Source organism: Phasianus colchicus, chromosome 1 (assembly GCF_987193195.1).
Source record: "Phasianus colchicus chromosome 1, bPhaCol1.hap1.1, whole genome shotgun sequence".
Classification (NCBI taxonomy): domain Eukaryota; kingdom Metazoa; phylum Chordata; class Aves; order Galliformes; family Phasianidae; genus Phasianus; species Phasianus colchicus.
Genome location: NC_143436.1, coordinates 65426914 through 65499002, shown reverse-complemented (window position 1 = coordinate 65499002; position 72089 = coordinate 65426914). Strand labels below are relative to the sequence as shown.

Sequence of the window (72089 nt, the reverse complement as noted above, 5' to 3'; positions counted from 1 at the left end):
CTCATTGTTTCCTTCCTTCTTATTCCCTCTTTCAAAACACCACCTCACATACCCTATAGCTAATTCTGTACTACTAAACCTGTGCATATCTACACACATGCACACAGACACTTTCCTGGTTTAGAAAGGAAGGGATTTGTTTATGTGAGCAAACCTGAGAATATTATCTAGATCACTCCAAAAGCAATGCCTCCAATTTATTTCCATGGAAACTACAGCAGATACAAAGAGCACAACAGTACCAGTTGACAGAGCAAATTCTCAGCTACAGAACAAATTTTCCATGCAGTCACCACCAGTAACTATACATTTTTACCAGTGATGAACAAAAGTCTGCATTCTGCACTTGTAAAAATCTGTACTAGTAAAGTTGAGCCACTGTTGCCACTCCTGAAATGCACCACCCACAGCCTCACTCTGCCAACATTCACTGTTTGATATCCAGAAATGTTTCAGCAAGTGTCAATGAATTCTAATGGGTGTCATTTTTTTCCACATAGAGAAATTCAATGACATGCCTTTGCTTCATATGCACTTCCATGTCAGACATCATTCTATCAGACTGCCTCTCTGCTGCCATCTGTCAAACAGCAACAAAATATAATGGAACATTGGCAGGAAGGTTCAACCTCTACTGCCATACTACCAACATCTGATTCTGACATTGAGAGCCAACATAATAAAATAGGAGGCATTACTTTTGGAGCAGGCCTCTTATCTCCTGCAGCTGACTCCGTGTCCTGGCTGTGATACGTTTTAAAACGCAATCACCGGCCAAACTAAGAGATCATATTGTAATTTTATGAAGCTAGTGCATTTTTTCTTCTTGTCTGCAGCTGACATGTCCTCCAGAGCTACAGAAAATATAGGTAGGTAAACCTGAGAAGAAAGTAGGTCAAGTGCCAATGCATTTTAGGGCACTCAGAAAAAAAAGCACTCTGTCAGGATTTCTATACAAAATAAAAATACAGACATCTTAAAAAATCTTGGTCTGTTTTTGTTCACATTTCTCTGACTCTAATCTTACATCAAAACATACAAACTGTGCTTTACTTCTCCCCGATCTGGGCCAATCCTATTTCAAGAACACACTTACCCCAGACCATGTAAACTCTAGGCTCACAGTCTGATTAATCTGAAATGTCTGTCCTTGTTCCAGCCCACTACACTTGTCTTTGGAGATGAATGAGAGATCACTAAGCAGGCTGCTGCCTGAGGGCTGGAATTCAGGATCCTCGCACAGTGGTACTACTTGTTGGATATGGTCGGGTGATGTGCTAATGTGCCTGAGTGAGACATGACCCCTGCAGAAAAAAATTCCCTCCTCATTCTTTTCTCCATTTAGAATCATAGAACGGCTTGGGTTGAAACGGATATTAAAAATCATTGAGCTTACACTCTCCTGCTGTGCACAGGTTTGCCACGTACCAGATCAGGCTTGCCCATCCAACCTCTTACTGGGACATCTTTTTTCTAAGAGGGGTAGCATCTGCTGCCAAACCAGATGCTGTCCATGAGCAGTCTAAGCACGGCTTTGCCATGACCAAGAGCAGCACAGTGTTGGCAATCTAGATCCCAGTTACAAGGGAAATACAGCAGAAGGAATTGCCAACATGGACATTGCCAGCCTGCTACAGGACTCAGCTGCGTACCAGATGTAGCCCTAGGGTGCAATGATGTGATCTCTCAGGAGGTAGCATCATATGCGTGGAAAGGATCCCCAGATCACCCTCCTTATTGCTCAATTAATAGATGTCTGCGGTCTTGATCGCAAGATTTGGGCATATAGCTCAGAGGGCACTGAAAGCCAGCCACTACTATTCAAAAGTTGATTGTCCCAGAAATAGCAGATTTAATGAACCAGCTCGGATGTGGAAGCAGACTGACTGCAACATCACACAACTCAGCATGACTTCATTTGTCCTTTTGAAGTCAATTTCTCCTACATAATTTCATCTCATCATTAACTGATTTTGGCTACAAATCTCCTTTCAGACTCTTTTTACCTCTGAAATCAAGGTCAGATGCACATCTGAGACCAGGCAAGCAGCTTATTCTCTCACAACCATAGAAGCAAATTGTCATGGTAGGGATCTGAGGAGGGTGGACTGAATAGCTCAGGTAAGTGCACAGAAGAGAGCATACATATCTTTTTATAAGCTATTCATTGAAATCCAAGTAAATTAGTTTGCATGAGCCATTCTACCACTCTGTTCTTCTATCTGTCATGTTAATTATTGGAGAAAAATGAGAGAATGTATATGAAGAATGTCAGCAAAACCTGTTCATTACCTGCTATCATATGGGTGTAGAGTTTAAGACAAACTTCAGGCGATGCAGACACAGCTCCCTGGACAGACTGCTCAGCTGCCAGAGATTCTAACTGAAACCAGCAGACAGGCTCACTAAACTTGCCTTCATTTGGTGATAAAGTTATTTTAAATCTCTCAAGAGATTCCATTCCACTTAAATGCAGTGTGATAAGCAACATTTAATGATACTATGAGAGCAACAGCATCTGGAATAGTGAGTAATATGTTTTTTTCCTTCCTGTTTTGAGATTTGTGGTGCTTGTGACCTTCACTAAAGAATCAGGTTTTGCAGACAAAAAAAAGGGAAAGAACAAGGCTGAGATACAGTAAGTTTCCCTGAGGAACAGAAGATGAGTGCTGGCACCACTAAGTGTTACACAGAGTTTTGCCAGGTAGGAAGAGAAATAACTACCTAGCCAATTATGACAAAGGGAAAAGAGACATGCATGGCAATCACTAGTCCTTCTTCCCATGAACTCTTAAGCAGCACTGCTCTCTCTGGTAACAGGTGAGGTACCCAAAGAACTGCAAAGAGAAAGATCCTGCTCTTCTAGAAAACACTTTGTCTACAGACACAGGTCAATGTCCTGTAATGCCACACTGCTGCCACTATTTCTGACAGTTACAAACTATAAACCATTTCTGTGTGATTGATTTTTGGAGCTCAGATTGGCACTGTCCGTGTTCCTAGAAACTGCGTCATTGGAAGCTGGCTGGCCTCTAGATCCATTACCAACCACAGCTTCTGTCAGTGACAGCAATCAATAGCTGGGAAACACTGCTTTAGGGAAAAAAAATATCATTCTTAAGTGAATTTACTGAATGCAGACTAAAGCAGCTCTGATCAGTTGGGTAATACAGTTACCTTCTTTTTCCCTCCATCCTACTTTAAAATCAGCCTTTAATTTGCAAGGTTTTTTTTTTTTTTTTCCAAAGTGCAGCATAGGGGAACTGATTCTCTTAGGATTTTTCATTCTAAGTAAAAAAAAAAGTCACTGAGAAACACAATGCATGTGATAAGCTGGAAGGCCACTCCATTAAATATTCTGGATGTACTTTAAAGGAACAAGAGAAATCATCAGGCTCTGGTCTCAGTGGAAAACTAAACAACTAAAAAAACTAAACATATTCTCCACATCCAATAATAAAAAATAAAGTTGACTAAAAGATCTGCAAAAAGGGACAATTTGCTCTGGCACTATCATACAGCATTAGTGTTATCAATCTCTTTTCTCTTACTCCTATTCCACTGCCTAAGATTGTGTCATTCCAGAAATCTACTGACCTTTCCAAATATTTGCCATCATACTTCTCACCAGCTACTTTTGAATTCAAATTATCTTTGACTTTCAATAAAAATCCTACAAGCTGCTTAAATGTAATTTCCTTGGATTGTGGGGAGAATCTGTAGGTTCGCTACAACTATAGATTGTCTCTTTGCCATCTGGATGTGTTCCTGGGCAGCCAGCTCTGGGTGACCCTGCTTGAGTAGAGGTTGGCCCGAATGACCTCCAGAGGTGCCTCCTCAGCCAACCTCACCTATTCTGTGATTCATGCAATTACTGTAATTACTGTGAACTTATCTGGATGCAAAATTGTGTTACTTAAATCAGAATAAATTCAGTTGTAGTTGGTGAAAAAAAACTTGGCCCTGTTTTAAATACCTAGTAGAAGCTGGGTAAATGCCTTGATGGGTGAGAGCAGGAGAATGCTACAACCACAGAAAAATAATACTTTTGAAGAAGAATTAGGTCCAATTCTTTGCTTTCATTTCCCAAAGTGCTGTCATTACAAGAATTTACTAGCCCACCTTCAGGACGTATAGAAAAGAAATGAGATTAGGAAAATGAAAACATTTTTGGCTGCGTATCTAACAGGCCGTACCGAAAAAGTAGTCCACAGTACCTGATAGCTGATTTCAAAGGTTTGGGAAGAAATGAAAGCACCAAGTACTGCCTGGCCTGAGAAATCGTAACATGGATGTTGATGGTAAAGGCAGAACAAGAAGGATAAGATGTCTGCCTAGCAGTGCTGGCCAACCACAATACGCCCTCCTGGAAATGGAAATATGTTCATGAGTCATTACTGTGCTGAGAGGACCCCTGCTGACAGCCCAGTTACAGTAAAACTAAAAAGACAACAACTTAAACAAAAAACTTGGCCAGAACAGAGAATCCAAAAGCCAATACCATAGCATTCAGGACTAAATATAACCACAAAAAGGAATCACAAAAGGCGATGGCATAGGCAGCAGCAGCTCATCTATACCTTATGCTGGTGAGCCATGGAGGCTGTATGAAAGACAAGCACAAAGCACAGACAGACAGCCAACATAACATAGTCTGACCAAGAAAAACCTTCAGCCGTCTACCAATGCGTCAGAAGAGAACCCTGTGAGAACTGAAATACTCAAATACACAAAGCAGCAGAGGTAGCAGCTACAGAACTGAAAACAAAATGTCACTCTTACAGCATCCAAGTAAATCTATTCATGCTGCAAGCTGAAGAAATCCATATCAATTAATTCTATACGCCTCAGTAAGGTTAGTTTTAGAGGATGCCTCCAGCAAACAATTCCTGTTAGCCTAGGTTAATGATGAGTTTTTCTAAGCAGCAGCTGTGGTACACAATCCTATCCATGTGCTTCCTTAAACAAACTCAAATTTTCTTTCCACCCTGCTGAACATTCAACATGTACTGAATTTAAGTTCTGCAATAAATCAAGGCATTTAAAAATAGTGAACATTTGCGTTTACATGAGAACAAGAATTTTGAGATAATTACTCTGAAATTTGGAAGTGGAACCAAGCAGTATGTCTAATTAGCTTGAAACGTACTCCTGCTTTTTGGAGTTAGATTGGAAAGGATTTGAAGGGTTTGAATTTCAGAAAGTGTTGCTCAAATACTTAAGCTTTTACACCAGTCTTAAAGTTCAGCATGTGTCACAAACCACTGTAATAATAATGATGGTGATAATAAAACTTTGATAGCAGCCATCTGCCCATTCCAGACAGTTGAATCATTTCCAGTGCTCCCTGAGAGCCAGCACTGACATGGATTTTTATACACTATATCACAGACAGTATATGCAGGGTCTGCAGTCGAGACCTTTCTGTAATGACGTCAAAGAGGTTGTGCAGCCAGCATTTAAAATTGCTGCAGGCTTGTCCTAATGACATTAGGATATAACAAATGAGGAAAGGAAGATATGTACATCAATGCTACAATAACAAGCAAGGACAGCGCACTTAGCTCTGCAGGCAGCACTTAGGTTATCCTCCATGGAGCTGCTCTCTGAAGTTTGCGTCAGTGGAGGGGGTGGGGTGTGAATTCCGTGATGAAGAGGCATAACTCAGCTGGGGGACTTTTCAGTGTGAAGTCTGGAAAATAATAAAGAAAAAGACTGAACTCAAACAAAAAGCTCTAAAGCATAGAGGCTTTAGCAAAATGGTTCAATTTTCTTCTTGCAGAGACAAGAGCCGGGTATACTGCTAAGAATACTCTATGGAACTCTATAGTTGAGGATTTTTTTCAAGAGCAAAAAACCCACAAACTTGAAATAAAATAATCAAACAAAATATTCAAATGGCACTCAGTCTGCTAGCAGAGGTATATAATGACTTGGTTGGCTTCAGCCCTGCTGTTAACCTAAATGCATAGGTATGTGTGGCCACATCTGAGCTGGAGCTTTGCTGTTATGCACAGAGCAACACAAGTGTAAGCTTTTTCTCTAGTACAGCAACCTATGAACTGTCTCTCTCTCCCAATGCACCTGGATCTGTCAGGCCTCTGGGTACACTGGAAGCTTGCAGCGGGTATTTATATAAAGAGAGGCAGGAAAGCTCAGGTTTGGGAAGGTTTGGAAGCTTTGGGTTGCTGGAAGCTTTGGTAGACGATTTTGTATATTTAAAATCCAAACTACTAAGCAGTTGATAGTTTTCTGACAATAAGCATATATGTATGCTGCAACAGGTGATAAAATTCCAAACGTACTGGATCATTAACAGTCCTCGTGAAATAAGGAGTAGGTGTGTACTCAGTGGAAGCTGGTGCTCTATTCATCATATAAAATACAGTTCTTGGAATGGTACCCTTCATGACTAAGTTCTGTAAATATTCATATCCATGTCAGTGAGATGACTACTACTACTTATATAAAATATATTAATAAATCTTTGTTATTTTCTGTATCTCTGAAATATCCTTATTTAGCTGTTCAAGCTAATAGCACAATATGAACATTCAGAGTTCCTTCATGACCTTACTTAATTTTTTCTTTATATTTTCACTTTGCTTAACACAGTATCTGCATCACTCCAGATGTCTGTCTCTGAATGGCTATATAGTTTATCATAACTACATTTAGCAAAAAATCAAAATTTGAAGTTTTATTCCTTCAAACTTTACTTCTACCACATTTTATGGAAATCACTACAAAGACCTTATGAAAACATCATTTAAGAGTTACGTTTGGTAATGTTTTCAAGCTTTGCTTGTAACTATCTAACTGCATTGCAAAAACATACTATTAAAAGTATCTTTTCTTGAAAGGAGCCTTTTGGGGACATTTAAAGGTTCCAGGTCTCTACATGTGATGAGTGAAGAACAGAAGCAATCCCACATGAAAGTGTCAAGTGTTTCCAGGTAACGTCAGCATATGCTTTCACACTTTTTGTCTGTTTACTTGGTTTTAATAGTACAACATACTCACACAAGCAAGTCAAGAAGGCCTCAAGCCCTCAGAGACCATAATTTTCAGCAAGGAAGAAAATCTTGATTATTTCTGAAGACAGACAGAATACTGGCAATTTTTATGGTACCCAACAATATTGGTGGAAATTAATTTCAAAAAGCTGTAGGAGCCAAACACAAAATAAAAGTAGCAGATTTCAGACTGAAAGTTTGAATGGACTTTAGTTCTTGTAAAAGATCTTGTAAGAAATACCCCCATAGCTTATTGGGGAAAACAATCAAGTCATGATAACAAAGCAGGTTAGCTCCTTGTAATAAGGAAAACTGTTCATATATTCTGTACTAAACTCTTTGCCTGTTGTAATAAATGCAAAATAACCTGGTTAAGAGAGAGGCATAAAAAACAGAAATGTACATTGCTGATGAAAATGTGTAGCTAATCATGGTGACTATGTTACAAACTGCTGGTTTGTAGCTGAGAATTTGCTCTATCCAATAAACTATCAAATACTATCAAATACCGTTATTGTGCTCTTTGTATCTGCTGAAATTTCCATGGAAATAAGTAGGAGGCAGTACTTTCGGAGCAAGCTGTTTGTATTTTTTAATGTAGTACACTTCTATGAAATTTCGATATTGTTAAAATAATCAATTTTAGAGTGCTTCCACTGATATATTTCTTTCAGACACATAAATACACAAGGTCTCCAGAGATAAGTATTATTATCTGCATGTTTGAAAAGCTATGTTTGACAACTGTTCAACGCATACCCAATGGAAGTTTCTAAAATATCCTCCTTTTTTAGTGAGCGAAGAACTAAGAAAGATTTAAGTCCTCATCTAGCCCTGGTTGCTGATGAAAAAGTACAAGTGCAATAATGCAGTCAGTAGAAAAGAAAGGCTAGGTTGACCTCTGATCCTGTAGTTTAAGGCCTGGACATACAGTATGGCAACAAAACAGTCTGACACAGACATGGACTCCTAAAATCATAGGACTTGCACATGGGACTGCACAGCATGTCCCAAATGTCAGGAAGAGTGAGATACTTCCTAAGATGATCTATTGCACAGCATACTAGGCATCTCATCTGCATCAGACCAGGGCATGCAATAATGCTAACAATGGCATATGTTTGGCATACGTTTAGGGCATACACTTTGGCCTTATTATTTGGTCATTCTGTTGCCTAGCATAACTGCAGAATTCTGAAGCAACTAGAGAAAGATTCATGCAGCATATATCCCAAACAGAAAAATCAGGGAACACATGGAAAACAGCTGAGGATCAACAATGTGTGTGCTCAGTGCCACCTCCACATTAAGTCTGGGGACAGAAATGTATCTGGCCATAACGCAAAACAGATAGTCTCCGGTTACAGTGTTTGTTCTGAACCTCTTCCAACCACTCACTGAACTCCATAAAGTGACAGAAATATTTAGCAAATGCTTCCATGATGATACTTCTACCACTTATCTTAGGAAAAGGCTCACTTGATATCGGCCTCCAAGGACAGAGATAACTCAGCAACTGCAGTACAAAGGACTCAGCCAACTACTTGACTGCTGAACTCAACATTTTATTGTCAGTTTTCCCAGATGCTCACACAGCGTGTCTGAAACTTTTTCGATCCCAACTGACAAACATTTTTTTTGTAAGGAAGAGAGAAAGGAACTTAGGAGATTACAAATTCAGTACATAAAAGACATTTCAGTAGAAATATAAATACAGAAATTGCATGGTGCTTTTTTTCTGGGCTAAGAAACATCAAAAACGTGTATCACAAACCTCAGTGGTTGATTGCAACCTACTATGTTGATGTTGCATTCTTACTCTTAGTCTATTCTTGTGAAACACCCTAGATTCATTGCATGAAAGCCAATGACTGTCTTGAGGGATGTAACAGACAGGGCCCTGTAACAGAAATACAGGGCAAATATTGGTTTCAGAATTTCCAGAGGGGGGGGAAAAAAAAATTCAGGTCTTTGGAATAACTAGTCAAAACTAAATCCTGTAAGACTTCCATATTAGAAGTCAATTTTCCAGTTGGAAAGAATGAGTTTGGCTGCTTCTATCTTTGAACTTTCACACCACACACTGTTCATATAGACATAAAATCTCATAAATCCAAAGCCTTCTAAACAAGAGAGTGGAAAAACGGCTGCAGACTTTCAGAACTGATCTATTCAACTGTTACCTCAGAGATACTTTGAGAAACATCTATACATTTTTAGAAAATTTGAATCAAGACATAATTTTCATAGCAAAAGATCTCTCTAAACAGAATTTTCCTAAATATTCATTTTATCAATGTTCTTTTATTTTTTTCTGCTCATTTAAGATTTTGATTTTGATTTGGGATCTTTTGGGGTCTTTTGGGATCCATTACCTGCTAGGATTAATTCCATTAAAAAAAAAAAAAAAAAGAAGAAGAATTTTAAAAACATGGATAGTATGGATAGTGTATAGAGATGGGATTGCTTAGAGTACCTTGTTCAGCACAAGCAGATATTATTTTTATAACTTTTAGTATGTCCAAAAAAAAAAAAAAAACCCACAATATTTTTTAAAGTTTCTGATTAAAATGGTAGCCTGTTTTAGTTCCAGAAACTCATTTTTTTTATATTCCACTATCCAGGGAAATAATAAATACAAAAATTCAATTTCTATTAGATGGAGTAATTGGAGTTATAAAACAACCATTTCTTTAGGATCTTATATAGCACTCCTTGCACGTCACAGCATTTTTCCAGCATAAAACAACAGTCAAACTTCTCTTTTTGTTCATATATTCTCAACTTAAAAAAAAAAACACAAACCAACATTTTCTTTCAATTTTGTATCAACACCATGTAAATGGCACAGCTTAGTTTGTATGCTGAACTTGAATGCCAGCATCCAAAATAGAAGGAATGATGGCAGTCTTAGTACTTCTTTTTTCATTTCCCAGTTTCTTCTCACTTCTCTGGCCATCAATAACTTACTGCTGCATTATCCTCCTATTCTCACTGAAAGTCATCAATTTAAAGGATGTTAAATGAGGTTAAAAAAACATCTCAGCTCAAAGTGCTTTCTGACATACAAAATGCAGGACAGAAATCAGTGCATGCAAACAAAAGCAAATTTCTGAAAGTTTAATTCCACTAGGATAGCCTTTGTGCGTTGAAGAATCCCACAAAAGGAAAAAACAAAGAAGGTCACCTAAGATAAACTTTTTCAAAACTTGCTTTAACCTGTAAAATTTTACCATATTTTTTCATAACTTAGTTACCATTTTTTGCAAAGTATAATGCATGATCTGTTTGTTAAATCAGGAGGCTCTTCTGTTCATTGCCAGTTTGTGGGTTACTTCCAAAATCATTCATAAAACAGGTCTTCATGTGCCTAAATGTGCAGAATTTATATCTTCTTTTATAATTTACCTTCACACTTCTAAAATACTTCATCAAAGAAGTCCATTCAGTAGCACCGTTTAGGCTTTACACATTTTCATGAAGCAAGTATAATTATCTGTCATTACATATGAATAACCTCAAATGTAACCCCATGTTTATTCTATCTAATGTTAAGAATCCCGATTTTAGGCTCTCTCAATGTCCAAGAATACACAAAAAGCTTTTCCAGTGAAGAATTCATTCAAAATTTTGACAAAGGTCACTCTGGAGGGTCCTCAACAACGCTGTAATTTTAGACATCTGGCTTAGATATCTCTGAAAGACCAGACACTTTTAGCTCCTCGGCAGCTAAACCTGAATGAATTGCATCCACAAAACTGTTGGAGCACAGTGGGAAAACACCACAATGTTTAATTTTAGGCACCTAATCTAAGGGTAGTCACTGGAGCCTCCAGTGCTAGCTCTGAGAACTAAGTTCTGACTATGTAGATGTTACTAAATTCAGGCAATATCCTACACTACTATGACAATATGGTCTCTCTTTCATTCAGAATACTCCCTCTATCATCAGAATCCAGAACATGGTGTATGTTAACATCTTCCAGCGGAGATTTCTTGCCAAGACACAGTGCTTTGCAATACCAGCTCTCAGACAGATCAGCTGAACATCTATCTGACTTCTAGAATGCATAGGCATTATTCAGTAGCAGGCTTAAAAAGAAATTTATATGAGAATTAAAAGAAATAGTTCCCATTCTCAGTTGAACGAAGTTACAGAAGAGGTACATCATCATCATAACTATATAATGAGGGAGAAATAAAGGACTGGGAAAATATGACAGTGTTTCACAGGAAAAACTGTATGTCTTCAATCTTGTGCTTAAAAATGAACCATACAGAGAAAAAACACTGGCTGGGTTCTGAAGAGAAGACACAAAGGCAGTTGCCCTCGCCTTCTCTGTTGCACACCATGGAGCTGCTGTGCGAAAGACGTGCAATACGACAGCATGTGCAATCAGAGCAAAGGCACAATGACAATCTTACCAAGATTTTCTGGTCCAGCAGGAGCTGTGAATGCTGGGGGTCAGAGCTCAAGAAAGAGGTCATTCAAATGAAAAGGACAGAAAAGCAAATTTAAATATATATGAAGGAACTATACCATTTTAGAGTAGGCTGAAGAAAATCGGGCTGTTTTATCTGCAGTATAAAAAAATAAAGAGAGAGCACACAACAGAAATCTTCTGTTATAGAAAAAGTTGTGAAAAGGAGGAGAATAACTTTTTTCTTCATGGTTAAGGCTGATGAATTTGAAAGAGAGTGGGAAAAAAAAAGGGAAAAATTACAATTTAGAAAATTCCCATCTATGGAGGGACAAATTGAAAAGAGACAACTAAAAGCAAGATGCCTTAATATCTAACAGCAGTATTTGAACTCTAAGTAGAAGGTGTGTGAGATAAGGTGACACGAGACTTTTCCCTCTTACACTACTCACAAAATAGGACATCACCACAAAATTGTTTTCTTATGCAGCCTCCTTTAAGCATTGGTTTATAGCTGTCAGCATTGGACTGACTGAATGAAACTGAATCTCTTAGGGCTCATTGTTTAGGGTTACTTTCCAGTACTGGAATATATTAAATACCACTAGAAGAATTCATCTTATCTTATCAAAGTCAATCTGCAACTCCTCTTCATTTCTGGGAGTGCTTAAAAAAATAAATAAATAAATTCAACGTATTGCTCCATATTGTGATAAAATCCAGGCACATACCAAATACTTCTCAAAACCTTTATTCTTAGGGAAAGAAGAGAGGACCAGAGTGGATATATAACATGTTCCAGTCAGTCTGACGGATCACTGGATAAGGACTTCAGGGCATGCCAGAAACTACTTCTGGGCTTCAGAGAGGATATATGGCCAACCTTTAGTAATACATCAGATGGATGGCAGGCTTGGCATTGGAATGGTGTTTCTGAACATCTACACCTCTTATCACTTCCGATGAGACAGTGACAAAAATGCACACACATACTTTGAATCTTTTTAATACAAAACCCATTTGTAGCACACGTTGACTTACCAATATTTAGAAATTTTTTTTTTTTCTTTGGCTTATGACTTTTCATGTCTTAGCCACTATAGGTAAGACATTTGTAACATTCATGATTTACTATAGGCAGAAAAGAAGGTCTTATAAATACCCTTCATTGCAGGAAACTGCATCACGCATTTTGAAAAGAAAAATGGTAAAAAGCTAAATCTATTTTCATTTTCTCCTATAAAGTCAAAAAGATTTCAGGGGGCTTCTTTCTTGGTGAACTTTCTTCTTCATTTTTCCTCTCTTGCTTTCATCTATTCCAAATTCTATAGTCTTTAAATAAGTGAACAAGTATCTTATAGCCAGAAGGAAAAAAACGTTACTAACTTGGCTCATGTTTGCAAAGTCAATAGGGGTTTTCTAGTATTTTCTGAGGACTCATAGGCACGTTATGGCAAGGATACATAAAACAGACTTCTAGCATGGCATTACTAAGATGGACAAATCATGTATTAATTTTCAAAATATTTCAGAGATACAGTATAGTCAAAAGAAAAAAAGGCATTAAGTGATTTGTTGTCTGTATGCTGTTTCCTACATAGGACCAAAATTACTTTTTTTTTCCCCATCACAAGAAATTACCAATATGAAATATCCTTCTTAAAAAGAACATAATTTAACTAGAAATAATTTTAAGTAGTTGCATTCTGGTTTTGATTAAGGTGAACTGATGCAATAAAGATAAATTGCTGATTCCTGGGTTTGAGTTATCAAGAATGAAACTAAGAGGACTTTCCTTGTATAGAGCCAATATTAATTATTGGCAGTTAATGGCAGAATTATAGGTCAATTTTCTTTTTATATAAAACTTTATTAAATGAACTGAACCATATGCACCATGTCATAATGGGAAACATCAATAAACTCTTACAGAAATTTTTATTTCATTTATATGGTGCAGCTTGTTGTAAGAGTTCATGTTCTTCAGCTTTGATACAGCTGCACAGCATTCAATAGTTTTGCCTGCTTTTGTTAATTTAACGTCAAGAAGAAGAGACAATTTTGCTTTAATATTCTATAGAAAGTTTAAATATTCTATGTCAAAACTAATTTACCAAGCTAAGTTCAGAGGAGGAAGTTTAGTTCATGCTAGGAACAGAAGTTAACACTTAGTAAGAAGTCAGTACAGGGTTACTAACAATAGACAGAGAAGTTTCAGAAACAACAAATCCTCTTCTAACATTACATTACATGCTATTCACACCTCCTTGTCACCTAGATTCTGACTACCCTGCCTTCTGACTGCCCTGCCTTATCTTTCTTGTTCCAGATTTGTTTATGTATAAATTTCTCTTTCAGTTGACATTTTAACCGAGTTAACAAAGTGTTTTCATACCATAGCTCTGTTTCTTGTAAATTTTCTCTTTCCCTGTTGTGCTTGAGAAAAATGACACAAATTGAAGCAGTCAACAGCAAGAGAAAATGACCACTGGAATATCACTAATATGAGATAAACAAAAAAAAAAAACAACCATGGGTGATGCCTCACGTATCTCCCAGGTTGCTGCTGTAGCAGTAGAGAGAGGCAAAAATGAAAAAGTTCACAAACTTTTTATGCATCAAAATAAGACAGCGCTGTGCACCAACAAGACATCACAAGTGACACTAGTTTTATTATCTCCTTTTGTCCTTATGTGAAATCACTTACCTCTATAGATGACTTAATCAACCACCAATGTTTCCTCTTTTTTGCTTGTGATTTTCCTACATACTGCTTGACAATTTGGAAGTCAAGGAATAAAGGAACTTAATTTGGTCCAGCATTGCAGATTTTTGCAATTACAGACTTTTCTGCTCTGCAAATACAAATGACATAAAATGACAAATACAAATGACATACAATGAAATAGCTTATTTTTATCTATTTCACAATTTTCAGACAGAATAGTGTAAAGCTTGTTTGCTTGACTAGTCTTAAGTTGGATGTGAGACAGTTGCCTCAGGTTGCACTACAGGAGGTTTAGATTGGATATCAGCAAGAAATTCTTCATAGAAAGAGTGGCTAGGCATTGGAACAGGCTGCCCAGGAAGGTGGTGCAGTTGCCATCCCTGGAGATATTTAAGAGACATGTGGATGTAGCACTTAGGAAAATGCAGAACTTGATGCATTATGTGGATGTTTGGACTTCATAATCTTAAATATCTTTTCCAAACTAGATGATTCTATGATTCACCTCTGAGTGATCCATTTGTTCTGACTGTTTCCCTGGAAAAGATAGGCAGTAACATCATAACAGTTCAAATCAGGTTGGTTTTGGGAAAGTCCTTGAACTTACTATAACTGCAGGCAGTTCTGATGTCAAATAAAATGCATTCAGTAACTGTGATCTGCAAAAAGCCAGCAGAGACTGTTTAAATGAATGTTCATGATGAGAACAAAAATCAGTTCATGCTATTTTGTATAGGACATGAAACTCTCTTCTTTCAAAAGAAGAGGTCAGGAATTTGAATCTCAAATTTATCCTATGGAAACTCTATGGTTATTGGTGACTGACACATTCAATTGTGACCATAGTGATAGTGATTTCAGATCATCATATGCAACTTCTTGTCAATGTTTTTAGTGCAATCTGAATGTGCTCCAAATAATATAGCTAAAAACCCAAATAAGATGTTGATTTCCTGTAGGAACAAGAATATTCCAACATATCTAGAAGAAGCTTTTCTTCATAACAAGAGAAATCACATTGCTGAGTTTAAAATTATTTCAACTCCAATTACTCTGTTGGCCAACCTCTTCTTCCCCACCCAGCCAAGGACTCATGCCAACATCTAGATAGATCCTTGGCAGACATTTTCATGACATGGTTGGCTTGAAAAGGCACGGGAGGAATTCCAGCACTGAAAATTCAGCTGCAGGTGGAAAAGCACAATCTGGCATATGCAATGGCAGTCATCACTACACATTGGCATTTATAATATATTTTTCTGGCTCAAAAAAATGTGTGATCATAAGCACTTTGTGTAGCATTCAATTACTGCATACAAGCAACTCTATCACTGCATACACAGCAGTATGATTGAATCATTGGCTTACCTTTGAAATAAATCCTTAAATATCACAAGCCCTTAATCAGTTTGTATTTTGTTCAACTGATGTCATCATTCCTGAATAGGAAGGAAAAGGTGCTTCAAATCCATCTCTGAACAAATGGCTGAGAATGGTACCACAACCTCAATAAGATGCACAGCTAATAGTCAGCAGCATCCTCTATTCATTGTAATGGATGAGTGCAGATCTGGACTGCAGTTGCCTGATATATTTGAAGGTCTTTATATGCAGGCAAATCCCTCTCTAAGGATCTCCCCTGCCAAGAGACAGTAAGGCATTTTAATGATTAGTGACTTCAACAAAACAAAGTTGTTGTTGTTGTAGTAATTAGCACAACTCTGGTAACATCTGAGTTCTTTATTTGGATTTTGGTTCAGAGACACCATCAATGGCCCTTTGTAAAATTATATAAGTGTGAGGGGTTGGGACTTCCAGAGTTGATCTTGTCTCAGAAAACCTACCAGGTATAGTCAAGGAATGACTTCCTATTTCTAGAGCTCATTCACACTCTGCATAACCTGGAAACCCAGTGTTGAGTGCAAGCAGGCAACAGCAGATGAGCCTGTCTTAGCAGTAATGTGACAGAAATCACAGGGATAGAGAGTCTTCCTGTTATAATTTGACTGCTGTAAGCCGTGGGAAATTCTGGATGAGTGGACTAAAGAATCTCTTGGGGGGCATGATGCTGTCTCCCCAGGAAGCCCATCCAGAGTGCAAGCCAATGGTGCTCTCTTATGCTCAGTGATGTCTTCCAAGCCTTTGACTCCTTCATCAAGTTTGCAAGTTAGCTGGGCTTCTCGCAGGAACAACAGTAATTCTATTTCATGTGTATCCTTCTGGAGGGAAAAAGAATAAAAATAATTAATTGCTCTGGGGAAAAAAAAAGAAAAAAAGAAAAAAAGAAAGAAAGAAAGAAAGAAAAAAGAAAAAAAGAAAAAAAAAAGAAAAAAGAAGTATTTCCAGAAGAGCAAAATGCTACTTTGTGTCAAATGTTAATGACCCTGGGTTTGCGTCACCTCACCAAAAAAAGACCAGAAACCCAGCTGATGTAGAAATTGGTGACACAAGGCCACACAGGCTAGAAACCAAAGCCACTTGGTAGATGAAGGTCTAAAACCAAAATTCAAGCCTGCTTCACAAAAGTTTGGCAAAATGGGAGATTACATTGCGGAAATAACTTGCCAGATTGCCTCCCATTCTAACAATAAGATATTTAGGACAGAAGACAGCACTGCAGAACTGCCCTTGATTGGTCCTGAAATACTACCATAATATTACTACTACTGTTGTTGTTGTTATTAATATTAGAGTTTTCAGAGGAATGGGAGGGATTATTTTCATGCCATTTCGGAAATAGGAAGAAGATAAAAACAGATCTTATCTGAAATGCTGACAATTAAATATAATGCTCACCATGCTTAACTTAAAAAACTGAAGAACTTAAATAAGCCTATGATAACTAATGCTAATTTATTACTAAAGGAAAATTGAGTTAGAAATGAACAATTTTCAAGCCTTATTAAAATCTCAGTTCTTAAAAAGTCTTCCAAAATTGAAATAACTTCTTTTTCACTATGAAACAAAGAATTTGCTGCCACAACAGGACAAGTTATTTTTACATTTAAATGAAAACACCAACACCTAGAAATGACTCAGCAAGGAAGCATATTTTCCAATAGCAAGAGCAATCCAAGCAAAGACCCTTAGCATAATTTAGAAACATAACTAAAAGAAATTGGGTTTGACATATAACGAAGTTATTTTCATTCACATTCATCTTCATCTGGCAAAAAAAAAATGGCAATGGTAGACTAAAGTACATCTCACAAGAACTAATTCCTGACTGCTAGTTTTAGAGCAGCTAAAACTTTATTTCATCTGTTTGCCATGTATTACCTTAACACTTTAATTACAATTTCTCAAGCTTTTCTGCATAAGTGATATTATTCTCTCCTCCCATGAAACATGGACCCTATCATCCTACAACAATGAAACAGGGGCCAAGAAGTAGGTAGGGGTCTTGGGACAAAAAAAAATACTACATTCTTTGCCCCAGGCTGGGTTATATACATATATATATTTTAATTATTATTAGTCACTATAACTTATACTGCTCAGACACCCTATCCATACATAAGAAACGAAACTAAGAAAGTCGTTTTAACAGGGCAAAACCAGAACTCCAAATACAGATTCCTCCACATTATTCAGACTCCAGTCACTGAATCATAAACCACATTCATGGTTTTGGCCCTGAATCCTATGCAAACATTGTAGAAGCACCTCTTCCAGTGAGGTTCAGCTACAGCCAAAATCTTTATGGAACAGTTTGTCACTTTCCCAAGATGGAGATCAGAGTTCAAACTTTCACAAAGCAGCAGCTGATCCATATTGCTACAGGTGAGGACTGTCCCAGGAAAATGAGCAGAAGGGACAGCATTACCATTCTGATGTGAATTATCATCAAGAAGTTTGTCAAATCCTTTGACTCTCATTAATCAGAACCTGAGTCCTGGACCTGACTTGTGCACCAAACTGAAATTCTGACCTATGTCTGATGTAGATTTCAACACTGCCTTTTGAATTTATCTTTATGCAAACCACTCATTTTCTGTGAGAGCACAGACTGTGTTTTTTCTTTCTCTTGTACATAAAGAAACAAATAAGAAGAAATGTGCCCTGGCTATAAATAGAATTCCTTAATTGCCTAACCTGCTTCAATTAATTCATTATACAATTACAGCTGCCAGTTTTTCACTATGAAGAGTCCTTTTAAACTGCTTCTCCAGAACTATGATTTAAACAACACAAAATTAAGAATTTCTAAGTGCAGCAAAACACAGACAATTATAATCAACACTGACAAATTCTAATTTGACAGTAGGCATAATTACCAACGTAGGAAATTACTGCTATGATAATGTTCAATAGGAAGCAATGACATCTTCGGTAACTTGTGCTCAGTATTGTCTGCAGTCACAAAATTCCTACATTTAAGTACCTAGCACAAATGCTGAAGGTCCAGCACTCATGATTTTTGGGGGGTATCCCAGGATTTTGTGGAATTAGGTTCCTGCAAGCAAAAGACTCTTTGCCTGACATGTTCCCCCCTTAGAGAGTATGAGAAGATTCAGAACATGTAGCTAAGTCTTAGGCACACAGTGAAGAGAGCCAATGGCACAAAGTAGATCTTGGTTTCTGGTCACTTCTCTCAATGTCTGCTATGGAAGAGAGATTATAGAAGAAACCGCTGTGTCTGGGAAGATCATGGAGCATATCCTCCTAGAAGTTATGTTAAGGCACATACGAGACAAAGAGGTGAGTCAAGACAGCCAGCATGGTTGCTTGCCTGACTAATCTGGTGGCCCCCTATGATGCAGTAACAGCATCAGTGGACAGGGAAAGGGCAACGCATGTCATCTACCTGGACTTCTGCAAAGCCTTTGACATGGTCCCTCACCACATCCTTCTCTAATTTGGAAAGGTAGAGATTTGAAAGATGGACTGTTCGATGGATTAAAGATCTGGTTGGCTGGTTGCAGCCAAAGTGTTGTGATCAACGGTTCTGTGTCAGGGTGAAGGCCGGTCACGAGTGGTGTCCCCCCAAGGGTTGGTCTTGGGACCAGTGCTCTTCAACATCTTTATCAATGACACAGACAATGGAATCGAGTGCACTCCCAGCAAGTTTGCACATGACACCAGCCTGAGTGCTGCAGTCAATATGCTGGAGAGAAGGGAAACCATCCAGAGGGACCTAGACTGGCTGGAAAAGTGAACCTAATGAGGTTCAATAAGGCCAAGTGCAAGGTATTACGCTTGGGCCAGGGCAATCCCAGGTATTTATACCTGGGGGGAAGATACCCTTGAGAGCAGCCCCGTGGAGAAGGACTTGAGAGTCCTGGTGGACAAGAAGCTGGACATGAGTCAGCAGTGTATAACTATATCCTGAGCTGCATTAAAAGAGAGGTGTCCAACAGGGAGAAGGAGGTGATTGTCCCCCTCTACTCAGCTCTTGTGAGGCCCCATATGGAGTACTGCATCCAGGCCTGGGACTCGCAGTACAGGAAAGATGTGGAGCTCTTGGAGCAGGTCCAGAGGAGGGCCACTAAGATGATCAGAAGGCTGGAGCACCTCTCCTATGAGGAAAGGTTGAGGGAACTGGGCTTGTTTAGCTTGGAGAAAAGAAGGCTCCAAGGAGATCTCATTGTGGCCTTCCAATACTTGAAGGAAGCATATAAACAGGAAGGAGAACAGCTGTTTATGAGGGTTGGTGGTGATAGAACAAGGGAAAATGGCTTTAAACTAGGATGGGAGCTTTAGGTTAGATATTAGGAGGAAATTTTTCACACAGAGGGTGGTGACACACTGGAACAGGTTGCCCAAGGAGGTTGTTGATGCCCCATCCCTGCAGGCACTCAAGGCCAGGCTGGATGTGGCTCTGGGCAGCCTGGTCTGGTGGTTGGCGACCCTGCACATAGCAGGGGAGTTTAAACTAGATGATCGTTGTGGTCCTTTTCAACCCAGGACATTCTGTGATTCTATGATTAATTCAGATATGCTCTTGAAGTTTTGACAAGCTTTTCTGTTTCAGGAAGTGATTTTTCTTTTTTAATCTTGAAAGTTTTTCTCAGTTTCGGTTTTATTTCTGACAGAATGGCTCAATCTTTTGTCACTCTCTCCTAGGATACAGTCAATCAAACTGACCTTATTATAGGAGCTTAATGAATGACAGCATCTCAGCCTAGCTTGGTAAACAATGCAATTGATTTTCAAGGACAGATAGTCTCTCCTGTCTTGTTATAATCTTAGCTGTTCTTGTTAGCTTGTCCTTGTCCTCAACAGTGGGTCAGAGGGCTTATTTAGACTGGGAAATGAAACACAAAGGAACTGTAAAGTTAACTTACTCTGCAAGTAATTGATATTTTTGTAGTTTGTGGAATATTTTAAAGAAAAAGCTGAACAAGATGAAAAATTACATTAGACCATGCAATGAAGATTGAAGAAGAGCAGTATTCACATCTGATCTGCAACATTTACAGTCATCACTGCTTCAAAGAGTTGACAATGTGACAGAGAAAATCAGACCCACTTCAGAAGTTTGGTGACAGTGCAGAAAGAGAAAAAAATTTCAGTTTCATAAAATGCATTGTAATTATTATCATCCTCCACTTTAAAATCACAGATAATAATATTTCTTTACACTTTACTTAGTAATATTGCTTTACAGTTATACTCTGGCTTGAAAAACATTAACAAACATCTTTAGAATGAAACCTTGGCCCTATTAAGGTTAACTGAAGTTCAGTCACTCAGCTTAAAAAAGCCAGAGTTCATATTTATAATATTCTCATTTTCTATTATTGAGCATTCTCTTTCAAACTTTTCCATTTAGAAAGCCATCTTTGGATAACAAAGCAAACATGCCACAGATACAGAAATCTGACAAGGAATGAGCCTCTATTTGTGAAAGCATTCCAGACCACTGGATTTTTCATTAATTAGTATTTCTCAGAAAGTTACTGATTAGCCTTCCAGCTGTTTCTAACACTTCAGTCTGAAACAGCCCAATAAAAACAAAATCAACCTTTTACATTTTTAAATCTAATAACTTATAACTGCTAGCTTTTTGTATAGGCGAAGCTGACCAGAAACAAACCAGACAGAAAATAAGTAAGGAAAGCAAAGACAAAGCACAGAGGAACAACTTCAGAAACTACCAGATGAGAAAAAGTAAGATAAAAATTGAAATTGCTGCTAAACTTTGCCCTTTGCTTCATAACAGAGGCCTGTTTTTCACTTGCATTCCTAATCCTTCTAGGGTTTGAAATACTATCAGACAGTTCCATATATAAAAGTGCTTACAGTATCCTCAGTATTGCTACTGCAGATGAGTTATAACATGCGATCCAAAAGGTATATTGGATTCAGGATAATTCACTGGCGAGTAGATATGCATTTCTGTGAGAATTAATGTAGTAAACCAGAACACAGACAGAACTTGTAAAATAACATGATATTAAATCACTCTCATACAATGAAATCTCTACATTAATTTTACTCACAATATTATTTTACATAAGGGATGAGGAAAAAATGCATAAGAAGACTGCTTATTTTATGGTCCAAATGTAAGGCCCATTTCCCTGGCTTTTTCTTCACTAATAAGTACATAGCAACATGCATATTTAAAATAACAAATTAACAGGACACTTCACTGCACACACTTACATCCCTAGGGAGAAGATGAGAGAACAAACAATATGTGACAGATGTTAATCACATAGCTTAATGCACTATTGGAAGTGGGTCAGAGATAGCAATGAAGAGCACCCCATTGAAACAGAATTAGAATAAATTATAAAGACCTATAATCAAATTGAAATATGAATAATGAATTTGTTTTGAAACACAACAATATCTGTTACATGTCTTGAACACGGGTGTTCTGTGGAAGGTAGCCTCTCAACTGAAATCAGAATCAATATTCAGTTTTGGAGATAGCAACTAAGCAGACAGTTAATATATGGAGATGTGGTTAAAATCAATCAGGCAGAGAAAGCGAATAAGAGCTTAATTGATGTTCTTAACTGCATTTTTTCTTAAAAATGCCTTCCGATCATTTTCATCAAAACACAGAACAAAATCAGGCTGTATCTTTTCATATCATAAGGAAGATGTTAACAAAGATACATCTATTTTTTAATTATTATTTTAGTTCAATTATCACTTCTGTTCAGTATGTGTACCAACTGCTACTTTATTAAATGAATATAAAGAAATCACCCTAATTTCTTTTTTTCTTTTTTTTTTTTAATTAGAAAGAGGGGTGACCTTGTTGGTAAATCACTGAATTAGGTTTCCAAAGACAAGAATTCATTCTTATTCACTACAAAAGGCTTGATGAGTGGCACTGAATCACTTGCTAAGATATTAACAATGAATGGTACAGAAGATGAAAAGGATGGTGCTTTTACATCATGTGATTTTGGTCTAGGTAACATTCTGGACAGCACATGTTATAGTTATCCACCTCATCTCTAGCACTACATCTGCTACATCTGTTTAGATAACTGTGACTGTTCTTTTAATTCACTAAAATTTTCATTTGTTAGCAATCTTGGCTAGCGCAAAGTTCAAGTTCCCTGTAAAAGAGTGGATAAAAATTTCTTCCCCTTCACCCATTTTCACTGTTTCTTTTAAATATAAATGAACTTGACAATAACTACTTCAAAGTATTAAATTAATGCCTAGGATAACATGAACATTATTTTGACGGGAGCCCCCGTTTACTCAAGTAGAAATTAGAAACAACAACAATAAGGCCTTCTGGAAGGGTTCTTCCTTCTGTAATCTGTCCTAAAAGGAAGGGATTTTTCAATTTAGAATGATATTTTATCCTACATTTCTTTAGAAATAGGGGAAAAAAGCACAATATTGACAAATCATTGGACTTTTCATTTTAGTTTGGCTGCAAATTCTCACAGAGTATAACACCAGAAGACACAGATAGTGAATGAAATTGTGCATGAAGCAAAGATCACAATAGATCCAAACATTTAAAAAAAATAGCTATACACACACACACACAAACTCTTCTAATTGCAAGATGACTTAAAAAAAAAAAAAAAAGCAATCATATTAGTTTAATACTTGAGGATCCCTAAGCTGAGTATGATGCCTTAGAGGCTGTGCCACTAGATCTAAGCAGAGGAGTGTAATCACATACTTTCGACTTACTGGGTTAGATCTCACAGATGCAGCTCAGTTAGTTTCCATTGTAGCAGTGGTTTCTTGCTGACACAAAATCACAGAATAGTGGATTCTGGGGTCTCTGGGCATCATCTGGTTCAGCTTAAAACAGGGCCACCTAGAGTATTAGAGTATTTTGTAGTAGAGTAGTAGTTTGTTCTTTTGGAGTCAGGTTTTGAATATCTCCAAAGACAGAGATTCTGCAGCCTCCCTGGGCAGCCTGTTCCAGTGCTTGACCAGACTCACTATAAAAGAGTTTCATATTTGTGTCCAAGTGAACACCCAGATGCTTTTCAGCAAAGCTGTTTTCCAGCCAGTTTCTAGCCTTTGCTGCTGCATATTTTCTTACTATTCAACATACAGAATTTTTGTTTGTTGAGTTTCAGGTGTCTTGTGCTGGCCCATAATTCCAACTCATCCTTCTGAACAGCAGTATTCTTCCCTTCCAATTTGTATTATGCCTCTCTTCCATGTGGTGTTACCCAAGAAATTGCTGAGACGACACACCATGCAGGTAATTGATGGAGAAGTTGAACAGAAACACTCTAGTATTAAGTGCTCAGAAAAGCCATTCCTAACTGTCCATTCAGCAAACTTTGAGACATTGGTCATTTCCTGCAGATCCTGGTAACCTTGGGATTTTCCTTTTTGAGATAATTTTTTTACAGGTTCATTGACAAACAGATGAAAACATATGTGGGTTGCTCCAAAAGATTAAGTAATCATGTTATTTTACCATTTACCCTATTGCAAAGTAAGATTAGATGAGTTTGAATGAATGAATGTGAAGAGACAGCTGCTTTTCCCAGCACAGCCTATGTCCCAAAGAAATGGGGCTGCAGGCATGCCCTAAGTACTGGCAAGAGAAATGCTATTTAGTCATTTCCTCTTCCCTGATTCAACTTGGGGGGAATAGAACAGCTAAGCAAAAAAGATGCTGAGAAAAAAAAATTTTTTTGATCTAATCTGCGCTGTCAGCATGTAAGAGGAAGGTCAAGAGCACTGGACAATAGCATGGAGAAAATTTTTGTTCTCACTCATGAAGAAGTTTGGGGGAGAAGCTATTTGCTGGCCTTCCCCAGTCTAAACCAAAAGCAACAGGTTTCAGTTTAAAGTCTTATCAGAGCTGAGTGAGGTGGGATCCTCAGCAGAGTCTGTCATAGAGAGGAAAGGGAAGGGACTGTTCCACAAATGCACTTGCTCTGCTAGCAGAGCTTCCACATGAGAGTAGCCTAGCATAAATGGTCCCAAATCCTTTGTCACATGCCTCTTAAGCTCTAAAATAACACCTTAAAAGGATATCTTGTACATTCAAGACTTTATGCTTCATAGTTTGAATTCATGGATTAAACAGATAAGGAAGAGGAAAGCTTCATTTTAAAACTAAGTCCCTGAGCTCTACTGTCATTATAGGGTTAAGTACTCACTGCATAGCTGTTTATATCATTTAAATCTTTGGTGTCTTTTATTTTGCATCAGAGTTTTGGAGTAGATTAAAACTACTCATATTTGTCCTGGTAACTCTTGAGAAAAATGTCAAAACAAAATGTGCTGGAATTCAAGAGGGATATAAATATACAGTGGGATGAGATAGGGCGATCTTGAACTTTAACTATCATATGTCAAAAGTTATTTTCTAGTGAGTCTGAAATATATGCTACTTCTTCACTTTTAATATCAGGACTGGGATGAGGAAGATGTGAGAGTACAGGAACAGACAAAGTTAGTTGCAGGACGGTTTGGGGTTCATAAAAGGCAAAGCATGCACTCGCTAGCATTAAGCCTGAACCCAAAGCCTCAGATGCTAACAAGGCCAGATTCTGGAGGGCAGGTATGAAACTTAAAACAAATTTTGTATCCAAGCATAGCACTGACGCTGTGGACTTCAAAGAAAAATTTTTAATGTTTAACTTGCCAAGTCCCTTATCCGCCAGAATCAGTGTGGATGCAAGCTGTCAAGTGCCAATCTTAGCAGTCATGGGTTATTAAATTACAATAGTTAAAAGCTTCAAATATTATTTGTCTCTCTTGAGGTTGTATCAAAAGGTGCTTTGAATGTTTGGGCTGGCACTCAATATTTCTTCTTTACTCACACACCTAAGTGGATACAAGAGAGAACTCAGCTCACATTCAAACTTCACTGAATAAAAATCCCTGAAGAGACTGTCAGTGTCCCTAACACTTTGAATTAGCTTATAAGAGAAGCTGAACCACGTCTCTCTTGTAATAAAGCATATTCTCATAATTTTATCAGAGTAACCCCACAAACTATAATCATATTTTTCACAAAAATCCAAAAGAAAATCCTTGTGGGAGATTAACTGTTCTTATAAACACAGTAGTTGAGTGATTTCAACGAAGGATACACAGTGGTAAGAGAAATGTTCCGGGAGAAGAAGACGATAACCTTAATCCTCACCTAAATTAAAGCATAAAAAAAGAATCACTCAAGCAGAAATAACTTCCATCGCTATCTCATTCAGTGATGAACAAGCAATTTAAAGATGAAAAGAAGTAGCATTTTCACTACACGATTCAAAAATTTCAACCGATGAAGTCAGTATGTCTGTCTTTTTCTTTCTGAGATTCTTATAAATTGTGTTGGTAAAATGTGATTTTCTGTCAAACATCTCAAGCAGTTCAAGAAACAATGAGGAAAAACAACGGTATTGGAGACTGGAGAGAGAAACAGGACTGTAAGACTTTGATGCAGAGATAAGGTAGAAAACAACCTCAAAACAACATGTCTGAGATGACAGCAAGTCATTTATTCATAAGCCTTGACTACCTGCTTGTGACAAGTAGTCATGGTCAGAGGGAGCTGATAAAGTAGAAAACTGAACGCAACTGTACAAAAACATACAGCATTTTGCTCTAGACGTTCAAAGTTCTTCTGTCCTCATAACAGTCAAATTTTTAGAAAGAGTGAAAATATGCTTTTATTGAACTCGTCAGTTCATAAGGACTCATGAGAAACACAGAGTCTCATTTTACATATAAACAGTTAATATCTCTATCATGTTTTATGCATTTCCTTTTGCCTCAAAATATTGTTTAACTTTACCCATCACCTATTAATTATTCCTCTCTAAGCAAACACGTTAGGTGTTCTGAGCAATTCTCCTGCCATTCTCTTCCCTTATTACATATAAAAATATTTGCTTTTAAAAATTGTTTCCCAATCCTCCTTTAAAAAAAGAAGAGATCAAGCAAATTGTCTGCAGCTCAAGTAGATAAAGCTGCAGTAACTTTAAAAAAAACTACCTCAAGTACTGAAAACATAAATACTTATTCAGTAGGAAAAAATTTGCAGGCAACACTGAAAATTAAATGTTACCCAAAGCTTTCAAATGGAGGAACCATTAAATAAAAATAATGTACCTCATGAACACACTTTCAAGTTAAAATAAACAAGAAAGTTATCTAAGTATGTGGTTATAGTACCGTGACATTAATGTTTTTAACCTTTCTTATTAGTACCTCTTTAACTTATTACCTAAAATCCTAAGGCAACTGGAATTGGGAAAGAATATGAGCATTGGGCTCTTCCACTATTCTATTTGTCTGATATTAAGGAGAAAGTAAATCAACTGTATTCTGAAGTTGCCTAGTTCCCATTGCCAGAAAATTAATCTTCCACAAGTGTTCCTCATAAGTCAAAAGACTGTGAAAACTAACAGAAATATTTAGGAAAAATAGACAACTGGATCCCATCAGACTTACAATCAGTACCAACCTCATATGACTGTTTCTAGCTTCTTGATTTTATTTTCTCCAAAGTGTTTGAGTATTTCTCCACTATATGCTCTGAGCATAGACACTCATCTACAACATTCAAAGTTGTTCACAATGTACTTTAGAGCTGTAAAATCTGATGAAGAGTCAAAATTCTACTATCCTCACTCATATGAGGACACCCAGTGGCTTCTGTGGGACTGCTAACAATAAGCAAATTGAACATGGTCTAGGGCCACAGCATACTTCTAACTTTAATTAAAACCACATCTCAAGCAATGTTTTCTGTAGCTGTAGGTGTGCTTTATTTAATTAAATTGTGTCTTAATTCAGGCAGAGCCTTTAATTCAAATCACTAAGTCATATTCTGTGGGAAAAGTTCAAAGAAAAAAAAAAAAAGGTTACTAGCTACAAAGACACCCAGAATACTCAGAAGAAGCACTTCAGAAGCAGCTCTAAATTTTGTGTATCATGTCCTCCATCCAACTCTTCATATGTCCTTTCTGGAAAGATAACAGCAATTCTACATTTGGAAGCTGAACACTGGTGAAAGGTCTGGAAAGTCACTGGAAATCCTGAGAGCAGTCTCTAGCAAAGGATGATGCAGCACCAAAAGGAGAAAATAGACTTGCCTGTACTACCTTGAAATTTCACTTGCATCCTAAGCAGCAAAACAGTATCATTGTTCTGTTTTCATAGTACAGATGAAAATCTATCACTTACTAAGATGATAGCATTTGATAGCTAAGTATTTCCTAAACCAGGATTGGATCCAATCCTGGTTTCTTTGAAGCTATGAGAAGTTACTAGTGAAATACACAGAAGGGTCAAAGAAAATAACGTAGGAAATAATGCTTTACATTCTTAGTGAACTCGGTGAGGAAAAGTGATACCAGTTTAAACCGTACTGTGTTTAACCAGTACTTCTACAGGGAGGCTTTACAATCTCTATGTAGAAAGAGAACAACAGAGATAAGAATCACATAACTGAAAGGCAAATGTCTAGACTTTGGCCCTGGTTTGTTTTATTTTAGTATAGTTATTGCATAATTGCTTACAAGGATCTTTTGGGTTCTCACAGCTTCAAGATTTATATCACCCTAGTTAGCTAGCAACGTACAAGATATATAATGCCCATAAAAACCTGATAAAAACCAAGAACAAAATATAATTCTGAAAAAAAAAAAAAAAGTTGATTATTTGTGGACAGTATTGGACACAACTATTGTCACTGCTTTGACTCTATGCTAGTGACACCATTACTTAACAAGTGTTTCATAGCAAGGAAATGGCAAGCTTATTCTTACAGCAATCTTAACTTCCAAAAGGGAATCCAATGCCCTTTCCTCTCACAACTCATATGTAAGCCATGTTACGTGAATCCCAGGTGGATAAATGTATAGTCTAGTGATCCTGAACAAAATGTTTAAGTCCTACTATCCTGGTCTAATCCTAGAAAGAACTGACTTTCTTCACAGTGTCTGGTAGGACACTATGTTTTGGCTTTGGGAGAAAAACACTGTTGATGACACACTGATGTTCTAGTTTCTGAACAGTGCTGTACAGAGCCAAGAGGGTTTCAATTTTTCAGCTGTCCTTCCAGCAAGTGAGCTCTGGGCAGACAAGGAGCTGAGAGAGAACAGAAGTAGGGCAGCTGACCTAACCTGATCAAAGGGATATTCCATACTATATGGCATCATATGAAAAAAAAAAAAAAAGAATATAAAACTGAGGAGAGTTGGCCAGAAGCAGCTGCTGCTGCTTGGGAAATTTCTGGGCTCCATTTGGTAGGTGTTGAGCAGTTACTTTGTGTATCACTTCTTCTGTATACATACATAATATCATTACCCTTATTTCTCTCTTCCTTTTATGTGTTAGTAAACCTACGAGCTCTATCTTTTCTCACAACTCCCTCCCCATTGTTATGGGGGAGAGAACAAAAGGTTGTGCGGTGTTTAGCTGCTTGCTGGTTTAAAATCACAGCATCTACCTCTCCTCATTAGATGTGAGATACTTGCTGGCCTCCATCTTTCTTACCTGTTGGTATGAATGCACTGGCTGCTCTAATTTCATCCAGAAGACCTGACTCACTTTTTGGATATTAGAGATGGAGTCACAGAATCACGGGGACTGGAAAGGACCTCAAGAAATCATTGAGTCCAATCCCTCTGCTAAAGTGGGTTCCCTCCAATAGGTCACACAGGTAGGCATCCAGGTGGGTCTTGAGTACCTCCATAGAAGACAACTCCACAATCTCTCTGTTGCAGTGCTCCAGCACCCTTACCATAAAGAAGTTCTTCTGCATGTTTGAAAGCCTGTGCAACTTTGAGTCTTTTGGAAGAGGTGGACATGCAAAGTTTTTTGAATAAATCACTCTGTGGAATTGAGCCTGAATACCAAGCTGTCCTGAAGATAAAATTGCAAATAAAAACTTGAACCTTTTGGCACCAGCAATAGCAATGACTGTTTAGAATGGCCTTTTGAAGATGAGAGACCATCTCCGTTTTGGGCTTTGATCAAATTCTATAACCACTACGTGCAAAATAAAGTCATTAAACCTGATATTTTAGACTAATGTTAGAAGATTCCAGCTTTCACCTATGTGCATTTATAGTGTAATTTATTGATGTGGAAGCCATCAGGGGTATAAGGAGTATAATTAATTTTACAAAAAGTCAAATAATGTTACAACCATATGTTTAACCAAGATCAGATGTCTTAATGGTAATAAAATAAAATGAAATAAAAACGCTCTGTGATTGAAAATTTCTTCTATTAAAATTATAGAGCAGCAAAGTGAGGAAATCTGAGATGGATCTCCCACAGCTGCAGGAACTCAGTTATATTATACATGTGATTACACTGTGCCTTGGACAGGGAAGCACAACTCCCACTAAAGCTAACTGCATTACATTTTCCATCTCTGTGAGATAGGTCAGATTCTCAGCAGATATAAATCAACCAATTCCATTAAAGTCAGTGACAAGTTGGACTGATTTACACCAAATAAGCATTTGGTCCAGTCTCTTTCCTGTCTTGTAATAATTATATGACCAACTTATAATGGGTCTTGGAAACCAATTGCCATTGTACCTTTAGTTTCTAGGCACACAGTAATAAAGGGATCACATTATCTTTTTATTCTTGGCACGTAATGGGGCAAGATGCCTTCTTGAAAGCTTGAAAGAGAAACAGATATTATTTGTGACCGAGGTCTCCTTGTTCAGACCCATCAGAAAGATCTGCTCACCCATGGCAGTAGTAGAGACAGGGTTAGAGATCTCTAGAACTGAAGAAACGGGACTAGAAGTCACATCTTAGCCTCTGTCTGATACGCCTGAACTCAGATGACCAACTCCATGCTGAGCATTACAGACCACAGGTACATCCAGAGCAAATGACTTGCCTACATTCTTACTAGCACTTTGTAAGGGAAAATACTAGTAATTTTTATCTGATAGTTCCTAAGATGATAAACTTTACAGGACAAGAGTCTTAGTTTTCTAGTGCCTTGGCTCTTGACAAAGTAACTCTTGACAAAGTAAATAAGTATACAATACACTATGCACTCTCTACAACTTCCTTTTCTGGTGTTCAGACAAACAAATAATAGCAAGAAAAGTGAAACCATCTTTGCCTTTAACAGTTTGCAGCTTCATAAATACAGTACAGAGTCATTTGTAATGCACAAGCTGTTTTGGGTAATGAATCATTAATTGACAAAGTAAACACAGCATTATTATAAGAATGCTGGAAATGTTTTTGTTCACGTTCAGTATCCTTTGGGAACTTCTTGTACTTTGCTTAAGATTGCATCTCAGGAGGACTGTCTCCCTCCTTAAAAAAAAAAAAAAGAAAGAAAAAAATAGTCATTTATTTTGAAAGCTACAAATACTTTTTAAAGTAGCAAGAGGACAACATCCTACTTTCTGGTAGCCTTCATTCTCATTTCTTAAAGTTGAAAAGCCGAAGCAATACCAGCATCAAAAAACTCAACCATAAATGATTTTATATGCCTCAACATGCGTCATCACAATTTACAAGAGCATGGGACCTGACATACTGGCATCATATTGGGATGAAAGTGATGCACTGTGGTGTGAACACCTAAAGACTGCTAACAATGTACTAAACCCATGAACTTAGAAACAGTCATTTCTTGTTGACCAAGTAGTTCATCCTTTTCTTTCTCCTAGTGGCTCTAAAAATTTCTTCACCTACTAACCAAGGTAGTTGCTTGCCTTGGTACTGTGATGTGGTAAAGCAGTCTATCTTCATCACTAGCTCTCTCTCCTCCTGTCAAAGAGACAAACAGTGACAGTAAAGGTTACATAGGAAGGCAGAGAAAAGCAGAAAGGAAGTTCAGCAATCCTTCTTAAAACATAAGACAAGTTCTAAGTAATATTTTCATCTTTCTGTGGGAGGTTATTTGACTGGCAAGGCTGAAAAGGGAGAGAGTGGAGAGAAAAGGAATGGTATCATTCTCTTTCTGTGCACTGCCTTATGAATCTCTCTCTTTCAGTTTGCAGGACAACATTCTTCACAATGCAGTTTGATGCAATGCAGCATCAAACTGAAACTCCCTGTTAAGACCCAGGAAAAACTGTTTACCATTTCTATAGTGCTGCAGCCTCTCTTTCCAATGAGGGTCAACTCTAATCTTGCTCTTTTTCAGGCTCTACTGAGTTGCCAGGGTCTTTTAATTGTATGAAGATAGAGCTCTGAGGGCATATCCAGATCTGTAGAATTCCATGTGTCACAGAGCTGCTTGCACGTGACAATCTTTTCTTTTTACCCACACTGGCCATTTTTCTTGTCTGAGCAGCCAGGCAAAAAGCAAAAGTCAGAATGACCTAGACATGACTGAGCTGTCACAGTTTTCCAGTACACAGATGCCAAAGAAGAGCACGGCATGCCTTAGAGTTTTTTAGAAAAGAACACGAAAGTAAAATTTTAGGCATTGCCATAAAGCCTGGTCAAGAAATTAAAGACTCATATGACAGTGGATTATCACTCTTTCAATGTGTTTAATTTTCCATGCCTCTGAATCAAATCTTTACAGGTGAACATACATTTTCTTGTATCTGTATTATTTGCCCTACCACAGAACATCACAGCTGATGATTACACAAAGTCACACATTAGACTTACATAAGCAAACAGTTAAGATAATTCAGATAATTTAAAATGATTTCAAGGTAACATCATGTAATATATATTACATGTAATAACATGCATGTATAACATTCATGTAAGTAACTGAATTATAGCCTTTTATCATAGGCCAAAATCTATAAACCTATTTGACAGCTTAAAAATTTGCTTTGTTGCTTAAGTTTTGAAGAAATTCTATCCAAACTAACATCTGAAACCATATTAATTTCAGTATCATGCTGAAGGCAAACCAGATGCTAAGGTGTGATGTTTTATTTCTAGGTTTTGGAAAGAGCTAAGTCAATGGTGTCTGATGAGAAAAACAGAACTAATATGATTTTTCCACATAAGAGCTAGCAACTGAAGCACCTAATTGAACCACTGAATTTAAAGTGCAGGTTTCCTCACCCTATGTTTTTCCACTTGAACAGATATGATATATGCTTGTTTTAGCCTTTAGTGATATCTGGTTCATCAGAAGATGAAAGAATACTACCAGATATTTATTTTAATAAAGTAAATCTTGCAATTGGGTATAAAATGGGAAGTCTAACTCCTAACAAATCACTGAGAGAAAAACAGAATGTAAGGAAATAACACTACAGTTGTGTGTCTCTATATCTGTCAAAACATATTTAGCCGAAGTTACCACTACCACTTTCTCTCTCACATAACTTCCTCCTTAAATACCATAGATTTTTGCTATGGTATTTCTGGTAGGCATTAAATAAAGAATTGTGTGAAAGTTTAAGAGCATTCTATAGAGAAAAGAACATAACTTGAAAAACATATTAAAGTTGCTACTTCACAGTTAACAGATTTCATTTGTACCAACATCGAGCTTGCAGACAGCACTATCTGCTCCTCTGCATAAATAGTGAACACGCAGCACCATCAATTGGTTCTTTGCACTCAATATGACTATAAGAGGAACCAGATAGCCAACGTCCATAATTTTAGAGTGATTATTAGATCTCAAACTTAACAACTTTAGAAAAACAATTAAAGAGCAGTTCACAGAGATGCATCAAGAGTATTTGTTCTCAGCTGAAACGTTAAGACATACGTTTGTCTCTCTCTTCTATTTATTTCTTTTGGAGGGATTGTTTTGTTGTGGTTTTTTTTTTATTTTTGTGGCTATTTGTTCTTCCTGTTGTTTTTGTTTTCTTTTGCTGGGGAAGGGGGAGGTTGAATAGAGGCAAGGAGTGTTTATGGTTGATTTTTTTGAAAGAGAGTCCTAATTTTTGAAACAAGCTATGGAAGTTAGCTGAACAGGATGGACAGCTAAGCCATTCAGATATGAAAACTACAGAAAGACTTTTGTTATTTCTTCTTCTGTAGAAAACTGAAATAAGGGGTTTTGAGATAATCTTTCAATAAAAATTTCCTCAGCATGGATTACTCCTATCTCTTGCTTAAAAATAACTTAATACACAGTCCAAAGAAGAAACTGATACACTGAATCTCTGCAGGGAACAAGAGCCATCTACCCAGTGGCTTTGTTCGTTACCGTTAACTATACCACTGCCACAGAGCTGTGCTACCAGAGAGACTCATCTGTCTTACCTTATACAGGAATCTTCCTGGAGGTTATTAAAGATCAAATTATTTTCTTCTCTTCAATTCTATCACAAGCCAGAAAAAAAGTTAATGGAATGCTTTCCTTCCCAGGAAAAAACTTATTTGGAGTAAACTTGAGTTCAGAAACATATAGTTCCAATAGACAGGACTCAAAAAATAGGAGGTAGCTGCAGCTGGCCTGCTTCTTCTTCTCAAGTTGAACCAGTAAACCTGCAGCAGTAACCATAATATGGCATGTGACTCTTTGGAAGAAAAATCACCCACAAAATGCAAAGTAAACAACATACAAGCTACATCACTAGTACATGCCAGCCCAAAAGCACTGTGGCAATCTTGCAGGTGTCTGAGCAGACCAGTAGTGCTGTGTGCTGTGTCAGGTGAACTGTCTGAAAACTCAGGAGCTTCTCTAAACCTGATGAGACTGGGAAACCTGATTTTTTTTTTTTTCTTCCTTTGAAAGAAAGACTGAGCTAAGTAGGTACTCCTCTGATAATATACCACAAGAAATCTGTTAGGACTCTCATGCTGAGTTGCCTAAAAGTTGTAATGTCATTAGAGCATCTCTTTCATAAAAGTGCTCTTGACACCTTAAGCAAGCAGCACAAAATCTCATGAAAATGTAGGAGACATTACTTTGCTCTTTGCATAAGAATTGACAGAGCTAGGAAGAGGGACGCACGGACTTTGTTGCCCAGTCAGCAAATAGTAAATAGAATTCCTGCCCTGGAATCAGCACTCAACACTTGCAGGAACATAATGCTAAACAATGACAAAGACATTTGAATTACGTTACAATAGTAAAAATAATTATGGAAAGTACCAGATTGGTTAGCATTTGGCAACATCAAATTAACGTTATTGTTTTATTTAGCTTCCTTTTCAGTTCATGCGTTGACTTCAGAAAGCTGTTACTCTGTTTTGATAAACAAAAATGCCTCTGCAAGAACAGCATAACATAGAAAATCTTTCTCCCTTTCTCTTAAAAAAAAAAAAAAAAAAAAAAAAAAAAAGATGGTTTTGTTCATCTAGCTATAAACCAGCATATTAGTTTAAAAATAACTTAGGAAACTATGTCTTTCTGAATTGTGATTTTGCCAACACAAAGAAATAGCTCATATATTTATCTATCATTACAGCCTGGTTATGGGAACTAGAAAAAGGAATGCAATGATAGGAACATTAACCTTTAACAATGGTTGAGCTATAACCCAATCTTGTTCCAAGACTCCAGTTGCACAATGGGTCTTTTTATGATAGTTTAAAATGTCTTTTCTGATAGCAGTGTTTATAGAATTAGCTCGGGATGCCATCTTTTTTATTTCTCAGGGCCCTCAAAAGGCAGGGAAAAGAATGCCTTTACTCCTGTCTAGTTTTCCTCATGCAATCTCCGTGACTATCAGGGAAATGAGGAGACCAGACGTTTTGTCAAGGTTTCCATTCAGCAAGTCAGCATTCCCTGCCATCTTCTTTCTAAACACTCGCTGCCAGAACACTTGGAGCTGCACTGTCGGACTCACTGGGGCAGATAGGAGCCTAGATGTTTTCCTATCCCACATCACACCACACTTATCCCCTTTCTGTTCTTTATGAACCTTCATACTACATACTGCCTACATACACATTTAGCACATATGAGGAAGTCTGTTTTGGAAGCACAGAGCAGAGCTTAGATCTAAAGATATACAACAATTATATTTTATGTTGCTTGAAGTTCCAAAGGAGACATAAACTAGTTTACTGTTTAGTTTTCTGCAGTATTGTTCAGTAGTGTGTTCAGTGTTTAAAACTGTTCAGTGAGCGCTAAAAACGGCGCTTCTGTAAAATTTAAAACCAAAGCATTTCAGATTTTTCTGAGTAAAGCAGTGCATCATGACTGAAATGAGTTTAAAAATTTATATATAGAGAAATATTTTACGATCTCTCTGAAATGCATATTTTGTGGAGGTTAAGTGTTACAGGTATATCTAGGGTTTGGGAAAGTAATTGAAAAGCCAGTAAACAGAAAGTATACATCTGTCTTAATAACTTGTTTTTTTCCAGGTTATGTCTCAGTATTGATACATGCCAGTCCATTTTTAGGTGTAAAAATGTTAGAAACATTCTGTGAGTCTCTTTTAATTTTTCTTCCCCTCCCCATTGGGCAGCAGCAAAACCTTCTGTAAACTACAACACTCGGTGATATAGTAGGAGTATATTTCTGAAAAGCTGAGTTTTACTCTCATCAAGAGAAATAAGTCCTAATTATTGTAATGTGAAATGAAATAAGGTATATAATGTTAAACAGACAAAAGAAATTATAGCAGTTGTACAAATTAAAAGAGCTATTTGCATTTATGGTCATTTGCATTCAAAAAAACAGAGCAAACATTTGAATACATATACAGTCTTCACAATTAGACAGTTCTCTTGAGACTGTATTTGCATATGAATGTACAGCTGAGGTTAATTGCAAAAGTTTTCCTTTCTAGTGCTTCTCAATCATAAGATTTCTCTGGGAAAACTTGACTTATTTGTGGTCACTGTTAGATAGGACTCAGCTATCAGGCATTTGGGTCAACAAAACTAAACGTGTTTCAAAACTTTTTTGAATGCTTTTCAAATGTTACCTGGAATAAAAATAGCGGAGGAAAAAAAAAAAAAAAAAAAAAAGCATTTTTATTTGAATTCCTGTTTCCAACCAGTTACTGAAGACAAAGCTGCTTCTTTACAGAGTTACCAATGTTATCCTGTCAAATGATAGGTAGCACAACACCTTTGGTTCAGAGCATCGGTGCAGTTCTGGAGTAAATTCTCCAGTCATCCGCACTGTGCATTAGCTCAATTCACAGAATGATTTTGCTTCACATGGACTGAATTCCTTTAGGAGGAAGCTGGGATGTTCCAGATACGTACCAAATGCACTCCAGCTCCTACCATACACACATAGCCTGGAACGGATAAGTACTGCAGACAGCTTCATCCCATGTGGCTGCTGAGCACTTTCACTACAGGGAACCAAAATAAATCAGGTCCAAAGCAATCCCTTTGACAAAGCACAGCTAGTGCTGATAGTGCAGCAGTAGTATAATCTACTTCATTTTGCTCTCTGCTTCTATTGCACCTAATAGCTTTCTGATGCTGGCATCCAGAATGAACAGTCCAACTGATACAACTACCAGAAGAGCTAAAGCAGTACTTACTGAAGTGCATTCTGGGTCACATGCATTGAAAAGATTGTAGTGTTCCCAGTGTCTAACAACTTCCACACTCAATAACATTCAAATCCTCATTTTATATTTTAAGTATTTGTTGCGAAGGTAATCTTTGTCATTGGTGGAATTACTGTGTATTTTTATCACGTATGACCTCAGTTCACCTACCTGCTTTTCTTTCAAAGAATTAGTCCTCTGTTAGTTAGGAACTATTTGCTCAGTGCCTCTGTTGGAAGAACATTTATATACTTCCCAGTGATCATCAGTTTTGAGACCATCTAAAAACCTATTCTCTAGCCTGTCAGTTCTGGCTTGTCCTTTCCAATACTTCTGCACAAGTGTCATCATCCCATGAGAGATTTGACAGAAGGAGGGCCGTTACCAACTCATTTCTCCACTCAAAATTGAACTGTTTTCTACAGAAATATCTTTAAGATGTTCTTGTTTAAAGATTAAAAAAAAAAGAAGTACAACACAATACGTTCTGGATACTTTGCATCCCAGAATCAAATCTCTAGCAGAAGGCAGTGAATTCCTTTGATCAGAGACAGTTATTGTGTTTTATATACACATATTAATAAAGATAATGTACTTAACTCCTTTGTCTACAAAATAATATTTTGATGCATAAAGATGTTTTCCACATCCAGTACAGTACCCAATATTCTAGCACTAATATACTACACTCTAATTTTTTAACTGGGAGCAGGGAGAAACACTTGCAACTCTGGAGAAAAAGATATGATAACTTTGGTTATTACATTTGGTGACTTTTATACTAAATAATATACTGCAGAAAGTTGAGGATTAAACACAAGCTTCCTTTAAATGTCACTCTGCTTTCACTGGCAATATCTAAAATAAGTTATGTTTAGAACCATAACTATAAAATCACATACTACTCCTACAAATCCTCTAACCCTCTTGACAGCAAAGTTCTAGGCTGCAGCAAGCAAGGATATGCTCAAGCACAACAACCGTGGACACAGAAACAAAGGAAAGAAGCTGCTTACTTTTAGAAGGCCTCAGGTACACAGGGATCTCCAGCAAGATACCCTTACCTCCACTGCCAATTTTTAAATGAGGTCTGGAAAGGGATAGATCCTGGCTCCACTCCTTCCAGTCACTCAGGTGCACTGCATATACCTGAGCTGCCCTGGGTTGGCCCTGCCCAGGTGCTCGATCACTAGTTCAGGCTGTGATTTGGTCTTTCCACTACAGTAAAACATTCCTACTTATGAAGTATCTCCTCCACGTGAATTTGTCTGAACAAATTTTGAGTAAGAAGAAAAATCTCATGATTTTAATATCATGCATGCTTCTTCTTGGCAACAAGAAGATAGAGAATAGCTACCTAAGATATCTGTTTATCATTTGATTTCTGCACACTTGAAAGTACTACAGTACTAGAGTATTGAATATATTGTGAAACTACACAAGACATGTAGACTTCATGTCAGAATCTTTTTTTGTTATAGATTTTGACCATAGCTGTGCTTTAGGTCTTAGGAAAGAGAAGAAGATCTGCTATGCTCTTCAACTGGGGCTCTTTACTAACTGATATAGATAGACATTAAATTCAATGCACCAGAGTTTTAAATGGATTAAAAAAATACAAGTTTAAGGATCAAGACCTTAGGGCTTATCATTCTAATTCAAACTTAAACTCAGTCATTAAGCAGTACAGTTCCAATGGTTTGTGGCATTTAAAAAGTTTGTTCAGTTTGAAGATCTTGCATCACATTTATTTTACCCATCAGTATAATTCCAGTCCATATTTTCAGGTATGAGTTTTGGTCCAGGAGCATAATGGTTGACTCAGAAGGCACAATATGGCTTATAATGATAAATGAAAGAACTCAAGAGCCTCTTCTTTTTTCATTGGTGTTTATATTCACCTTATGTATTATAGTTGGACTTTTTCAGTAGAATTTTCTGGAACACAAACTACACAATGATCCCTAGTTCTCCCTTCCTTCATCACAGGGTACAAAACTTCATGATATAACCATATTCAGGTCTACCAGCAGTAGCAAAACTGGAAACTCATTCAGTGTTTTTTTGGTGAATTTTTACTAACTAAGGGAGATGAAAATAACTTTACAGTTGTTTGAAATCTCCATTTTTATATTTCAAACATGCTTTGTTGATTTTAAGGCTTTGTTGATTTTAAGGCTGGAAGGGACAGCTGTAATGAGCTAAAAGTGTTTCTAATTTTGTAAATCAAAGTATATTTTATCAAACCATAACATGATTTATGGAAAAATACCTAGCTACAACTAAAAAAATAATTTAAACAAAAAAATCTGCTCTTCCTACTTAAACAATTAGTAACTATCAGACTTCAACTACAGTTACCTAATCCCTAGTTTGAATACAGTTAACTCCAGTGCTTGCATTTTTTTCAACTTTACCTAACTAATACTTTCTGAATTCTGTAAACTTTGTTGTTAGAAGACCACCGTTATATTAAAAATAAACTCAATTGATTTGCATTCTTATTTTTCAGATTTTTTAAATCAGATTGCAGCTCTTTCTGGAATCTTTGCATTTTGCTAATACACTTTTTCAATAACAGACATCAAAATTAAGCATATTAAATCTGCAATATTGCATATCGTCATCATTAATTTTTCCTGTCCCTAATGAGTATTCCTTGTCCACAGATTTGACCACGCAGGCAAACTGTGGAGAGAAAACTCATTTATGAAAAACTCTATATTACACCCTTTTATTGCCTTTGTTAGTGTGTTTAGCAGTAGCTTGATTTTAATCACACTTTACATCATCATGCAACATCATTGTGTCCAAAGAGACTGATGGTCACACTGTTGCTTGACAATACAAGTGTCAGAAAAATTTCATGTCTACCCATGTTGTTTTTGTCAAGGCATGCAAGTAATAGAGGTCCAAAAGTCATAAACTGATCCAAAGAGATTTAGCAGTCAGAGATAAAATATCCTTTTTGAGCTTGATCCCTCACTGCCACTGGAAAGGCTCTCACCGTCAAGAAGGAAGGCTGGCTCAGGTTCAGAGGGCATAACTGGATGAATAGCAGTGTACAGAGCTGTACCTCTACAGGGCAGTAACAGGAGAAAGTCTCCAGACCTTTAAAGAATAAAAAATAATATAATTAAATAAAATAATAATAAAATTATGAAGTAAGGGGAAGGAAGGGTGGGGGGGGACGGGAGGAGAGGAGAGGACAGGCAAAGAAAAAACAGAAGCAGGATGTGGCAATAGGTTCTGATACATGGTTCTAGTCAAGGTTAAAACATGAAACCAAGTCAAGTCATTTCTTCTTGCAATATTTTTTCCAGTAATTTTTTAAGTCAAGTAATCATTCACAGTAGCCCAGTGAAATCAGAGTTCCTCCTAGTCTTGTCTGTATTTAATTTGCCTTATTTTGAGATGAGTCAGTCCCTTTTCATCCTTATGGTGAAGGAAAGCCACATAGTACAAAAGTAACACAGTTCAGAACATAAATAAACAACAAATCTTAGTTCCTCCTTGCATAGGACTAAATAAAGGATGTTATGATATTAGAAGATGCAGCTCTGTGAGCCAGGAAAAACCTGAAATAGTAAAGAAAGAAACGTACCATCCATTACACAAGCAGGCATGCAAATGGAAACTTCCTGGTGATAAATCTTTCCCCAGTGAAACTCTAAGAACAAGCTCAGTCTCACAGCTATTGCCAGTCCTGGTGACAGCTGCTTGGACAAGGCTCCCATTGTGTTAGTAAAGTCAAAGCCAACTTTATAAATTTGCATTGAGCTAACCTGCTAGTTCCCATCTGAACAAAGTGCTACCTCAACTCATAGACCATGATGCAGTCTCACTTTGACTAGAAGACAGTTTCCAAAGCAAACAGACAAGTTTCAATTTATGCAGAGAACAGACGTACAAATTGTCTAGCGACCTGAGGTGAAGTGAGGAGAAAATAAAATTTTTCGTCAGCCAAAATATATTTCCATTTCATTTCGTTACTTGTAGCAGATCTAGATATGTTTCTTACACTTTGATCTCAAAGATTCAGACAAGTACCAGGAAGATTAGCACAGATAAATATCGAATGACTTGTTCTGTGGTCTTACACACTCACTGAAATTAAGATGAGTCAACACAGCCAGGAGGCTAACATGCACCAGTCAAAATCATTTGTTTCTAGGTATATATCTTATAAGAAATAGACTAATACCAGATGGATTCTTTTTGGATCCTTACTCAATTGCCTCACAACTCCTTTGAAATTTCATTCAAAAAACTTGTATCACTCATGAGCATTCAAGATTTGCAGTCCCTTCTGTGTTTCTCTTATTTAGAAACAACTATGTCAATCTAAGTCATTCAGGGGAGTTGAAATAGATAATCTTCAGAGGTCTCTTCCAACCTCTATAATTCTATGATTCTGTGAAATAATGTAGATCAAGACTAAAAAGCTTTCACTGAACACGGTGTAGTCTTCATTAACATTGTATAACTCATTATTATCTAGCAAGAATAGTGGGCCCATGTAAAATGATACATATATTTAACTTAAAGGGCATCAAAACAGATGCTTTAACTTCTCGCAAGGTCTTCTTCCCTATAGTCCTAAGGTGATTAGATTGGTTGTGATTTCTAGCCTGGGAGAGTAAAAGAAGGGGGAATAGAGTGATGGCCCATCTCCAACTCCACTTTCTAAATCTCTCTATGCTCTTTGAAATGAAAGTTCAGAAACATACCTGCCCATAGTCTCTGAGATGAAGCTAAATGTGGTATGTCCAAAATAAAAATACATTTTTTAAAAAGAACATATTCAGAAGCTTCATCAGGCTAAATGGTAATTATGCCTAAGACATATCAATGACATTTGATAAACAGTTTAACTGGACTGGTATTAAATTAGCATTACTGACATTAAATAAGAGAGCTTTAGCAAGTATTTACATCCACCAGAACAATCCAAGATCTGTGAGACTGGTGGATTTGGTATCATTTTGTCTTGATATTTGCATTATGATGCTTATCCAGAAAAGCTGTTGAAATTATGTTCCGTGTGCAAGTTACACAATAATTGTGGTTTGAGGATGGCTGTCTATTTCCATGCTATTCTTTGCAAAATAAACTCTGATCTCTTCTAGACTCTTCTACAGAGCTGTCCTGACTTGATAACACTTGCCAAGAGAACATGCTTGAAACACAAGTTTCTAGAGTTGCTAACTCTAGGATGCCCTATAATAAAAGCACTAACCAGATATTTGCCAATTCAATTGCCTAACAAGTAACAACTCCCCCCAGACACTTGTTCTGCAACATCCTTGTGCATCCAATGGCAAAAGCTCCCAAACTGGTTGAGGTGTAAAGATACTCACAACCAACTCAGAAGTGAAGCATTCTGAATTGGGTTTTCGTTTCTACCATTATATACTGTTATATTCTCCAATTGCAGAATTGGAGTCTAGATCTGTGTACATCTTGCCAACAACCTAAACAGCACAATGTTCAGGAATGTTTGGACTCTGGATTTGTATGTAGGTTGTTTACAAGGAAAGTAGCCATTGCTCAAAATTATGGAAATGTAGATTCCATTTGATAACATGGTTTCCTCATTAGTGCATTCAAAACACAGCAAAAGCTTGAAGTAACATAACAAAAGCTTAATAAAGAGCATAAACAAAACTAACAGGAATTCCTCTAGGCTGAATGTTAAAATAGAGCCAAAACTATTGAAATGTCCGGAACCCAGACAGCGCCTAACTAGTTCACAAGTTCATTCAGGGTAGGGAAGGGGGGAAATGTGGTAAAACACTCCTGTCATTTTAAAGAATATCTGTGAGATTTTGACAAATAAGACAAATGTTCTCATTCAAATGCACCACCAATTATTTTAACTTACTTCCTCTTCATGTCTGGACTTCAGCTGCCTGAAAGTCTGAAATATTTTGTCCCACAAGCATTTCTGGTGTATTGATTTATTTGTATTCTGCCCTTTCCCCTTCTCAAAGAGGTATTCCTATTTTAGATTTGACCATCCGAATCCATAAGCAAAATAAGTTGTCATCAGAGCATGCTTTCCACAAAGCCCTTACAATCAGATAATTCTCCTCTCTGCTGTTTTGTATTGTTCATACAAATGTCAATGCCTTTCGAGGAAGTTCTAAACTGTGGCCTCTGCCAAATAGTGACCTATGGAGAACTTCTATTAAGCTGTCTCTCCTCTTTGCTTTTAGCTAAAATTAAGCTACTTTCAACAGATCTACAACAATCCTGAGTTAACAGAGTACGAATCACAGAATGTTTTTGCCATGAACAGACTGGAAGATAGAAAGAAAATGGGCTATCTCCTATACTACTAAATCAAAACTCTTACTGCACGATATCTTATTGTGGTAATACTGATTAGTTGTTACATTTTAGAGACATAAACTGTTTCTATTCTAACCAAGTACCAGCTATACAGTTTTGAGCATTGGCAATTCAGATCTGTTTTTCAGTGTGTACTTCCTTCTCCCAGTATGGACTGTCCTACTTTGATTGAGAGTCAGGGCTCATTTTTAAGCGTCAATCTCATTCTCAGATGAATGAATTCACAAGAAAAGAAAGATCATCAGAAGTTATAACATTAACCCACAATGCATTTCTGCAGAGAGCATTGCTCAGATGACGACAGGACAGAAAACAGGCTCTCTGGTTTACTGCAGCCATGAAGTTACGCTTGGCACTGCACACCACAGCCTGTTTTTAATCTCCACAGAGGAAAGCCAACACCATCTTTCACATGGGCTTAGTGTTGTAAGAGTTCTCTTTTTATAAATGTCCAGAGTCATTTCAGGGTTGGTGCTAAATAAAGCAGGCAGCAAGAATGTAAACTACTGCCTGATGTTTTGTTTTTACATATAGCCACCAGGAAAAGTGAAATAATTCAGAATCCCCAGAGTATAAGTGAGAAAGAATCTGCAGTATAGCTCTGTCTTATTTTGGCTGTGCAAAGAAAAAGAAACATAAACCATTCTCAGACTGCACATCAGTGTTTCTCAACCAATGGCCATGCAAAACCTGGTGTCAATATCATCTCTGAATATGTTACGAAGCACACAGTTTTCCAGGGAACTGAGAAAACAGGAAAAGCTAAACTGAGGTATCATTTCTTTATCTGAGGAGTTACCAGTTCCACTTACTTATTGCAATTACTGTCTGAACTTTAGAAAGAAACATTAGAGCCAAACACTTTCTAGCTTCAATTGCATTGATGCAGTTTTATCTGCCCAGCACTTTCTCTCTTAGAAGCTGTGTTAGGCACTTCTCAACTCCTTTTTTAGGTTTAAGTACTTGCAAATCTAAATGGAAACAGTCATGTATTTAATATTCTTTTGTACAATTTATATGCAGGGTCTAAAAGAACTTTAATGGCAAAGTAATGGTTCAGCAGCTTTTACATAGATGTAGACATTATCCTCGGAGTCACGTACTAGAGAAACTGAGAATGTATGAGTTAGAAGCAATTCCCGCCTTGCTGAACCATATATTAGTTGCAGCAATGCTGGAACTGCAGTGCCTACTATGAACTTACTGTACTGCTTCCAAATAGCAGTCCTTCTTCCATTTCTATTGGTCCCTTTGCAGTCTGGTCTCATTATTTCAACTTTCCTCTCCAACAGACAGCAGATCAAATTCTCTCATTTTCAGTCACATTAATCTGCAGTTACTTCATACATCTCCATGATGTTCTGACAGGTTCCTACCACGTTGACCAAGAAAAAAGGTTCCCAGTTGTAAATGGTCTGAAAACATAAGTTACAGAGAAACAGAGTGTTAATTCCAATTCCTGTTCGGGTCAATGGGAATTCTGTTGCTGGTTTCAGAAAAAAAACACACTTTGGTCCACATGTATTAAATAAGCCCAGTGCAAGTCAGTATGTATCCATCTGGCAGGAGAACAAACCAACTTCTGCTTCCAGCCACTGCTATACAAATCCCTTTATTTTAATGTTGCCCCACACTCCCTAATTCATTCTCAGCAGCCCTCCTATTTGATTTAAAATAACACTCAGATCTGTCTCCTGCTGCTTCTACCTTCATCAGCATGACTTGAACTCCCTCCTTAACTCTGTGTGTAATACTTGCATTTATTTTAAAGAAAGGTAGAGTGATATCTGTGCTGAGGGCTAGAATAGTTATAATGAGATGTGGCTAACTAAGTCATATACAGTATCCAAAATTATAGTTGGGTTAAGTCTGCTCAAGGAAAAAATGAATATGATTACATTAAAACTACTGGTTCCTTGTTGCACTGCTTTTTTTCCTCTATGTATCTTCTCGAAATTCAGAATACTTCACTAATGTCTGTTGTGGATGAGATTATTTCAGAAATGGAATGGAATGGAATGGAATGGAATGGAATGGAATGGAATGGAATGGAATGGAATGGAATGGAATATCTTGAGTTCAGTGGAACCCACCAGGAGTGAATTCACTTCCTGTTTCCACACAGGACCATCCAAACATCAAAACCTATGCCTGAGAAAGTTGTCCAAACACTCCTTGAATTCTGTCAGCTTGGGGCCATGACCTGGGGAGCCTGTTCCAAGGCCCAACCACTCTCTAGAGAAGAACCTGAAGAACCTCCTCCTAACACCAACCTGACCTTCACCACAGCTGCATGTCATTTCCTAAGGTCCTGTCACTGTCAACAGAGAACAGAGATCCGTTCACCCCCTCCACTCCCCTCATGAGGAGCTGCAGGCAGGCAGTTCACGAGGTGAGGCTGTGCTTGCACAGAGCAAAGCAGGACAACCCCTTCCTTTAACCAGCTAACAGTGCTGGTTCTGAGGCATTCCAGGGTACTGTTGGCCCTTTGGGCTGCCAGAGCACACTGATTCATATTCATCTTGCCTTCAAACAACATCCTTTCTGTGAACCCTAGAGAACTTCACTAGTGACTAGAACCAACATGCTGTAACCCTATTTACTATAACTCTTTGAGCCTGACCCATCAGGAAACTGCTCACTCATTCTCACGATGTAAGTTCAAATATATTAGCATTGTACATGTTAAGATGTTTAACACTTATTAAAATTGATTCTAAGTGGTGGTATAGAATAGAAAGATGCAATGTTAAATAAGCTCTGCTCTAAGCATGTGAAGGTCTAGTATAGCTTTTGTGTTTTCAAAAACTGCAAATATCGAGTGAGAGAAAAGGCTATGTATGAAATCTCTTTATGGAGATGATGTAAGTTCGTGAATTCAGATCACAATCTATGTGTTTATGTGTTAGAGAGGTATATTAGAGGAATATTATGGGTTAGGGAGAAAATATTTAAATACTAGAAAGCAAATAAGGAATAATTAGATCAATACACTGTCAAAGTTGATTCAGCCAAAAATGAAAATGTTCACTGGATGCTGGAGTATTTCTGCACAGAATAGGGAACAGGCTTTGGAATTGTAGTTTGCTGCTCTTCTGAGGAAAAATGCTGTTTCATCTTCTGTTTGAGTTGATTAATACCTCCCGTAAATTTGGCAGGCTAATCATGATCATTTTTAATCCAGCAGTTCACAATTATCTCCCTCAGGGATGTGTATATCAGTGCATTACCTAATGATAATCTGACAGATGAATATTCTGTTAAGAAAAGATTTTATAATATGAAAAAGTGTCCACTTTTTATATGTTTATGAATCTTTAAGTGTGACTTCTAGGTTATGAAAAAGGAAGAGCTAAAGAATGCTGTGTAATAAGTAGAAAGCAAATGGACCCGTGCTAGGGAATAAAATTAAACAAAATGGGAGATTTGTCTTAAGAAGTTGACCCTTCCAAGAAACGGAGGGGGGAGGAGGGAAGGAGATCGGCAAGGACATCGGAAAATACAACTTCCAAATGGTCTTGGATGCTTCTCAAGGGAAATAAGGAGCTGCAAATAGATGTGAGGACAAGTGGCAACAAGTCTACAAGACTTTTTTTTCCCTCAGGAAATGATGGAATATTATTTATGGGCGGTGAGCCAGAAGAACAGTTCTTACCACCAGTTCTTACCAACCAGCTAGTTCTAATCCACATAGTTATGGCTATGGGAACATAAAAACAGAGATAAAATAAATACTAAAGGTGATTGTTACAATGACCAATCACAAGTCAGTCAACTTTCCTGAATATCGACTAGAATGGAAATATCCACTAGAATATCCACTGGAAATGGATTTATGAATTGCCTATCAGCAATTAACATATACAGCTTGAGTATTCCTGAGTTGAAGCATCAAAATAGAGCAGAAGGAGGCCCACATCAAGTGTATGCATACAAATAAAGAACTGCTAAGAAAATAGCACTCTGGAGCAAGCTCTTGCTTTTTCTGGGAAACCAACAGAAATGGATGCCTCTCTAAAATGCATATACACTAATGCAAACAGTGTGGAGAACAGAAAGGTTTAGGGTTTTATGCCCAGTTGCAGAATTGCAAACTCACTGAATCCACAGAGAAGTGGTGTGATAGCATGGGACTGTAGTTCTGCAATCAATTGATACAGGTCCTTTAGCAAGGACAAACCAGGATGACAATGAGGATTGTTCCTTTTATGTGAAGGATCAGTGGGAATGTGAGCAGCTGTGCCATATTAGGAATGATGAGCTAGCTGGGGACTAGTGTGTGAGGATTAGAGGACAGATCAACATAGATGTTTTTGTAATGGATGTTTCCTACAGGCTGCCCAATCAGAAAGAAACAAATAAGGCCTTCTTCCAATTCTTCCTGGCAAAGCTTCATATTCTCATACCCTTATGGGGATCTTGAACCATGCCAACATCTTCTGAAGGAATAACGTAGCAGGGCACTGGCAATCCAGGAGAATATATTGATAATAACTTCCTGACACGGAATTAACCAGATCAGTTTATGCCCGTGACAGGTATCAATGAGGGAGGATGCACTGCTGGATGTCATACTTACCAACAAGGCAGAACTGGTTAGGGATGTGAAGGTCTGATGGCCTTGCTGCAGTGACATCAGGATGGTAGAGAAGTAAACAAGACAAAAACCACATTCCTAAAAAAGAACACACTCCTAAAAAAGACTACAACTCTTACATTTCAGAAGAGTATTTCTTTCCTTCAGGGATCTGCTTGAAAGAATCCCAGGGGAGATAGTCCTGATGAGAACAGGGATTCAGTAGAACTGGTTTATATTCACTGCTTTCAAACTCAAGTATGGCCTGTCCTGGCAAGCAGAAAATCAAGTGGAGGTGGCAAGAAGAATGCATGATTGCCTGACTAGACGAAAACATGGAAAATAAATGTGTACAAGAGATAGAAGTAGGTACAGGTTATCTATGAGGATTAAAGAGAGTGTTTGAGACTGCAGAGAAGGAGAAAGGATATCTCACCTGAAGCTGACTGTAAAGGGCATCAAGAAGAATTTCTATAGGTAAAAAAAAGACTAAGAAAAATATGGGCACCACTGTCGACTAGTTAAGTCCTTTGCTGGAAGGACTTAGTTTCAGAAATCTCAGATCCCTGAGATATACAAGAAAGTCAGGCACAAGGAAGCCTTACTCTTCCATGTGGATGCACATGACGTTGGAGTACTTTGAAACAAATTGGATATATGCAAGTACATGGGACCTGATGGGTGTACATCTATGAGTTCTGAGGATGTTGGCTGACATCACTGCAATTATTTTCAAAATATCATGGCAATTGAGGGAAATTCCTGAGAAGTGGATGAAAACAAAATCCAGAGAAGTGTAAGCCAGGTGGCTTCACTTAGACCCATGGGAAGGTGGTAAAACCTCCAAACAAACACATCATGGGTTACATTAAGATTGTTGCCTGCAGGTTGAGGAAAAAGAAATCCTTCCTCTCTACACAGCACTGGAAAGGCCAAACTATTATACTACAGTATTATGACCACTTGCTACAAGAGTGACATGGACTTCGTGAAGCAAACCCAGCAAAGGGCTAGGGCAATGATTAACAGATTGGAGCATCTGTTACACAAAGAGAAGCTACGAAAGCTGAAATTGCTTTGTCTAGAAAGAAAGAGGGCTCAGAAGGGTCTTGTCTGTCAGGAAGGGCCAAAGAAGACAGAGATTCCATTTAAATATAAGAGAAAAGATTTTTACCATAAAGGTGATCAAACATTGGAATAGGTTTCTCAGAGGAACTGTGAAGTCTCTGACTCTGGAGTACTCAAATTTCAAGTGTAAATAGCTCCAAGCAGTCTGCTGCACCTTGTGCAAAGAGGTTGGATTGAACAATCTCCAGAAGTGCCTCCCAATATCAATTATTCCATGCTTCTGTGAGTGATGTTCTATTCTCTGATTCTGTAGTAAGAACTAACCCTTTATTTTTTACTGTTATTTTTAATACCTTATTTATAAAAGTACTGCAATAAATGTTGCAATAGAGATACTGTTATAAGTAAGCAGTACATGGTATATTAAATTAATGTTTATCTTTGAAAAAAAAAAAAAAAAAAAAGAACAAATTTATGACTGAAACAAAGCAGCAATCAATCTATGAAACAGACTTGTGTGATTTTCTACCATGCAGTCAAAGTAAAGGAAAAAACTGGAGTATTCAAAATCAATCAAATCAAGAAACTTTCAAATCTAATTGTTGAAGACTGGTCTATAAAATTCAAAAAACTTTCTACAGTTCTTTTACTTGGCCTCCAAACAATCATACTTCAGATACACAATTCTCTATTCCTTGAACTCTGTACATCAGAACTACATGAGCAGGCACGTCCTTTATGACTGTTCTTCTGACATGTTCCACTTTATGACACTGATACTGAATACATGAGGAAGAGATCAGTACCAGCAGATTCAGAAGTGAGCATGTATAGCTTCTGGGTGAGGAGACTGCAGTAAAGGGTAACCAAAATGCAGAAATTAGAGTAGATTGAGGAGGAGTCAAGCAGATCAGGAGAATCAAATTACCATGCAGGATGAACACTAAAGCATGGTTCCTCTGTTCTTTTCTAGGTTTCCTCAGGCTGCTTCTTTTTTTTTTGCTTTTTTTCTATTCACTGTCTACCCTAAGAACGATGCAGTTTCCTCACTCATAGACTTGGCTGGTTTGATTGAGAGATAATGGCAATGAGTGAAAGTAGGAATATATTTTATCTCTATTTGAGAAAAAAGACAATTGAGATACTGATCAAATTCAGTTATACAAGATCACGTAAAAAAAGAAGTGACAGAAACATTAACAGAAGCTACATATCCTGATTCAGTGCTTGGACTACAGGAGAAAGGAGAACGCTTCTTTGTGAATGTTAAGCATGTCTTGTACAAATGGGAGTAAAAGGAGAGAGATTAGAAGGGAATTAAGTATATCAAATTGCATAAAGAAGTCATGTTCAAGGGACAACTCTGCAGGTCCAAATGAATCTCAGTGAAGAGCATAAGTTGAAGAGCTGGAGTAGTGACACACACACTTAGGCACAGGAAACAGTCCATAGAAAACAGTTGCTTCTGATGTTGCCTGATGAGAATGGACAATCAGAGCATCACTCATCACAATTAGAATAGCCCCTAGACATTAATCATCACTTTGAAAATCCGGGCTCCAGGAAGGTGTGAAGAGAGTCTGTAGAAAAATATTATGTAGTTAAACAAACGTGGTCTGATGTGACATTAATCATCTACTGAATGTCACAAAAAAAGAAGAAAAGGGCTTTGATTGTTTGGTTTGACGATGTTCTTTTCTTCCTCCTTTTCTGTTTTTATGGATTAAGTTTTATCAAAACAATAGATTTTTTTACACCTTGCTTTCAAATCAGTGGAAAAAATGTTTTTCTTTTCAGTCATAATAATCTAGATCCTCCTGAGAAAAACATAGAAACAAAATAAAATTGCAGTCTGAAGAGAAGCACTATAAAAATCTTCATGCGCTCTCCCATATACATCCAAATTATATAAAACACTAGTTGGATATTATTTGTTTATGGCTGAACTAGATTGCAAGCAACAAGGCTAATGCTTCAAAAACTACTTAAAAATGCATTCTAATAGTTATTTCTTTCAGAAACAAAAAGATACTGATCCACCTACCTACAAAATCTAATACTAGGAAATGCTCAGAGATTGAAAAGCCATCTCTTTGTCCTGAAATGGCTCAGCAACTCAAAAACTTTAAAACATTTCTTCAAAGACTTTAAAACTCCTCACAGAAACTTAGAACAGCTCATACTGGAATAAATCCAGGTGGTTAGGACATTTGTCTAGATGGCAAGTTCTCCCACTTGAGGTTAAAGCAGGAATGTCATTAAAAAAGTGACTGTGCCACAATATTTTGCTGTGTCTTCCTTTTTCCAGAACTGAGAGAAATGTATAATCTGCTGTGAAATAAATTATTCAAGCTCTCTAGAATCTCTAGAATGGTTTCCTTAGATTCCTCTGAAACAGAGAATTGTTTCAACCATTGGTTATCTGTTTGTGAATGTCAACAGATAAGAGTGGTGGAAGTACAGAGGAGGAAAGGGAAAGGGAAAGGGGAAAAAGGAAAGAAAAAGGGAAAAAGAAAAAAAAGGAAAAAGGAAAAAGGAAAAAGAAAAAAGGAAAAGGGAAAAGGAAAAAGGAAAAAAAGAAAAAGAAGAAGGAAGAAGGAAGAAAAGAAGAAAGAAGAAAGAAAAGAAGAAAAGGAGGGAGGGGAGGGGAGGGGAGGGGAGGGGAGGGGAGGGGAGGGGAGGGGAAGGGAAGGGAAGGGAAGGGAAGGGAAGGGAAGGGAAGGGAAGGGAAGGGAAGGGAAGGGAAGGGAAGGGAAGGGAAGGGAAGGGAAGGGAAGGGAAGGGAAGGGAAGGGAAGGGAAGGGAAGGGAAGGGAAGGGAAGGGAAGGGAAGGGAAGGGAAGGGAAGGGAAGGGAAGGGAAGGGAAGGGAAGGGGAAAACATCAACCTCATTTCAGAGATCTCACTGCAGCGAAAGAAGGTAATGGTACAATTTCTAATGGAAATGAGTATTATGAGTGTTGCAGTATGAGTGGTTTCACCATTACATTTCATGGAAAATTGTATGGCAAAACCTTGACTTTCACTCAAAACCTTAATTACTGCTCAACACCATACCTATAATCATTTATATTGGCCAGTTTATGCTTTGCAAAGCATTTAGCACTAATATTTTGCAGAGTTATTTCTCTGGACATGAGAATAAATTTGGGATGTTAAACCACCTTTGGATTTACATGTCAGAAAATGTTCAGAGGTTTATTTTTGTTAAAATATGAACTTCTGTAAGTATTGCAGCATGCAATCATCTTTTTTCCTTCCTCAGCTATTATAAATAACCTGAATGAAATACACAGTATATTCAGAAGTATTGCTCTGTTAAAAATTATAATCTTATATTCAACACTCATTTTTTAGAGAATCTCCAACTCCTTTACAAACCTGATCCACTGCCATGTGAGCTAAACACTGGGTCAGTTCAGTCCTACACACTCACTAAATTCATAAGAAATGAAGGCTGACAGTCATTTAACAGCAGAAGATAAACCCAGTAATTTGAGATCAATCTTGGTTAGAATTTGATAAAAACATAATAGAAAATATGACCATTCTTTTGAAATGCTCTGGAGCTGTCCTCAAATTCAAGGGTTTTATTGCACCTAAAGCCTAGTGAAGAGGCAGGCAAAGCACTGAATTGAATTTTGAGACCTCTTACCAAAATAGTTTACTAATCTCAGGTCATTCCAAACTAGATATCTAGGGTCAGTCATGTTGTCCAAGCACAGATGACAACCACCTCCTGAGATGCCTTAGAGCATTCTAAGACCTCCAGGTGGGGTACGCAGAGGTGTCACAAGAGCAATGTGAGAGCCAGGCTCACCTGGAGGAATAGCTGGAGAGCAGACTTGATGCTCTTGGGAGCTTATGTTGGCACCGGTGCCTGTGTATGAAACAAGGTTCTAATCAACCAGTCAGCTCTCTAGGCTCTCCTGATAGCACTACTAGACCTGTACTGACTAAAATAAAAACAGAAGCTTCTAGCTTACATGCTAGACCTTCATATTAAGATACCTAAATTTGTTAGACTCAAACTGAAACACATCCTCTCATCCATGAGAAAGATTTGGAACAGTGGTTTCCTGCCTTTCTCATTGTGCCTGTCTCAGTTGTCTCATACATACATCATTATATAGAATTACACCAACTTTTCAGGTTTCCTGATATCATTTGGGACAGTGCTTGTGCCAGACAAAGAAACAAACATGGCAAAAATCAGGTTATATTTCCTAAACTTCAGTACTAGAAAAAGTGCTAGTTAGCCTTCACTGAAACTACAAACAAATATTTGTGAGATTAAAAAACAAGAACAGCACACAGAGAATGAATTCAAGGAGCCACTTACTTTGAAGTGAAGTAAAAATGAGTGCAGGAACATTAGTCTGAATTTAAAACCCAAAGAACCCCTTTAAATCCACTTATAGACTTTCCCAGTATAAGGTAAAACAACACATTTCCCCTTCAACAAAGTTCTTGAAATTGCATGGGTCTGAGTCAGGAAACAGGGGACCTGATATAGGCTGTGGAACACATTAAGTTCCCTAGAGACCTCCACAGAAAACACAGTTCATCAAGGAGGGCTGTCATGGGAGACGGGGAGTTTGTCTCCTGGATCTCACAATCAGCAGGCAAGGAAATGGGAGAAAAAAATTGCTGCTCCCTTTGCAGACAGGATCTGCAGTACACCAAGAGGCCAAGGAGGTGGTGTTTTCCTGAGCAACCTCTTTCTTAGGTGAGTTTTCTTAAGGAAAGTGCCAAATTCTCCCCTAAAATGGAGATGTCAGACTGCAACTACAGGCTAACAGCAAGTTGCTGTGAGATCTGAGGAAAGCAAAGAGAACCCTTCTGAATGCCTCATTCTTCCTAGTTTAAGCCAGAAGGGAATACAGAGCTGATTATTAAATGTGTGATGTGTTGATAACACTGAATAAAGACTTTGAAACCTCTTCTGTAAGTGCCATTTGCAGCTTTAAGAGATAAAAGTCTGTTTTCCTACAGCAGGTTATATTCATCTGGCTCCACATTGAAAATACAAGAACTATTGGACTGTTCATGTGTCTTACATGTGCTAAAAGTTCTTCCCTTTCAAAAAAAGGCACATGTATTTTCACAGGCTGAGGAATTCTAAAAAGTCTGTTAAAAAAGAAAGGAACAATAAATTCTTACGAGTTCTTATCTCTTCCTAATATCCAGGAAGGGGCTGTAGGCAAGTACTACATTCATTTAATGCAATTTTTGTGCATGTTACTGAGCTTTAGTTTTCATTACAACCATCAACACTGAGTAGAATGAAGATACCATTCATCAGAAAATGCTGTTATTCTTATGATGTGCAATCAGTGAACCAGAGCACAACCATTAAGTCTTCCACTGAATGCACAGTGGATCAAGCTTTCCTAACCACAGCAGGGGATCAATTTATGCCTTTAAAACACAAATTACCTTCCTTATCTTAGCTTGAATACCTTGTAGCATTATGAATGATCTTCATTACACAGCCCTCTTTACACAGAGGTTCATGAATATAAAACACTCCGATTAAAGTAACATTGCAGTTCTGTTTTCAGGGAATTCTATACAAGTTTATCTCTGGAGGTAGCTCCATTCACCCAATGGATTTGCAAAAGGGATCATTTCTACCTGCTGTGCTGAAGTACTGTCTCACATAATGCATGCAATCCACAATTAGATGATGAAGTGGCATGGTAAAAAGGAGATTCGGCTTTCTGGGGTGAAACAGGGTGAGCATCATGTCACAACTACAAAAAGTCATGTATGAGTTAGCTTGAGGGAAAGTACTTAGGCTGAAACAAAATAGCCCAGCTTTCAGAAAGGCTCAAGCTTCAGCTATTTTATGTTTCCTCCTTAACCCACTAGGTAATTACTGTGCACATCTAGCCAAAGTCAGCCATGACATTCCCAGTCACAGAACTGAACATGCCAAGCTCCCATCCAGAGCAGTGTGAGGACTCTTCTGTGCAGTGAGTCATAGCCTGCTGCTGGCTACATCTGCTGCTTCAGTTGTCCCAAAACAACTCTTCTGGCTGCTGGGATCCACTGATCCCATGGGCCCTGCCCAGCGCTGAAGCAAATGGGAATGAACAGAGTGGATATCATAGATCACAATCTTTGGCCAAAAGGTAATGCTTTCAAGAGAAAGGGGATTCATTCCTTAATAGATGACAAGGATAAGAAGTATATTTCTGCCAGCAAGCTTCCAGGGAGCTGCTGTGGTGCAGCAGAGCAGGATTTGAAGTGAGCTAGAGAAAACTAAGAGACTCACGTGAAAAATGAACACAAAAGCCCAGGCTGCCTCTTTTGGTGGAGGCGTCTTCATAGTGACCAAGGGTCAGAATAAATTTTCTTTGCCACAGTAAATGAAATAGTCCCACAAAGTCTCAGTCAGAACTATGAAAATGTTCCAGCTTAGTGTGGGGAGATGAAAGACAGCTAGCAAGACAATATTCTTTTCGTGAGTAACAGTGAGAATGAAGGCAGATGTCCGAAGATCAAGCATTAGACCTTCCAGCAAACCTGGCATGTTTGCTAAGTAGATTGTTATGACTTTTGATTTTGGCAGCCAAATTTATCTAATGGTTACAGTAAACCAGAGACCTCCCAAGTGCAAGAGCTGAGCAAGAGATCGGATATGAACATAAGCTTCAACACCAATCAGTTTTGTATGTTCTACTTCCAAGTGCCAAAAATTGTTAACAAACCATCAAATCAGGGCTCTAGCAGCAAGTTCAGCTCTGTATACTGACAGAGTTTCTAATGTGAAAAATAATTAATCTATCAGAAGTAAGCTCTTGAACGCTACCTGTGGTAGGTATTCCTAAACTCAATTGCTTTCTTCTTCTGTTCCAATGGCCGTATCTCCAAAGCTGGTCACCCTTCTCCTCATCCCCTTGTGGACCATCCTGCATGAGAAGCACAAGTCCTGGCCACATTTAGGCTCCTGTAGATGTTAGGAAGACAGCTGGGCAGGCTGTGCCCAGCAACAGTTAGCACTGGTCAGCTGAGGGACTTAGTGTCAGCACGGAGGTGCTTGCTCAAAATAGGCAGTCAGAAGGCTGATGCTAGCACCATATGATTTCTGTAGCATAAATGCTGGAGGAGAACAAGCAGTGCTGTAAGTGGCTTATGAATCCCTGAAAACTATGGACTAGGAAGCTGTCATATCTAAGATGAAAATTCTCTAAGTGTCATTTCTATTGAAGAATTATGCTCCAGTAGTCTTAATTTATATACTGATAACATCAACTTAACACTGTTATAATAAAAAATAAGTTGACTTATGATAATAAAAAAGAAGTAGACAAAAACCTGTCACATTTCACTTTTTTGTCATGTACCTGAGTACCAGCTGGCTTGAAAGACAAGAATACTCTTGCTCTTTGTACTATGTGTTTTGCTCTTAATCTCTTTGTAAGTGATAAATCGTATCTGAAAAAAACAAATCCACCAAAACTGTCATTAAAGGAAAAACTGAATTCTTAGTAAGAATCAATTATTAACCTCTTTCAAGGAGAGGCAAATTGTTATTAATTATCTTTCCCTCATCCTCTAGAATACAGCATCATAGAAATTATATACTAAATCAACCAAAAGTTTTATCTGTTTGAAGGAAGAACAGAAGAAGAAATATATTATGCATGCCTCAAAAATCTGAAGCTGCCATGTGTAATAAATCACAGCATTTCTGAAATCAACTACTATTGTTTCAAACATACCACCATTCTCCTTTCTGTGATGAGAAATGTACTTCTACTTTGTATTTTCATAGCTGAATGAGTGTCTGGGGGGCATGTACAACTTTCCTATTTATTTATTTACGTTTTAACAACAACAAAAATTTATAATCTTACAGAACAATGACTTGTCATAACATTATTGGGAAAGGCTTGACTTTAGGTCTTTGTGAAGAATTACATTTTTACTGGCCTTAAAATCAACTGCTTGCTTACAAAGAGAAAAAGAAAAGAAAAGAGAGACATAAAGAAAATACAACTTAACTTCCAAAGGTTAAAATACTCAAGCAAAATAAAATCAAGTAAGATAGAACATGAACATGCTTAGAGCACCCAGAATTCCCTGATATCCTCCTGGTGCTCTGAGCACTGCTGTTTTGACAGACAGGATGAAGAAAGCTGCATTTACATTTTACTACCAGCAACAAGGCTGGGCATTGCGCCACAGTGATCACGCATACTGATCCAAGAAGCAGCTCCCCATTGACTTGAGAAAGTCCAGAATCTTTTTCCTTGGTTAAATCCTCAAACAGTACATCCTCAAAGAGCATACATCTGCCACCGAGGCAAGTAGGCATATAAGAAAGACAAAGGAACTGCAAATAAAGAGAACACAGTGTTTGGATGCAAGTCCAAAATCTGTTCAGAACTGACAGTGGAGTGAGATGTACAGCTTGTTCTCCTTCCCACAGAAAGTGAATAAATCAGCTCCAGTACTCAGGCAACTAATCCTTTCTCCTCCCAGGAACCCTTTCACAGTATTCACACTTCTGTGGTCACTGTGCATCATTAGCTTTCCTTTCCTTCTTTCTCATTTCATCTAGTGCCAGACTCTTTCCTCTATATCTTCTGGTGTAACTGAGTAGCTTGCATCCATCTTCTGACTTATCATTTGACTACTACATGTCTCATCGCTCTGTGCAGAACTCTAGACAACCCTGGCAAATAAAGAACTTGAAGCAGAAACTTGAGCTCTGTGGAGGTCTGTTTGTTTTGGCTGTTGCTGTAGTTTTTATTAATAAATGCCTCCTGGTAGACTAGACTCTATTTATCATGACATATGTTATCTAGCTTATGTTCTTATACAGTATTTATTATAAAATTTAGGGTGTGCATAAAACTATTTCTCCCTCTCTTCCCAGGCAGCGAGGAGGGTGGTTATGTTATTCTAATGAGTATGATGGCCTTATGTTATGATTGGGAAGCTTTGGTTAAAGAAGTGATTTCTGTATTTTATTTTGAAAATGCAAAATCTGTGGTTGCTGTGGTCCATTCCCGTTGGGGAAGGATTTTTAATCCATCTACACATTAATAATTCTCCAAGTTCTTTTTTGCTCAGCTCTCCCAGTTGTGTATTTTTCCCAGGCTTCTTCAGCTACTTCTCTTTCCTGTGCTGGCTATCTGGTTGGTTTAATGCTACTTTCACACACAAAATGCTGAAATCAAGAAGGCCAAAAAACGAAATATCCATTTCCATATTTCCTCCTTCCATATTGTGACTGAATGCTAACTCTTGAAAATATTCTGGTTACATTCCCAATGAAATTTTCAGAGAAAACATGAACTTAATCTGATTGGAGGGCATAAAAAATTCAAATTAGCATCAGAAAGGGGAGCGAAATACTGTGGTAGTTTTCAAATAAAGCTTCTGTTTCTCAGAACAAAGATCCTTTGTACCTCAACAGGATACACCTCTTAGAATGAGGTCTGGTCTCTTGGGAAGGCATGCAAAGTTCTGGGGCACTGAAGTCAGGTTGTGTCCAGCAGACACCTGAGCTGGTCAATGTAAAGCCTGACTTCTTGCACAACTTCGTCTCTACTGGTTAAAACAGGTGAAAAGTGCAAACACATCTAATGACTGTCTAATGTTACTAACAGTACCCTAACAAAAATGGAACAAGAATGAGCGTCTAGTCTCATAAAGATCTCTCTTTGGAGAATTTCAAGGCCTAGATTTGTTTAGAATAGACAAAGTTTGTAGGCATTGTGTATAGACCACATTATTTCTTTTCTTAACATGAAGCTGTACGTCTTATCTTCCCTTCTGAAGAAAGCTTTAAAGTACTGTGCAAAATTTTGTCTTGAGGAAGGTCAGAGCTATTATGCTGAGCCAGCTTGATAATTTTAGTGTTTGCTGAATCGCTTCGCAGGTCCTTACATTCACAGTGATTTATATAAAGTGTTCTGTTTTGTATCTCTCACAAACTGTTTTAACACTGCACTAGGTAAACAGAATGTCATCAGATTTCCAGTCCTTCCTGGGTAATTTTTCCCAGTTATGTAAATGTTTATCTTAATTCTACTTCTTCCTTTGCACTTTTGCAAAATGTTTTTGCTCCTTCTCTGTGCTGAGCCAGTGTGATAACCGCTATGCAGAATTGAGACGAAAGAATACCAGGGCTGGATGCCAAGGAGCAAGACTACAAGCACCCAGCCAACATCCTTGACTTTGAATGCCGCTTATCCAAGAAGGCATAAAGCAGTGAGGAGAGTCTGTTTAGCATTATCACCCAAGAACTCCAAATACACCTAGTGGATCTCTTCAGTGAAGTAATTCAGCACTCTAGCCCCTTGTGTTTAAGTAGAAAAACTAGCTGCTCCTGTAAATTTATTCACAGGTGTGCCAATGCCAGACACGTACATAGCAGCAGAAGTTTAGATTAACAGTTGATTCCACTGATTGTTTTTCCCACCATCTAACCTGTGTTGGATTTGGCATGCAAGCTTCTAGGGAAAGAGAACAGCATGCGAAGTGCTGGCAACAGCATTCCGTTTGATATGCTTAAATTAATTAATAGAAAACAGCTTGTGTCAACAATGTTTACATTTCTCATGCTTTCACTCTTTAACCACTTGAATTAACTATATTAAAAATGCTTTAAAATCTTCTATGTGTATAAAAATTCAAATACATTTAAGTTGTCATTGTACAAAGTTGTTGATAGGCTGGAAATCATTTCCATATCCAAAGAGCAAATCTAACTCGGAAGAAGACATTGAAACTTCAGTGCAAGCTCCCTCCCAGACAAGTCCTGCTTTCCTTCCAGCTCACAAACATATAAGAAATGGGACCAGATAACTACAGAAATCCACAGATTTCAGTGGGTGGAATTTTGAAGATAACCATCTTATTTCAGCAGACTTTGAAAAATCTCTAAATAAACAATTCAGCTTGTAAGAAGTTGAAACATTAATCCTTCTGCTTGAGAAAAAAAAAATCTGCTTGCTCCCACTATGAGCGATCCTCATATCATCTTTTTGTTTGGACATCCATCTGTTACCAGTTTCAAACTTGGTTAGCTACATGCACTTAGCTAAATAGGTTTGTATTTTAGAAACACAGATAAGTTCCTCCTTAATTGTTCACACATTCTAGGTTAGGTCTCTAAATCAGTATATGAGAGCCAGAGCTTACTTTGATCTGATAGGATTTCATAGTCTGCTTCTTCAAACAGTCATGTTAAGAGTGAACTTATCTCTCGCCAATGACTATATAAGGAGCAAAAAGTAAAAGGAACCAATTACTAAGCCAAGGTGCTACAGTTAGGTTGTTTTGATTTAATTTAGTGAGTGCCCAAGCCCACTTAATCATCCAAAAGGCAGAGTAGGTACCACGAGAGTCAATAATAGCTCATCAGTCAGCTCATCAGCTATAAGAGACAATACAGTACTGTATTTATGATGTGTGTTTGGAATCAGGGCTTTCTGTCTATGATTTAACTTAATGTAAAGCAAATGAACTGCTGGATGAATTTAGCATCCCTGTGATTTAGTTTACACAGAGATAAACCAGAAATAACACAGGTGAAGCAGACCCAATTCAGACTGCATGGCTTTATGGGCCAGCACAACAGGCAGAAAATCCCAGCCAAGATATTGTCACAGCCCTCACCTAGGACAACATTACAGATGGACTCACCACAACTACTCTATGGCAAGGGCTCCTTGTCAGTACAGTCATGCATAAAGAGAAGTAATTGTAAACCACAATTAGAGAGGACACTTCCATCTGTAGCTTCCCTGCACTTCCTGGCATTCCAGAGTACTTTTGCAGTCCCACTGTGTTTACTGCTTTGTTTTCCTCTTTTACTAGCAACAACCAGAGAAAATGGGAAATAAAGTATGCAGTTCATCTTCCCAGGTAGAACAATTGGCTGAAGAAGAAATTAAATGTTATTCATGATCTCCTCCATAAAGACAAGAATAGGTTTTCCTAAAATGCAAGACTAAAGTTAATCTGTATTTTTCCTCCTTCAGATGCAACTGGCTGCCTTGCTTTCATTGTAATTCAGACTTTGGCTAGAGGAGAAATGGCAAGAAGAACTGGCAAGGACAAGGACAGAGACAAAGAAGGAAACAGATTTAATTTCACACCAGATCAATTCCACAAAGTGTAGAAACAGTAAAGAAAACATGAACAGTGTTTCCACTGAGCATGATATGGAAATTTTTGGACTGTTTCTTAGAGGAGAAAATATCCAGAATGTTTCTAGGACTGAGCAGAACAAGTTCACTGAAAGTTGATGGGACTATTTTTCTTAAACTCCCTGAGCACTTGAGAAAAAGTCTTACAGTCTGCACATTTTCTATTTGTTGACAAAATGAAACAGCTGCTTCTAAATAACAAGAATACACACACACATAAAAATAAATTTTAAAAAAAATGGAAGAAGAAAAGAAAAAAATGAGGTAACTGAGTTTTCAATCTCATTCTGCTTCATTTATATCTTGCATAGTCGCTGACTTCCCAAAAAAGGAGGTTAATCTTCTTGCTCTGTCCAGTACCACTCTGATGTCTGTTATTCATGGGCACAAGGGCACAAGGTAAATTGAAACTGTTTGAAAATGGCAAGAGCTGAGATCTAGGTCTGGTGGCAGAACTTGCTTTTCCTTTCTCTCACAGAGGCACTGAGGGCTTACTGGATAGTACCAGGATACCTCTTATACACCTTACATAGTCTGCAGTTTCTGTACTTACATCACTCATGTCTCCATGACATAGTGGGCCTATGAAGAGTGTGTCTGAAGCCCTCAATGAAAAGGAGACATCACAGCCAACAGAGAGCCTCTCCAGCTATGGGCAGTAAAGGCAGACTAGAGATGACTCAGCCATGCAGCAACAAAATCTCTTCTGGAGGTATAAAGAAGGAAAGAAGATATGAAAAATACCATGTCAGAGGGGTGAATTTGAAAAAAAGAAATTCTGCACATACTGAAGTATTAAATTGAGCCTTCTGATCGAAGTTAAGCCTCCTGATCTAGGTTAGAAGGCAACTGTCTCCTCAAAGGGAAGTAGTTTTTCCATGTTTTACATATGCAAGAAAAATTGGTGAATTTCACTTGGGTTTTCACGCACAAAAAGCGTGAATGAAATGCATTTTTCTGCTGAGTAATCCCATACCTACCCTAGATTATGCCAAAGCAAAAGACCATGAAGATCTTCTCTCCCAACATTCCTACAGCAGAGGGTGTTCACAATGTTTGAGGAAATATTTGCTTGTTCATGGAATAGTCAGAAACAGGATACAACCCAAGCACATCACCTCCAACTTCCACCGTTTTCATTTGTAACAATTCCAGAGAAGAATCTTTAACCAACCAGAATGACATTCAGAGGGAAGAAGTTTAATCACCAAAGTTGCTTCCCATTATTCACTGTATTTTCCCCCGACAAAATCAGAAGGATTAACAACACCACACCTTTCCCACAAAATCAGTGGCCTAAAATCAGTGCAATGCAGAAACAGTCCAGCCTACTTTAGGGTTTAAAAGGATGGGACAGAGAGTAGAAATGCTCATCTGGAACTCTCTTTCACCTCATCTTCCACTCTTACTCAAGTGGTTGACACTTAAAACACATTTTAAGTCTGAAGTGTTTATTCCTTAAAATGGATGAGCTGATGTGTTTGTGGAATGAGTGCTTTTATTGCAATTGTTTGTTCACTGAGATTATTGTCCCTATGTGCATGTAAGGGGAAAGCAATACAAACAAACAAAAAATAAAGCAAGACACCTTAACATAGATATGTGTTGTGTGTCTAAAACCTGAGGTTTTAGAACTGAAGTAGATTAAGTCATTAACTATTGTCTTGCATTATCTGGTTTTGTATTTTTTTTAAAATAAGCTACATGCTTCTTTTCATTAAACAGCCTGAATACACTGAATATTCAAAATGTTTTTGACACTGTAAAGAGGTCAGATTTAACTTCAGTTTTAGGGGGAAAAGTGAGTCTAGAATGGATTTTTACCAAATTGTAGCAAGCATGAAAAATTAGCCAGACTACAAACAAATGTAAAAGAAAGATACACACCAAACCTACATTTTGCTAGCAGTTTCCAGCCTAAAATGAACCTCTTGGCTCTGAACTTCTTGCTCTCTCATTTCCTGATATGGGCAGCCTACTGAAAAGCTACTCAGCATGTCATATTTACACTGATTCTGGTAGTGTATATTGCCCATGCACACAGGTTCACCAGCTGCTGACTTCCCCAGGCAGCAAGGGATCTCCGCAATAGCTTGGTGCCTCTTTTCCTTTGGTTCCCTGTCTGAAAGAGATTGAGAGAATATGACCAGAGCATGACCAGAGATGCTCTACTGCAGCTATTCCTGGCCATGGTATTGGCCTCTTAGGGCCGTAGGAAGTGTAATATAATGTAATTCTAAATGTATGTCCCTGTCTGGACATAGGGAAAGTTTTTATGTCTGCTGTTGTGCTTTCAGCTCCGTTTCCTGGGGCAGAAGAAAGAGAAGGGGGAGGGAGAAATAGTGACTAGAAAGCTAATTTGATTTAACCTGAAGCAGATGGAAAGCATGGATCTCCCCGTGGCATGTTTAAAGACTGATTTTTAATAGGATTCCTTTGTTTCAAATGGGAGTTTCAGTGGAGCCTCTGTAATCCATCTCTACAACCCATTTCTCTCCCATTTTACTACTTCTGTTTCAGAATTAATCCACAAATAAGAAACAAGAGGAGACACAACTCCAGAAATTCAAAGAGGGTGAGGTAGTCATACAATCACTTAATCACAGAATGGCTTGGGATGGAGTGGAAAGGACCTTAAAGCTCATTCAGTTTCAACACCCTGACACGGACAGGGCTGCCACCCACCAGCTCAGGCTGCCCAGGGCTCCATCAGGCTTGGCCTGAACACCTCCAGGAATGGGGCATCCACAGCTTCCCTGGGCAGCAGTGCCAGTGCCTCAGCACCCTCTGAGGGAAAAATTTCCTCCTAACATCTAATCTAAATCTCTCCTTTTTTAGTTTAAGCCATTCTCACCTGTTCTGTTACTATCTGCCTGTGTGCAGTGACACCAGCCAAATGAAACTGTCTGCATTCTACAAGATCAACAAAAATATATGGTTCAATTTATCTACCCATAGCTCTAAGTACAGAAACTTTAGATTCAAGACGAAGAAACTATCAATGTAATGCTACCTGAGAGTGTTAATTGTAAGAAAACATTATTTATGACTAACAGGCATTTATTCACTCAACACTTATGCTGTTTAAGTGAATGGGAATAGGTTAAAGATAAGATGGGATTTGTAGAATCTCCAAAGAAAGGCAGCTACATGCTAGGAATTTCCATCAAATTGTCCCTGACCAGGCTCTGGAACTCAAACATTCATAACTTAATATGACAAGGTGATATGTGCCTGACTTTATACAGCACTAGACAGAATCTATAGACATTTGGTTAATAACATAATGAAGTTTGAAATTTACTGCAACTTTAATATTGAAGGATTTAAAAAGCAATTAAACTGCTTTAAAATAGCAGAGAGTTTATGGGAATGCAATATGGATTGGAACAAACAGGCCTAAATCAACACTGGTTTGGAAGTCTAGTAAGGACTAGAACTATGGGAGGTAATTCAGGAACAGATGCATCAAATTAATTCCAGTAATACTGGAGTGTTAAAAATGGCAACAGAAGCCAGCTTTGTTCAATAGAATGGAAAACTAATCATCCATTCTCTCTCCTTCTGCCCCCAAGGGGTTGGATTTTCCCGTCACAGCCATTCATTGGTGGCAGCAGATGCACCAAAACGTCTGGCACAAAGAAACTGAAGACAAATATAAAACATACAGGGGAAAAAAGAAGAAGAAAAAAAGAGACCCCAAGTGTATGTAATGCAGAGGCAAAGTTGTTTCATGTTTTACACTGAGATCTTGAAACAGGTAATACACTTGAAATACTGAAGAAATGGTCAGAGCCTTACAGCTAAAAAATGGTAGAGATCACAAAAGGAGTACTTCCAAAACTAGCACTGATTTAACTTACTTAAACACATTGTATTTTAGTCACTGTGCACTCCCCATCCCCAAAACTAATTCTGCAGATGTCAGTCCTACCACAACTTTAGTCTCCCTGCCATGCTCAGCTCTCACAGGCTGTTTTAGCACAGCCATGGGTCCCTGCAATGGGCACTCGATATGAGTAAAGTTATGATTTGGGTAGTGTAGAGATGGAGATTGCTGAAGACTGGAGTGGTTTTCATCTGAAGATCTTCAGTTCCTCCTTACACCTACTTGCAAGCTACACTGACATTGCTTCCCTGGTTATTTATTCACCACACAGCAGCTAGTGTGTGGAGCTTGAGAACAGAACTACAGCACAGTTTAGGAAAAAATGAAAAAGGGCTGCCTCGGAGGCTGTGCAGAAAGCACTCCAGTTGTTCATAGCAATTTCTGGTCACAACTGGAAGTGGATGAGTAAGTCACAATTTGTTCAGCAAATTTATCACTTTTCTCAAGAATTGTCTGTGAACAGACTGTGACTTTTATTAATTTGTCTTCAGTTGGCAAGGGTGCACCAAATATTTTATGTGAATGAATCCTGGCCAATGGATTGCTCACAGACTTATGTCTGTTCTAATTGCTTCAATATTCCCACTTTGACATTCAAGCTGAGAAGGCTTAGATCAAGCCCTGCTTACAACAGATATGGTTTCATTCCTAAAGTAATGAGAAATTTACCTTTTAGACAGAAGATAGCCATAGAAATCTTCCCCTCATTTAAAACAAAGCATAGCAAATCGGAAACAGATCTCTGGCACTGAGAGAAAGGCAAGGAGGAAATAGAGAAAATATTGATTAATGAGATTTATTTGTGCTGCGGATGGTGATCAAAGGGGAGCAAATGCAATGCATAGCGTTCACCATTGCTTTTAAAACCAAAATTCCTTTGATGTTCAGCACAGTATCCGGCCATTATGGGAATTAAAAGAAAAAGCCATGAGAACATTATTAATAATGGTTTAAATTGAGCAGCTTCAGGCATCAAGCACATAGTACCAATGTTCTGGCTTTCAAATGACCAGCTGATGAATAATTATTATAAATTACATATGCTTAACCAGTTATTTACTAGATTTTAGTATACAAAACCTTCTGATGCAAACAGTACTACACTTTCCATATAGAGCAGCTTGCACACTTGTGGATTTGATAAGCAGTTAAGCACAAAGAAAAAAACCTCAGGAACAAAGCAAAGGCTACAGAAGGGCAGAGTGGGTGTGGGGACCATCCCCAGCAGTGCCAGCGAAGCTCCAGTACAATCAGCAAAAGAGCATAAACATCACACAGCTGTGCACACATGAAGCATTTTCAACCTTGCACCCTTCTCTCCGAAGCCCTCCTCACATATCTCAGCTGACCACTTCTTTCCCCACTTGATCTGACTGGAGGTCGGCTACCCCAGGGAGGCTGCTCAGCCTCCAGCAGCCAACCCCAACTTCACTGATGTCATCCAAGGCATCCAGATGCAGCCAGTGCTGATGAGAACCCTGCCCCTCAGCTCAGGAAGAGTCATTCCTCCAAGTTTTCCGCTCTTTGTGGCTCTTTTAAAGATTTCTTTGCAGGCATAGTCAATTGGAAGCTTCTTATCAGCTCAGACAGAATGAAATTCTGATGAGGCTTGTCCAGGGCAAGACCATTCTTTGCCATGGGAAGGGACAGAGAGCCAAAGTATGTCTCCAGTGGGTCAGGCTGGCAGACTACTGCCACCCAGGAGCAGGATGAGGTATCAGCTTTGGCTGGAAGCTCCCATCCATCTTCTCCCAGTCTCTCATGACACCAGCAGAGCAACTCTGACAGCCTCACACAGCCTTCAGCCAACCTGACCTGCAGCCCCTGTTCAAAAGCTGAACGTTCACACTCCGGCTCTACAAGACCTTGCACACATTGGAATTTGTCACTGCAGCAGTATCACTCGTGAGGCTATCATAAAATTTCTGCCAGTTATTAAAGGATATAAAATGCATATAATTACTTTGGAAGATGCTACGGATCAGTATAATCTCCTTTTTCTCTTCTTTTCAATTTTTTTTAAAGCTGCCTGCCAAACATCCAAAAATGCAGAAATCTGACACGTTTGGTAACTTTCAGAAGGAGGAATTTTTGAGGAATGTGAAAGGTTACAGAAACTGAATTTTAAATACTCCATATTTGAACAGAGTTATATCTTGAAAACACAGTGCATAATGAAAAAAAAAAAAAAGTTTTCAAGATTTACAAGTATATTTTCCTGCTTTAAATATTACATGATTATTCCTTTAGTTTTGCTTCAACTGCTGTTAATCATGTATAATTCTTTGCCTACACAAATAAAGATCCTCATATGCTATATTTTTGTTCACATGAAAAAACAAACTGCATCTTTCAAAAAAAAAAAAAATGAAGGGGTCTGAAGAGACTCATCCTGATGTTCTGATAGTATTTCATGTTTGCAGCCCTTAGTGTATTTTTACCCAAAATGAAACAACAGCAAAAAGAGAGAGGAAAAAAAAAAAAAAAAAAAAGTAAAAAAAAGTAACCAAACTATATGGACTCTCATAAGCCAAATCCTAACCTTCTTTTATTATTATTTTTAAATAAAAGATGATCCCACAGTTCTTTTGACAGATTTGTTCAATATTGAAACAACAGTAGTACACTATGTTAGCACCAATGCTAAACTGAAGCACTGAGATTACAAAGATGATAAATAGGACAGATTTGATAATGAACTAAATAAAATGCATTACAAGGAATTGCATTGCACAGAAGAATGTAGAAAAAAATCCATAGGTCACAGAAACAGCTCATTGACTAAAAAAAGTTATTAAATTGTCAGTTTTACCAAAATAAATGACTTGAATATATTAAACAGGAGTAGATAGATACAATTTGGTGAAGCGTTTGAATTTTAAAACAGCTTATTTGAAAAAAGTACACATGATAAAACTGTGGAAAAGGCTTAGAATGCCTTAACAAAAATAAAAAATAAAAAAGAGAGAGAAAGAAGAAAGAAAAATCGTGGATATGTCAAATTAAACATTCCCTACATTTGAATGAGAAACCTGTACTTTTAGGACCCAGCAAAAGCAAATTAAGGGTTACTTTTGAAGATACTGTGTCTATTCTTCTTTCACACAAGAACAACAAGGAACAACAGGACATGTCCAGGATACTGAAGATTTAGGTTCACATACTAATCAGATGTGAATGCTGCCTTCTCACATTCTCATCTTACCATAAACTATGTCATAGATGCTTTTATTTCTCCTGAGAAGCTTGTTTTGTTTTGCTTAGACAATTGAATGTTCACTGGGTAAATAGGATGCATCATGAACAGGATATACTTGGCTTCCTGTTGTAGGTAATTTCTGTCACTGGCTTCAGCAAATATTCAATATTGAAGCAAGAGATCTGTATCAGGATGAACCACCACATAAAACACTAGGACACTCCAGCAAAATCAGAAATCCCATGGGTAAAAGCTGGGGCTGATGTGAGTCCTTCCAGCACAGTTTGCTTCTTCTGTCTCTCAGCTAGTGGTGAAAGAGAAGCTGATGTCACTCAGTGATCCCTTCCCAGGCAAGATTTGTTACAAATTAAAGGTGAAGGTTCATTTTTCCCAGTTATTTAACTATTTCTCATCATATCCCCCCACCAGAGTGTTAATACAGCTCTAAGAGAAACGTAGAAAAGAAATACGTAGATCAGTCTGAAAAAAATGCCTCCTATTTATTTCCGTGGAAATTACAACATACAGAAAGAGTACAACAGTAACACTATTTGATAGAGAAAATTCTCAGCTACTGAACACTATTTCTGAACACAGTCGCTGCCATTAGCTATGTATTTTGACCAGCAATGAACAACAGCCTGCATGCAATGTTCATTAAAATCTGTTCCCGTGGAGGTGACGCACTGATGCTGTTGCCAGTGCTGAAACACACCACCTACTGCCTCACTTTGCATACATCCACTGTTTGGTCTCCAAAAATTGTTGATGAATGTCAACGGGTGTCATTTTTTTGCATGGAAAAATTCAGTGACAGACTTTTGCTTCATGCACATTCCATGTCAGGCTGCCCCTCTGCTGCCATCTGTCACACAGCAACAAAATGCATTTGAATATTGGTGGGAAGGTTCAACCTCTACTATCGTTGCCACCAACATCTACCTCTGACACTGTGGGCCAACAGAATAAAATAGCAGGCATTACTTTCGAAGCATTCCTCATAGACTGTGCCATCACCAGAGCCATCAGAAGGCGGCAGTGAGTAGAAGCACTTTTCCATGAGAGTGTATTTGCCCATGAGGTGCTTGTGCATGCATGGGCACAGATGGAACACCCTGAATCCCTGCAGCTGTCAGAAAATTTCATTTCATGTGGAAAAGCATCCTCACTTGCAGTGTGCCGTTCACATGGGGCTAAGCTGAGGAAGAGGGTGATGCTTCCTTCAAGATGCCTTTCATAACACATGCCGTACATCAGCAGCCTGGGCAACCAGAAGAAGCCCCAGATCATGTCTCTCATGTTAATGAGAGAGCCTGGGGATGCGGCAGGAAATTACACCCACTTTAGCTGAAGTTCAATGTAAAACAAAGCAAGCTATTTGAGCAGCTTGATTAATGATGGCCAAGCAGGCTTCAGGAAAAGTTTGTGTCTGGCTAATTGGCTGCAGTCCTCACAGGGGATGTTGGCTTAGGATATGTATAGGGGGAATAGCGTAGAGAGCATTTCCTGAGAGACTCAGAAAACATTTAACCAACTTACAGAAGATTAATGCAAGAAATATCTTGAACAGTGGGGGCAAGAGAAAGAAGTTATGTCTCCATCAGCTGAAAAATTCGTTAGAAAAGAGAGTCACCCATAAGGCAAATTATTGCTGGCTGAGAAAAAGTTTTTTGAGGCAGCATAGCTGGTTGGAGCAGAGTTGCTATTTTCTTTATTCTTATCAGGGCTCCCGTCAAAGCAGTTGATAGCTGTTTCTGCTAGATAGGGTTGTGGACAAGGCTGGTTTGTCAATCCTTGATCATCTTAGCCCACTATTTTTCCTAAAGTAGCTGTGCCTTTTCCTCCCTGCTGTCCTCCCTCACGTGGATGGAAACAAATGAGAAATTTATGCAATTCCTTACATGTAACAGTACAGAAAGAAGAAAAGCACAAGACTTTGCAAACGGAAGAGACTGGAGGGAAAAAACGTGAAAGACATAGCAGCCTTACTGGCATGTTCAAAATTATCATTCAGAGGACAAGTGTTAGACTGGAATAGTTGCAGAAAGAAGGACAATCTTGCTTTTTTGTGATGGGTTACTCATGTGACAGAAGCTGCCTACTGCTCAGCACAGGCACATGATTTTAGGTTTGCCAAAGAACATATCTTTCTGCTGTCCCAGGCATTGCTGCCATCTGCTCCCGTACTTGGGGGGTTGAAAAGAACCTTGGAGGTTGATAGAAGCTTCCTAACCATGGAGAACTCTGAAACAACCTGTGGAAAGGTGGGAACCCTCTTGGCTTGAACCCTTTGGCAATATGCTTGCTGCTCCCCACAGAGCAGAACATCTGAGCACTAGGGCCTGGCAGCTGCTACTGTTCAGTAGGGTGAGCACAGAGGTCAGGAACAGCTTTATATCATTCTCTTGGTCACCATTATCCAGTTACGTACCCATTGATGCCTGATTAAAAATGCATTTTCTAGTACTAAACAAAGGGTCTTCTCCGAGATTAGCTCTGTGCCATTACTCTATCTTACCCTTGCAGGATACTCAAAATTTGAACAAAATACTTTGGCCTGCTCCCAGAAATCTGATTTAATGGGCCCAGATGAATGTTTCTTGTATCTATCTTTTCTAGCTCATGAAATTCAGCTTACTTCAGTCCTCAATAGGTGGTATTTTTTCCTCTTATTTCTGAACCTCAACTCGGTCTTCTCACTTCCGTAGTAACTCTCACCTTTCTAGTCTCACCCAATTCTCTGCTTACTGGGATCATTCTATTTCAGACTTTTACAGCATTTCATAAGTACAATTATCTAAATATTTGGCAATTTCAAATTCATCTCCAGCATCCAAAGAGGTCAAACTTAATAGCATAGTATAATTACTGTGACCTTAGAAATGTGATGGCTTGACTAAATCAAATGTAACCACTTTGTATGCTTGCAATTTGTTATGATACCGTCATCAGTACTTATTTCAGCAGCTTCCTTGGCCTTTGAACCAGTCCCTCCTAGTCTGAAAGCAGTAATAATATGGTCATTACTACTACAAACACCAAATAAAAAATATGAACTGCAGTTTCTTCAAAGCACTGTAAAGTTTTAGTTTGCTTGTGTAGCTATATGAGATAATTAGCAGCCTGTATGCCCCTCATAGTGTTAGTCAGAAAAAAAGTAATCAAGAGTTACAAAGGGACTACATCACAAACTACTTCAGTGATCACTGTGTGTTGAATTAAACATTTTTTTTCAGCTTACCAGGCACATTTAGTCTGCCTCATAAATACATCATTTAAATGATAAACCAGTCCTAATATGCCTTAAAAACAAACCCCTTCTTTTTGAAACAAAATTATTCCTAAAAGATGCTAATGTCATTCTTTTTAAATGCCCATACTCACTCATCCTGCATTTATTTTTCCACATTCCTTTTTGTACAGAAATAATCACCAGCTTACCCAGCATGAGAATTGTAGTTTTGTATAAATCACAGGAAAAGACAGCAGACCCTTCACAACTTATTGCATTGTTACCTGTCTTAACTCAGTACCAGTCACCTTTGCAGTGCAAGCTGTACAAAAGAAATTTAGGAAATACCAGTAAGCATAAGGTTTATCCACAGTCAGTTGAACCTGAATAGCTGATTTCATCTTCTATCACATAACACTGTTACATTTGGATAACTAAAAAAAATATGCCTATCAAGCTCACTGGAGGTACTTTCTAACTAAAAATACTAGTTCATTCAAGTGTCACTGTTTCAAGGCATTTTTCAACTTTTTAATCTGAAAGTTACATTTTGTTCAAAGTTCCATTATTTCAGTTTTTATACCTTTATTTTATTTTCATATTGGATGTATCGTTTTGTGTTTGTTCAAGTTGCCAAATTATTA

General features: G+C 37.9%; 1 long non-coding RNA gene across 1 annotated transcript; it reads right to left on the bottom strand.

Annotated features, from left to right (window-relative positions):
- Window positions 1-31272: 31272 nt before the first annotated feature.
- On the bottom strand, window positions 31273-49149 carry LOC149919670 (uncharacterized). Its single transcript, XR_016463670.1, has 5 exons — window positions 49060-49149; window positions 44514-44724; window positions 39963-40066; window positions 33753-33977; window positions 31273-31328 (listed from the first exon to the last, which is right to left on the bottom strand). It is a non-coding gene; the product is annotated as an uncharacterized LOC149919670 (long non-coding RNA).
- Window positions 49150-72089: the final 22940 nt, after the last annotated feature.